We start from the raw sequence: 72,089 nt of genomic DNA on the forward strand, positions 1-72,089 counted from the left end.
AGAGACAACACAGCTGAATTTTCAGATCCTTTTGTTGATTTTTTGAAGTATTAGTATTAGTTATAGATTTCTAAAATCAACAAGATTTTCTGGAACCTGGTGAAAGAAAACAATCAGGGAACTCCATTTAATAAAGTTGCTTCTCAATGTGTAAGCATCTTTTAAATTTTTTCATTGTATGTTGCAAGTTAATTTTAAAAATCTGTGGTTATAGAGTCATAAACAGAAATACAGAGCATTAGCTCTCAAATGCCTGATATTAATCACACTCTTATATACTGAGACTGATTCCATAAAAAAAAACTATGAGATCATACTCAATTAACAGAGCTTGGTCACAGAGTAATGGTCTGCTGATTCTCCAAAATATGGCATTTCTTTTTTTGATACCTCTGCATTTTCATTATAAGCAATGTTGACATTTTAACCAGAGTATCCAGTAAGTTATGAATCACCAGCAGACACCAAATGACTCAGTTATAGAATTACAACCGTGATTTTTATAAAAGGCCTTTTAAAGTATAATATCATAACTGAACAATCCCCATCTTGATTTCTCATGCAATAGTCATATTCTTTCTTTTGAAGGTTGGCATGAAGAGTCCAGTCACTTACTCTTCCGATCTCCATTAACAACTTTAGGCCGAATTCCCCAAAGTTATACCCTTATTGTATCCTTCCTTGCATGTCCTAGATTTCATTTGAACATTTTTTTTTATTAAAAAGTAATACAAGGTGTCCCAAAAAATGTATACACACACTTTGAATAATTATTAATTCCAATGGGTGAAATCTGAAAAGTAAACATCAATTGAGCTATCAGCCGTTAAGTATGTATATATTTTGGGGGGACACCCTATATATTCACACGATTTAAATTGTTTTTAAACAGCAAACAGAGGTGTAGGATGCAGTGTGTAAATCTCCGACCCAGCCTGAGTCTCTGTCCTTACCAGTCTTCAGGAACAATTGATATTAATAGCTTTAAGTGTACCTTTTCAGAAATATTTTACATAAAACCAAGTCTCCTTTTAAAGACACTCCTTTATACTAAAGCACAAATCAGTCTTCCTTAATAACAGAGTTGGCACATTTGGGGTTTTTTTTGGTTTTAGAGCATGGTCTCTTATAGGATTCACCCTAATCTGCCCCAAATCTGCTGAGTGGATTTAATCAAATCATTAGACTCAGTAGGCATCATCTCACAACTTGGAAAAAGAAGCATATTTTTAAAATATCTTATTAATGAGTAATACTAAGCAAGTCCTACCCTTAATGTCCTTTGTATCATATTCAGCTCACTCCAACCTTATCTTATAAAGTAAGGGCCTTTTTAATTTTATTCTCACAGCGAAATAATGTATCTTCTTAAAATCAAATGTCAAGTGACAAATCTCTTGCTTCAAAAATGAAATATCCCCAGGTTTCTCTATTATATATTCCCAGGAATCACTAAACCTTTATATTTACTTTGATTTTTCTTTTAAGGGTTGAGGTTGTTAATAAGCTTATCTATTAAGGAGAAAATCTAGAGGTACACATAAGCCAGATTTAGATTTACACAAGATCATAAGAAAACCACACACTGCGACTTCAGAAGCTAACGCAAGGCAGGAAAGAAATTCTGCAAGATTTAAAGCAGGTAAATGTTGAGCTTTAATTAAATGCCATAAAGGGCATACGAACTGTTCTTTAGTGATAGCTTCTTCTCGGCCCCTGCTACAGATCAATTGTAAAAGGAGTCTGAGAGGGCCTAGTGAATGTTTTACAATATCGTCAAGGTGCCTGGGGACTCTGTAAACCCGAGGGGACCCAGCAGATACCAGGGGGTTGGGTATGGTTAGAAGATGCTGCATGATTCCGATTCCCTCCTTCCACCCAAAAATGCACACAACACACATTTTTAGTCGGATCCTTCAAAAAGCAGACACAAAGACAGAACAATATATTGAAGAAAACTACCTGTTAGGCACCTACCTACCTGTAAAAGAAAATAAGGAGAGACTAGAAGAGCAGTAAGACCTTGCTGCAGCTCTGCCCAACTGGAGAGAGGAGGAAAGGAGGGAGGTTGGATGGATGTGTCTTACTCTGCAGCACATTCTAAGGAAAGTTTGGCAAGGCCATGGGAGGTGGGGGTTGGGAGGGAGCTGGAAGGGTGCATAGAAAGTTCCTCAAGACAAAGTTGCCTGTCAGAGGAGCCCCACAGGTCCCAGGGACAGGCCTGCCTTAGTATCCCAGGTGTGCTCAGTCACTGGCTGAGAGCGGCCTGTGGGAGGCATGGCCTCAGCACAAACCTGGCAATGAATTTCAGGGCTTCCGATCTGGGGCCCTCAGCCAATTATGCTCCCTGTAGTTGGCGGTCCAAGAAGCTCATTCTCCTGACCCACACGCACCCTTCAGATGAGACCTACCACTCCAATAATATTTTAGGCTAATCATTAGAACCATACACATATAAAATTGAAAATACTGTATTTGTTTTCAAAGTTTCAGCATGACTCCCAACTCCAAGATTATCCTCAACAGAAACATTTCAAATTCTAAAGCAATTCGCAATAAACTAATCCACACTGAGAAGGAAATGACCTCCATGCCTCCTGCTTTACTCTTCTTCAACTTGCCACGTTGCTTTAACTTGCCAAGGTGAGTGGATCTTTAATTGGTGGACATATTTTTATTGAAGTAAACCTTACATACAGGAACACACAGGTCTTAAGTATAAAACATCAAGAGTTTTGATATTATATACAATTATGTAACCAGCACCCCACTCCAGATTTAGACCACGCCAGAAATATCCCTCGCACCACCTTTCAATCAATTCTAACCTTCCTGTAAACAACCACTGTCTATCAGCAGGGATTAGTTTGGGCTGTTCTTGAAGTTCCTATAAATGGGATCAAACAGTGCATACTTTTTGCGTCTAGTTTTTCCACTTTGCATACTGTTTTTGAGATTCACCCATGCTGTTGCAAACGTATTCAGTAATTCCTTTCTTTTTTTATCTGAGTAGCATTCCACGGCATGGAAATACCCCAGTTCGTTTATACACTTACTTGTTGATAGACGTTTGGGTTCTTTCCAGTTTGGGGCTATTATGAATACAACTCTTCGGAACATTCACGTGGAAATGTTGTGGGGCATGTGTTTTCATTATTTGGGTGAATTTGGGCCATAAGGTAAGCATATATTTACTTTATAAGAAAAGAGTTTTCCAGTGTTTGTCTCATTTTATTTCTCCATAATTGGTGGAATTTTGAGAAATATCAAATGATATTTTAGGCCTTTCAAATCAAAGCACTCAGCTAACTTCGGATAAATAAAAGATCAACCCCGGCAAGGGTAACAGAAAGAAATCATTTATATTGGCATATCTTCTTGTCAAAGCACACAGGTGCTCTTACCCCACATTCTACTGAGGGGAAAACAGAGTCTAGGAAATGTCAAGGCTTGCCCAGAGTCAAACAGCTGATAAGTGCCATCAGGATTCAAACTCAGCTCCACTCTTTTTATAGCAAAACTAATGGTCTTTCCCCAAAATGAGCTTCCAAAGCATAGCGCTGGAGAAACCCCAGCTTTAGCCAGAGGCCAGAGGCTAAGAGAGGAGAAACTCAAAGTGCACGGTAAACTTTTCTTACCTCAGAAAAGAGGGTGAGACACCACCAGCTCTGCCTACCGGCCCTGCCCAGGTCTGTCCTTCAGTTCCATCCTGTTTCAGAAACAGGGGATTTGTAAAGGACCTTCTGTCCACCTTGCTTGTTTTCCCCTCTACCCCAATGTGACCCCAAGAGATTATTACAGTTTTTTATTATTGTTATTGTCAATTAAGAGATAAGAAAACAGCCTGCTTACATGATTTGTCTAGGGTCACACAGGCTAATGTGTCTTTCTCATTCCTTAGTTTTTGGCTTCTTGAAAACAAAGATTATTAGTACCTTCCCTGAACATCCTCACTGCCAAGCACTGGATGGACTAACGGCCAGACAGAGAGTAGATGGTGAATCAATGAATGGATGGGATGAAACACAAGTTTTCTGGCTTCAAGTTGCAAAGTCTTTTCATCAGGCAGTATATACTAAAACTGGATTTTCCTCAGGTTTTTAAAACTGGAGTCTGGGTGAGATGACCATTAGGATTTTCTTTAGTTTAGATAGGCGAGGGTTCCGTGTGTCTGCACTAAATGCAAGCCTCATAAGAAGGGAACCAGATTTTTCTCTGGCAGAACTTTATACCAGAGAGAGAAACAGAGAGAGAGAGAGAGAGATCTGAATCCCTGAATGCAGGAAGGGAACCTACTGTGATTAATGAGTTAGAAGTCCTGTGGGGTGAAGTCTGACAAGAAACTAAAGGCCTATCCAAAGGTGACATGGAATATATCCCTCTTCTCAAACAGCACAAATATCAAATTTCTACTTTTGGTAGAGTGACAGGAGTCTGGAAAAGTCACTTGCATGAAAAATATAAGTCCTTATTTTCATATGTGATAACAGCATTTTAGGAAAAAATAAAATCCAGAAATATAAATTAAAGAACAAGAGGAAAAGAAAAAACTATGCACCACACATAAATCAACGCACACAAAAAATAAGTAAAGAAACGCCAGTCATCTCTTGGTCATACATACTACTCCAGACTGTGCATAATAGTGTCACCCCTTCCCTTTGGTTCTTGACCAGCCTCATTTCTGTTGCGTTCCTGAGCATGAGAGCATTGCCACCTGCCTTGTTTCAGATTAGGCATTAGGCTGACGACAATGGCTTGGCCAGGTTGCTGTCCCTGATATCAGCCACGGGCCTTTCTCTAAGGCAGAAACTCTCAAACAAATGAAACCCTCCACTTTCTCTTCCAAGTAGAAATCATGCCAATCCTGACCTTGCAGTTTGTTTACATTTTCAGTCCAGACACTTAGGCAACTAATAAAAGCCCCCTTCTTTTTATGTGAAATATCAAGAAGTAATTGATTAGTCAATCTCTTTAGAGTTTTGGCTCAAATGAACTCTTACATAAACTTACCAAAAAAAATCTTTATTTCAAATGTATCAACAACATTTAATCTATTGGTATAGATCATCATGAACAGTAAGCATCTCTAATATATTTTACATAATTTAATGGAAGTGGCAGTTTTTGGTCCACTGGGACTATAATAATACCGTCTTCGATGTGTTTTTTAGACACAACACTCAATCTCCTATCAAGCTGAATGTTCTTACCCAAGATGATAATGGAAAGATTCAAAGGTCCTTCAGGTAAGCAATTAATACTTTTAGAATAGACTGATTTATCTCTGCTTTGGGGAAGGCTCCAGTGTGTACAAATTGTGCCTCCATTCTTCAATTCGCTCCCTGTTGTTTCTGAAAAAGGAAGACTCTTGCTCCTGCAGAGAGTAATATTGACCCTGTTTTTATGTCTCAGGTAGCTCCTATTTGGGTAATTGAGCGTGTTTCACTGTATGTGATGACAGGAAATACTATAATTAATTTTCTAACAAGTGGTAGCTTGAACTGAGAAAATAAACCAAAAACAAATTATATCATTTTGAATGGACTCACTACCCTGAAATCCCTTCTTGATTATGTCAATACCTTTAAATTATTCCTGGGGAAAACAAACCCTGTGCCTCCACCCTTCGGCAGTGCATGATCACCTAAGTCCCTTCCTCTCCAGGGCCTCCCACCCTTTTCTCTCCAGCTCTCTGAGATCCACCATATGCTTCTTCCTCCAATTTCTCCAACAGTTCTTGCTTCTTTCCACCTTGGAGACTGCAGACATGTTGAAAATCTCTCTCACCCCATGCCCCTAGATGTACCCTACCTTGCAACTCTACTCCTTCCTTCAGCTTTCAGCTCTATGATCACATCCTTCAGGAAAGCTCTCATTCAGCTCACTTACCACACCTCATTTTTTTCCTGTGTTTCTCCTTCATTATACTTAGCCAGGTAGTCATTTTAATTTGTTTGTGTGATTCTTTAATAAACATAATCATCCCCAATCTATGAAGCAAAAGCCATAACTCTTTATTTTGGTCATCCGCACCCCTCCTGGCACACAGTGTTCAATGAATATATTTATTCAAGAAACTGCATTTTTAATATAACTACATAAAGAACATAAAATGTATTTTAATGAAGAAGACCCTAAGCAAGGATAGTTTACAATGTACTACGAAATGCTTCTTTCCAGTAAAGACACTGGAGGAGAACACTAGTAGAAGTGAAAGGGAAATCTAATTAATATTGGCTTTAAATTAGAAAAATTATGCAATTTTCTTGGGGGGAGAGGAACTCATGTAAAAATTGATTCTGTGATTCTATATCAAGATCCCTGTTGTTTTGCTCAGTCATTTGTGTGAAAATGACTAATTCTTCCTTTAGAGCAACAAAAGCACAAACTCCCATTCAAAAATGTCTGCAGCACAATTGTTGCTCCAACATTTGGACTTGAAAGGAAATATTTACAAACTGTGAATGAAAGATATTTTCCGCTGACTTGCCTTCTTACTCAGGACCAATAAGCATCCTATTTATATACCCCAAACCTAGAAGGGACAGATAATCGAGCTGAGCTGTTTTACTCAAGTAGGCACAATAGTCTAGAGGGACCAATATAATATGAAAAGTCAAAAATTAAGATGAAAACTGGGGTTGCCAACTTTTACTTTGCTTTTCACTGAATTCTTGACTTTCAGGACTTATGTTCTTTGTTTTCTGCAAAACCACAAAGTGTATAAGACATCCGTATCTTAGAGTAAAGTGAGCAAAGGTATAGTAACTGACTCAGAAGCAACCACTCAAGATGCTGCATTGAAATGAAAAGGAGTCCTAACAATGGGGTGTGAAGCACTCAGACCATTACCCATGGAAGGAAATAGGAATTCATCTCTCCCACTTATCCAGCATATGCCTGGCACATGTGTTGATCACTTTTTGTTTGTTGATTGAGTGAATGAATGAATAAATGAATAAATGATTTTGATACCATCACAGCATGCATTGTAATGCACTGTATATCCAAATGATATTATCTACTTGAGGCTTCAGAACCTCACCTCAGGGAATTTCCACTTCCAGTAGAATTATTTAATCATTTAATAAAAGCTGGAGAGGGTTTTTAACTGGAACACTTTAGGGAATACAAAAGGTCAAATGAGAATAAGTAAACCTAAAAAACAAATGAAAACTTTAGAGTAAATTTGATCAAATTGTGCAGTTAGTGATTGTGAATATTATTAAAGAATTTCTGCTAAAAAGTCTTTATTGGGTAAGTCTTCACTCCATTCTAGTCTTCTGAACACCTCTCCTTACACAGTCCACGTTCCTCCTTTGGGACTTAGTATTAGTTGAGTAGGCTGACTGCTGCAGTGAAAAACCCACAGATATCAGTGGCTTAAAAGAACAAGGGTGTCTTTCTTGCTCAGGTCACAACCAATGCAGATTCAATGAGACGGAAAAGTGGTCTGCTCCACACAGTCACTGAAGGACCAAGCTCCTCCCAATGGGTGGCCCCGCTGGGCTCTACATAGTGATTAACCTCAGAGCCCTTTCCTGGATTCTCTAGATGCAGACCAGCTAACGAGCAGAATTGATTGGAATCTGCAGGCTCTGATGGGAGGACTGTGGGCCAAGCCTGAAAATGGCATGCATCCCTTCTTTCCACATGCCATTGACTGGAACTTGGTCACATCCAAGAGGGTTAGGAAAATTAGAAAAGCAAAATACCATGGAAGAGATTTTTTAGAAGTTAGCTAGCCAGTTTCTGCCACAGTACCCCACATTTCCCAGCCCCATGTTGCCCTGTTCTGGGATGTCACTTCTTTGCATCAAAGATATCACCCCCAATCTCCATGTATGAACTTACTTACAATTATTTATTCATTTTTTTATCCCTAAGTATATTTTCTCTAACCAATATGCTGTGGAAAATGCTTGCCATGAATTAGTCATTAACCCAGAGCGGCTTTTCTCTGTCTAGCTCTGACAACCTTCTGTGAGTCTGCCCAAAGCATATTCCCACCCAAAGTGAGTAGAGGCTGCTTGAAACATCCTCTTAGACAGGAGAAAGGGAGCTAAACAAGGCCTTTATTTCCCATGAGTTGAAAAAGCCCATTGAAAAGCCCCCCAGTTGCAACAAGGACCAAGCATTCCTTCCTAATCCTTTAATTGCCACATTTTATAAAACTTTACTAGTATTTGCAGCTGTTTATTTGTTTTTATCTGAGCCATCTGGGAATTTTTACTCTTCAAGCATGAATCTTCCTTCTCCAATGAACTGCTTCCCTAGGCTCAAAAAGTACAGGTCAAGAATAGCCTCGAGTGAGTCTGTGTTCCTGCATGGATTCCCTCAGCATCCTCAAAGCTCCGCTTGTATCTGAGCACAGTCAGCTCAGGAAGGTGGTTAACTCAAACCTTTGCACTTTTTTTTTTGCAGCCAGAGAAATGAGAAAAGAATCGCACTTTAATTGTGTTTCAGTGATAAGAAAATTAAAGTTATTTTATATTAAAATTCTTAATATGATCTGAGAAATCTCAACAAATTTTTTTTTATCATCTGAAATGACATTAATGGATTTTCTCTAGTAAGCCATTAACACAAGTCCATTTTGTTTTATTGAGGTCAAACTACATTCCCTTGTCTTGTTCCCTAGGAGAGGGAAATCAGGTAAAAATGAGCTCACTGGGGTTGTATTCACTTTATATAGCTGCATAAAAGACAGGACTAACTACAGGGCAAGCTGATATCTTGTAAAGATAGAGCACTTTATATTGGGCCACAATCCCTGTGATGTAAGGGGAAAATAAGAAAGAGGGAAAGACAATCTATAAATAAATGAGTCAAAGAACCATTGGAGGTGGAGGTTATTGACTTTTGGAAGCTTTTCTTAAAAAGTAGCATGTTTTATGTATAAATGCAGTCATTATTAAGCCACACAGAAAGGCAGGTTTGAGTGCTTTATTTCCCTACATTTTCTTTAACTACAAGTAGAGCTACCATAAATATATTTTTTCTTTCTATAGGAGTCATTTTCCTAAGAACTTTAAGCCTACTTTATCATTTGTTATAACTTACATACTACATACACACACACACACACACACACACACACACACACAGTACAAGTATGTAAAGCGCCAGTATGCTTTACACAGGTCAAATATATAAATACATGCTGTATCTACATAGCACAAACACACAGACATAGCACACATAAATGAACACCACACATATATGCTGGATATTGGAGGTTAGCTTTAGCTTTCTCAAGCTCCATCTTATCTTCTTTTTAGCTAAAGAGGTTAGAAAGCCTAAAAGTCAGTATTTAGACTCCCTGGTCCTAGCCGGTTTGGCTCCATTGTTAGAGCATTGGCCCGCAGACTGAAGGGGCCTGGGCTCGATTTTCACCAAGGGCATGTACCTGGGTTGCAGGTTCCCTGCCCCGTCAGGGTGCGAGCGAGAGGCAACCAATAGATGTGTCGCTGTCATATCGATGCTTCTCTTTCTCTCTCTCCCTTCCACTCTCTCTGAAAAGCAATGGAAAAAATATCCTCAGGTCAGGATTAAAAAAAAATTTTTTTTAATATATTTAGACTACCTTTAATCTAAGTTTCTTGATGCAAATTAAGTTTGCCGATTGAATGCTCCTATGTGAAATCTGGGAGACAAAGAAAGGTGAAAGAATTGTCCTGTTCCTTTTTGTTTTTCTCTGCAGGCCAGCAATGCGTGGAAATGAAAGCTGCTTTCTGCAGCAGTGATCCAGGATCTGTTCTCTAGCTGTCTAGGGGTTAAGAAATGGTTGTGTCAGCTTCTTCTGGCTTTCTGATTTTGGGGTAAGAGCTGTGGCCCCATTCTGCAAATTCCTGGGTGGAGAGAGGAAGTCATAGCACCGTTTAGAGTGTTGGAGGTGGTAGTTCCCTAAAGAAAATTATGAAGTCATTCTGGGAGGCCTATCTTAGAATCCACTTTTGTCTTCTCTCTAAAAATTTGTAAGCATAAAATTTCATGTATTAGATTCCTCCCTAATTAAAAGCATGGAATGTTTTCATTCCTTGCACTGAACCCTGACTGATGTAATATATGATAGTTTATGTAATTTTTCAGTGTATTCAACTGTTCTGTCTAGTCCAGTGCCTATATCTGTTACACCTAGTGCTAGACAGACATGAGCAGAGCAAGGATGATGGGGGAGGTACAGAAACTCACCAGTGCAGAAAGCCCCAGATGTCTAGCAAGGGGCAAAACTGGGAAAACAAGAACCTTGTCCCCAGGGGAACCTATCCTCCCCTAGCATATCACTGGTCATTCAGTTTAGATCCCCTGAGTGTTTCCTCCCTAAAGATAACATCTAGGCCTCAGTTGTATTTCAGCGCCAAGTGCAGATAAGCAGCAAAACCAGATAAATGGTGCTGTAGCTGTCTCAGGACCAGCTACATTGACTAATGACCCCCTGCCCTGACACTGACCAGTCAGTAGAGACCAGGACCCTGAAAAATCACAGCTGGAAAGCTGATGAATATTCTATTCACCCTCCCCTGAGAGCTCCCCTAAGATTCCCACCTGCAAGAAAGAGATAAATACGTTCAGGACAAAGGACCCAATGCAAGCTCCCTGCCAGGGGACCTTGCCATGAGACTTGCAACCAGGGGAGCAATGGGCAGCAGCAGCTCGTCCTGGGTTTACCCCCTGAACCTGTCTCCAAGGCCTCCTTCTCTCTCTGACTCCTCAGTGAGCCAAAGCAGCCCAGCCTAGGCTCTCCTGCTGCTTCCTCTATCACCTTCTTTGTCTTACTGTCCTAAGTATATTTTTGGTGCCATCATGGACCCAATACCCTTTGACTCACTGCTGTGTAGCCCTTCCCTTTGGATATCTCCACCCCCCATTCCCCATCCCCTTTTCCTTAAATAAATTCTGTTTTTCTTTGTTCACCATCTGAAAGGCTGTTTAGCCTCCTGGAGCATCACAACCTTAACCTTTCACCTAGTACAACTTCCTACCAGTCGTCTCCCATTTTCCCTCAGGATAATTCGATCCCCTCCAAAGCTCTACAACCAGTCTTCTGTCATTGTCCAAGAAATTCTAGAGACGGCTTCATCAAAGAGTACCCTCTCCCAAGGCTAATTTCAGTTTAGTCTCTCATACTTTTTGCTGAATTCCTACTTATGTCCCTTCTCTGTCTCAACCCTGATACCACTTTTATGCTCAAGATATTTAATGATACATATTTTTCCCCTTTTATCTTGGGTAAATATATAAATTTTACAATAAATCCCTCTGCATTGGGTTTATGAAAAAATAACAACAACAAAGTAGCAAAAACAAAGTCAATAGGATCTCCATTCCCTTTGTGGGAGAAAATAACCAATTAAAAAGATGAATCAATGATCCAGAATTCAATCCAGGAAGAACTACTTTAAAAAAGTCTGCTTTTCTTGCCACTTTTCTCTTCTCTCCTTGGAATGTCACCAGGAGATTTTTCTACGTCTTTATTCCTGCTCTCTCGTCCTGGCAATACTCACGGGGCCAGAGCCTGTGAACACTGTGAGCTAAGACTCCTATGACAGCCTCTATGAGAGGAGAGCCTCTGCTCCCTACGGCCCCCGTGCTCTGACCACGGAGCAGCTTCAAGACTAACACGACCTCGGCAGCCTACAGCATAGGCGAGCAGCATCTCCAGGGATCACTGATGGAGTAGAAATACATTGTGGCTACCAGAAACCTCTCTGACAGTCATCTATTTTTTTATATAGTGAGGTAAAGTATACCGTTGGGGGGGGGGCTGTCTCTTACTCTGTGCTACCTTGTTGGAACTATCACTGACAATATTCTACTCTCCTACCCTGCAAGCCAAAGCCAGCCCACTTCTTATTTCTGTTTGACCCATGAGAAGTTTTATACCCTTTCTAATGACTAAAAAAATCAAAAGAAGAATTATGTTTCATGACACATGAAATTATATAAAATTCAGTGTCCATAGAAAGCATTTGATTGGAACAGAGCCACATTCATTCATTTATGTAGGGTCTATAGCTGCTTGCACACTGCAGTAGCCTAGCTGAATAGTTGCAAGAGAGAGCACATGTCCTGGAGTGTAAGCTATTTACCCTCCGGCCCTTTAGAGAAAGAGTTTGCCAATTCCTACTTGGAGGATTTACCTCAATGGATGCAGCAAACTTACTGAAGAATGAAAAGAATAGAATCAAGTAAGAGCTGATTAGACAGCTACCCAGTGGTCTAGGTAAAGGAGATAGAGGGGCCAAACTGATTACTAGCCGTAGAGATCACCATAAGGGGTATATTATATAGCTATTTTGTGACATTAACACAATTGAGAAATTTCATCCCAACCAAGGCATTGAGGTCATAGAGAAATATGAAAATGGTCCTTCCCTCAAAATTCTGTGTGTATAACAAACTATTAAAAACCTTTGCCCCATTCAAAGTTTACACTGTCAAACCTTTGCTAGGGATCTACCAGGGAGGCCCAAATCCATTACTACTCAAAGTCTCTTTGAGCTTTACTAACATATACTTTTACTTATCTTATTTAAGTCTACACTTCATCCTCAGCAGGAGTTTCTCTTAAGTGAAAAGATGTATAGAACATGTGTTCCTACCTCCTCTTACACAAGCAGCAAGATAGATACCAGGCCTTCCTTACGTGACCTTATTTATTTCAGACTTAAGAAGAAAAAAAGAAAATGACGATTGTTCTCAATTCCAAAACCTACGCTCATTGCCATAAATACTTGATATTTGTGGACAACTAGACCTTCATAAATATTAACTTATACTATCATGCGTGTACATTCTACTCTTTTATAATAATAGTCAAGTCTGATTACATAGATATTTTTAGTCAGTCCACTGAGCTCAATCTGTAAAGTCCCATTTTAAGGCCTCCTAACCAATGGTATGTCAGGACAAAACTCCTGTACTTTCCCCTGTGATTGCAGCTGTGATGTTTTATTTACATAGATGTGATTCAAAATTAGAATAAGGCTGTATTTCAAATCCACCTTAGATGGTATATACATTGTTGCATTTCATGCATTCATTCATCCGTTTAACAAATAGTTACTACATGCCTATTATGTTCCAGTAAGGATGTCAGACTCTGGGACTACCAGACAGATAGAACTTCTTTCCTTAGAGAACATATGGGTTTTGTTAGGGAACAAATCCTAACAAAGTTTGGTGTGGCTGAAAATCAAAGTGTGAGAAAGGCATGGTGAGTAAAACAATGCCAAGGGCTGTAGAATATCTGATATTATTTGGGATTTCTGTTTCTTGGCCCTTGCCCTGCCCTGACACCAATCCCTTTGACTGGTGAGCTCCTGAAGTGTCCTTTTCTGTCCACTGCCTGGTCAATAGTACCCAAATGCCACAGATACAACAGAACACCACGCCAGTGCCATTCGGGGGTGGACTTGTAACTATGTGCTCACCTGTGATGAGCTTCCCGTCGGCTCTGGCTTTTCCTTGGAAGGGAGGGCAGGTAGAATGCCTCCGCTGAGAACCACATACCCAGGCTCTGTCTTCTAGGATCTTCCAAAACAAGATGGAAAAACATGAAACATAATTCCAATCACTGCTTTTTTCAGTCATGAGGCAGCATTAAAAGGAAACGAACATAGTTTACCTAATTATATTTCCTACTTTCTCTCCAACTTGGAGAAAAGAAATGCATCATTGTTACAAATATTATTGTGCTTGACCTGCTGTTCCCTTAGTGCAACATTTAAATATTCGACTTCCCTTACTCCCACCTGGGGTACAATGATTTGTATTGTTCCCGAGTGATGCTTTCCATAACAAGCAAAGGAAAAAACATTAATTACGAATTTCCTTACCAAGGATTTTGAAAATAGCAGAATGTTTACTGAAAATGGGTTCCTATTTACTGGCATCCTGGCGAGGTGAATTCAGAAACCACCCACAGCACGCGAAATCGGATTGGTGACTTTTCGTTGCACTTTCTCAGCAGCCACCAATTAAATACCATTTTCACTTGATAGATGAGCTTAGACTTCAGTGAGTTGATGTGGAAGGAAACAGAGCTTCCTTCTCTTAATAGTTTGAGACAACCTAGATGTAAGTAATCAAAACAGATATTCATAGAACTTTCAAGTGGCATCTTCACTTGACAGTGTCTGGACGACACACCCTGGAGAGCAGACACAGTCATTTTTCATACATGGGGGTAATGAGTCTGCTTTCAATTATACCCCCATTGAGCTACCAACTAAAAAACGTTTGGGGAGAAATATAGATGTTGTCAAGTCAATAAATAGAAGATTTGGAGCTATCTTATGATCACTGAACACACTGTAAAAATGAGGGACTTATCCTCACTTCTAAATAAGTAAATAAATAAATCACCTCTTTTGTTTGTCTCTTTCCACTCACACCACCAAATACTTGGTTTGGGTCAACTTCTGTCTCCCTGTAAAAAAAAAAAAAAAGTACTATAGAATTACAATGAAATGTTTTATGTATATTTTATATAATAAGACTGTGTTCTTACTCTTAGTTTAAGTATTTTACATTATGATTTGAAATATCTAGTCAGGTTGTAGATTTTAGTAGACATGCTTTATTGATCGGTATATTTATTGGTATATGAAAATGATGAAAATAATTAAAGCAGTCCAGATGAAAATAATAATTATAGGCATCAACTTTGATCTGAAAGAAAAGCATTACAGAGGTTACAGGTGTTCTGGACACACACACACACACACACACATACACAGTCATGGTGCTAGAATTGCTATATTTTAAAATAACAAAATTAATTTATATTCTGAGAAGAGAGCCTCTGACATCAGGAAAATCAGGATTATTAACTATTTTTAATACATATGTTTTCATTAATTTCAGATATAATTGGCAAACACGGAAGTTATTTTTTGGTCTACTTTAATTTTATAATTAAGAATGATTGTAATTTTATGTATTATTTGTAAATGATCCTTCTGAGATGCTTTACAAATTGTAATAAGCATCTGATTGAAGTCTTCTTATGCTTATTTCCTTAATGAACATATTTTCTGTAGTTTATAAGGTCTTCTGTTTGTATGGGGATTTGTCATTTACAGACACTTACACCTACGTGTTCTAGGTTAAACCTCACAATAATGCTGTGAGACATTTAATTTTCCCTTCTTTTTACAGATGCAGAAACAGAGGCTCGTAGAGTTAAGAAGCCAGACGAAGGCCATGCACACAGAGAAAAGTGACAGAATCAATATACAAATCCATTTCTTCTTACTCTATAGCTCTTTCACTAATGAAACAAAGTCTCAGCCCAGCCGGTAACAAAATTATCACTAATTCTTAATTAGTGGAAAGAGGTAATGAGGTTTCACTTTATCATTCATAATTCAGAGATGCAACCCCACAGCCCACACAAAAATGACATGCTACCATTATGGCAACACATTACACTCATGGTTTAAGATTTAGAAGGTAATTTTTATCTGCTCTTATTTTTAGTTAACTATTTTATATTATGATTTGAAACATCTGGTTGGTTTGTAAGCCATTTCAGGCCCTGAAGACATTTTAGAAGTGAAAAATTCAATTCGCTGACCTTCATTTCTAGTGACTTCTTCCACCTCCACCTCCACACCACATTCCTCCTGTCACATGGAGGCTGTGACTGACAACATCTCTAATTCAGCCATCCTGCTCTCTGATGACCTCTTTCCAACTTTTCACACTTCTTGTTCCATAATTCCTGCTATGAGACCTTACCCTTGTCAGGCTTTGAAGTCTATGACATTTAATAACATTCTTGCTAGTATTCTAGAGTCTCCTGCCCCTTTGAATTTTTGTTGGACCACCTGGAAAAATACCAGCCCCAATGTACCCAACCATCTGCTTTTTCCATGTCGTCCTCATTTGTCTGAGCACTGCTCGAGAAAGTCACTCGGCAAAGCAATCTGTACCACTCAAAGCCCATGGTTACCATCCTCAAATTGACTCTAAATACTACCTGGAATTCCTTCTGGATTCTACGTTATACTCACTCTCCCACCTTATGAACTACAGTTGACCATCGAACAACACAGGGGTTAAGGGAGCCAACCCTCCACAGTTGAAAATCTGTGTATCACTTCTGACTCCCTCAAAAATTGACTAATAGCTTACTGTTGACCGGAAGCCTTACCAATAACATAAACAGCCTATTAACACATATTTTGTATGTTTTATGTATTATATGTTGCATTCTTATAATAAAGTAAGCTAAAGAAAAGAAAATCATAAGAGAAAATACATTTATATTATTTATTGAAAAAAAATCTGCATATAAGTGACCCATGCAGCTCAAACCCGTGTTATTCAAGGGTCAACTTCTCTACTCTTCAGCAAACCAACACCACCAATTTCCCCTGACTTTTAGTCTTAGACGATGACCTCCCTTTTACTCCTTGTAGAGAAAATAAAATTAAGTGAAAGGAAAACTTCTACTTCCCTCTATCAAATGTACAAACAGATAGATATATCTGCACCCATTCTTTTATTCTTTCCTTCAACAAATGTTTATAGAATGCCTACTACGCTCCAGGTACTGTCCTGTAAACTAGGCCTATGGTTGTGAATAGGACAAAGTCCTCTGTCCCATGGGGTTACCTACCGGTGAACAAATGCCTAAGACAATTTCAGAGAAGGAAAAGCACTGTGAGGAATAAGAGATGGGATGATGGGTTCGGCTGTTGGAGATCACCAAGAGGATGTGACCACCAGGAGAGCAGTGAGCTGGGACCCAGCCTTTCAGAAGCTCCTCACTCTTGTCCCCTGTCCTTGGGACGTACGTACTTCATGCCCACCATTGCCACACTAGGAGCTGTTTCAAGGATGCAGCCTTGCAAGAGAAATGTGTTGTTGAGACCATCTGGACTGGATACGTGGCTGAACCCAGTTTTTGGCAGGTGGGTGTTGACATATATTCATTGTGTGGCCACCCAAGACAAGCCTCGTATGTAAGTGTTGCCTTGCTTATTAAAACTGCCACCTACCAACCTGGGGTGGACTGCTTCTTTCTTCAGTCTCTCTTATGAGAGGTGGGGATGGGGGAGAGTTTTCGAATTTCACCCAGGGGGATTCCCGAGGGTGCAAACCAACACCGACGTGGCGATTGGAAATGATAATAGAGGGTAGCAACATAAGATATGGTGCTCAGGAAAAGCCTCTCTGAGAAGGTGGCATGTGAGTTGTGATTCACATGGCTCGAGTGAGCCATGGGAAAGCAAGACCCGAGATGCCAAATGATAAGAGAAGTTTATTACATGTTTAAGGAACAGCAAAAATGGGTCCATGTGGCTGGAGCACAGTAAGCGAGGGGGAGAAAGGTATGAGACACGGTCTTCTACTCATACCTTCAGCTACAAGAGCGTTGATCTGAATACAGTCTTTCCATCCGGGCTTTGGAGCTCGTACCCTGCCCAAGAGCCCTCACTGCTGATTTACCACACCTGTCTCCGCTGTACTCTCTCACTCTGATGGTTTCAATCAGCATTAAACATGCTCATGCCACTAGTATCTTAAAACACACCCCACCTTCTCCTCGAGATTCAGAGCCCATTCAAACTTCAAAAAAGAGTTGTCAATACTTATCCCTCTCTTCCTCTCCCACTCACTCCTCAGTACTCTCCAGTGCATTTTCATCCCAGTTCTTGACTGAAGCAGCTTTCTCTAGAGTCAGAAGGGATCTCCATTTCACTTGGTCTCCCAACTACATCTGACTGTCGACCTTGACCTTCTCCTTGAACTATTTTCTTCTCTTTCCCTAGTGGCCGCAATGGCTCTCTTGGTTTTTCGTTTCCCGTCCAGCAAGCAGTTCGGCCTCAGTAATCTCTACAGACACATCCTCCCCCACCCTGCTATCCTCAGCGGTTCTCAGACTTACATATGGATCAGAAACGTCTGCAGGCCTGTTGTTGGGCAGGTCGCTGAGCCCCACCCACAGAGCTTTTGCATTTCGATAGATTCATGGGTGATTCTGATACTGCTGGTCTGGGGATTACACTTTGAGAGCCACGGTCTTAAATATTATAGTTCCTTCAGGTTTAGTCTGAGTCATCTCTTTTCACTTCTACTCTTTATATTGATGATTTCGTGCACACGCGCAGCTTCAATTACCAGCTTTATATAAATGACAGAAACGTTCATGCTTCTTTGGTAATATCACTCTATTATCCCATTACCATCCTTGTCCAAAATGCCATTGTGTTTCCTGGGCCACTGGCCACAACAACCTTTTGACTTCCTCCAATCCATTCTTTACACTTTACTCAGAGTGATTACTTCAAAAGGCTTAGGACACCCTTCAGCCTAAATCTCAATGGTTTCCCATTGTTTAATACGATAAAAAATTCTTGTGGCCTGCATGGTCTGGTGTCTGGCTGTGTCTCCATCTCATTTCCCATCTTGCTCCTTGCTCTCTGCCTTCTAAACATTCATAGAGCACTATGCTCCTTCAGGCCACAGGCCCTTTGCACATTCTTTCCCTTCTAACAAGTGTTCTCTTAATTTCCTCTACTCCTCCAATTCCCAGTCATCCCTCATATTCTCTGATTGCCCTCCCTGGTTAAGGTCAGTTTCTTCCATTACATGCTTTTGTAGCAACAGGTACATTTATCTCTAAGCAATTTCACAGTTTGTAACTGCTATACATTGATTTATGTGAATGTTACATTAAAAACTCTCTCTGGTTTTAAACTCCATGAGGTCTGTGACAGTGTCAGTGTTTTCTCACTATGACATCTCCACGGCCTATCCAAAGTGATAGAAAGGTGGCCTTCAATAAATATATGTTGAATGAATAAATAAATGAGACTGACTGTTTACTTTTTAAACAAGGAGTTTATTCCTGTTTTCCTAGAGGGCTTTATTCTGAGCCTTGGGGCCCTTCTTCAGCAGCAGAATTTCATTAGCTGGTATCTGCTTCTCGGTTGTTGTTATGCAAAGCTACTAAGTGTGTATCCCTGAAGGCTATATTTTGCTTAGACTCTCCTAGGAACTGTGAGTCAGTGCACAGGAGCTGTGGATATTTAATATTAACTGACCTCCTACTGTGTTGCTCAGAAAGAAACTTGTGATTTGCTACCACTCTAATTTTCTTACTAATATTGTATAATGACTTCCGTATCCTCAGTGGGTTTAGAGCAGCTGTTAGGGAATATAAGAAGTAAAATTTGATTGTGCATGGAAAATTGGCCTGCATATGAGACAAATAGCTTTGGTTTCTTTACTCCATTTACTGTACTGCAATCATCTGAATCTCAACTTCATTGGCCTGCAAGGAACTGCAGCAGCTTTAATTAATGTTTTTGCTGCTGTTTCTATTGATTATTGCAAATATCCTTGTGTCTCTCCAAATGTCTTCTGAGGGTCCTGGGTACTTCAAAGGACCTCCACTGTTGCTGCTGCATGAGAGCTCATTAAAGCTTGTATAACAAATGACCCCTCTGCTCTTATCTCTCAGGGCTTAACATCACCAGAAGCCATGCTGGTTGCGCTTCCCATCCCTGCCCCTTGTTTGGAGAATCTGTGCTTTTCTACAACTCAGCTGTGTATCTCTAGTGAGCAATTCAAATTCCTTTTGCAACCGCATCGTTTAGGTGATACATGGTGTAAGCTTCACGCAGGTGCTATAACCAGAACATTTTAAAATTTGTTAAGTTGCATCATCAATTGCATATAAAAATTCAGTGGGTTTTGGCCCTGTTTTGAAAAAGCAAAATCCAGCATTGTTTTAAGATCTCTCTCTCTCTCCCTCCTTCCCTCCCTCCCTCTGTTTCTGTCTCTGTCTCCCTCTCCCTCCCTTAGTTCTTGCTGACTTGTTTAGGAAGAATATATGAGACAAAATGCATTATTTAAATTTCCAGCTTGTCTATAGCAACCCTGTTCCAGTCTAATTAGGACCAATAGGTTGTGAAATGCCTAAAGCAAATCCATTAACACAAAACTGCTTCTCTCCTGGTTCTATGGTGCACTGACTGACATAGATACAGTCACCACATATTTGATGGGACTAATGGTTGGATAATGCATTCATTGTGTCAGATGTCAGGTGCACCGCAGGACTGTAAGGACTACAAAGAAGAAACATTTCCCAATGCCTTCCTCCTTCCTGTCCCCATGGCAGCGTGTCACTCGCAGAGCAATCTCCAGTTCGTACAGGTGGCAACAGAGAGGAAACCTAAAGAACCAAGGGCACCTTTGCGATGATTTCTGTCTGGACTGCAGACGTAAGGGGTCTTGTTCACAGGCTGAGCGTGTGAGTGGGGATGTGTGAGAGCATCAGATTTGTGTTTATCGGCTACATTCTCATCTTTGTCTGATTAGGGGGTCAGGAGTCCGTAGGGAAGGAAAGGAAGTGACTGCATTTGTTCTCTGCATTCCCAGCGGTCAGGAAGGTGCTCTCATGCCACGGTACATGGTAAGACGAATGGTATCTAACAGATGAGAATGCAGCCTTGTAGAGGAGTCAGTGCTGCTTCTCACACGACTCGATGACAGTCCATTGTTATAAGAACCAAGATAGATTACATTAGAGCAGGAGTAAGGGGGTAGAACAGCCCGGCTGCTCAAAGAGATAAAAGTAAAGGCCTCTCTCTCTCTCTCTCTCTCTCTCTCACACACACACACACACACGCAAATACACACCCTTTCTTTTCCTGTGAATTATTAGAATTTAGTTATGCTATTCAATCTTATCACCCTTAAATTAGAAATCAATTACACTTATAAGCTGTAACTACAAAGTAATATGGCTGAATTTTTAACAAATACAATGAATTTATTACATTATGTAAACAGGTTTTGTCGTCTTTTAAAAAGGAAACTATATGTTTATTTCAAGGATTCTGTTGGCCAGTCTTCTGCAAACACTTATTTTGGAATGGCCTTCACAACCTGTGACATATTCCTTTGAATATTATCCAGAGTGGCAAAGCTTCATCTCTTCAGGGTGTATCTGATTTGTAAAAATAGACAAAACTCATTCAGAGCTCAATTCAATGATGAAAATTAGATGGCCCCACTGGGTGATATAATCTGGGCTCTGCAGTAAGGTTCAGCTGTACAGTAGGGTGCCTGATTTTTCCATGCTGGCTCCTCTGCTTACCCCCTGCTCACCCATCAGCACACCTAATGGAGCAATAGATACCCTACCAGTGTTCATTATTGCTAGTAATACCAGATTACTCGGCTTGTCTGAGTTCAGCAGTATTTTTCAACTTTATCTCAACCTCCACCCTACTCCCAACTCATAGATCTTGAATCCAGAACTTGATTCTACTTCTGGTTCATTGAACTGGGCATTAGCTATGATTTCCTCAATGTTTTAACTACTACTTTTCCAAGTTCTGACTTAAAATTTTTCTCTGACAAAGTACTCCCTACTCTACCTTGCTGCGCACCCAAACCCAAACTCTAACATGAGTCATGGGGCCCACATGCTGAGATTCCACTGTTGTGAGCACAATTTGAAAAGAAGTGTTTCAGAGCTATTTTAACTAGTGGTCTTACCTTTGGATTAAGTATGTAATTAACTTGGGACCTTCCAAGATGACTACTTTTAAGATAATACTCCCATGAATGTGTACATTCTGACATGAGTGCTTTAATTTTCATCTATCTTTTTATTAAGAAAGATTTCAAATGTTTTTACCCAACTTCAACAACCTTCAACTTTCTCCTGGTCTTGTTTCATCAACCTCCTTCCAGCAAATTCCAGGCTCTATATCATTTCTCCTAGAAATATGTCAGTATTTCTCTCTAATAGATAAGGAATTTAAACACACACACACATAGTCACTATTCTATTATTACACCCAACAAAATTAATACAACTTCCTTCATACTGTTTACATTCTAATTCATCTTTAATTTTCCCAGTTATCTCAAAAATGTCTTTTCAGACCTGGTTATTTGAATCAGGATCCACACAAGGTCCACACATCACATATAGAATGTCTCTGAAGACTCTTCTAAACTTAATAGGTGTTTTGTTTTAAATAATAATATACATATAATTACATATATTACTGTTATAAATTTACCTTTCATAGCTAAATTATCAAGAGATGTTTGGTTTTGTTTATATACAAGTAAGAATTTCATGGTTGCTCTGAGCATCAGGTTCCTATATAAAGCATTGAATTTCCTTCAGCAGAGACTAAAGAAAGGAATCCAGTTCACCAGCTGTCTAAACAGGGTGGGCCTATGAGGCAGTGGCCCTGATTTTGATGAACTCAAACTCTTCTGTCTTGGCTTTTGATTCTGGTTCTATAAAAATGAAAATTCATAGCTCTGGCCGGGTGGCTCATTTGTTTGGAGCATCATGGCGTACACCAGTCCCATTTGGGTCAGGGCACATATGGGAGGCAGCCAACCAATGTTTTCTCTCACACTGATGTTTCTCTCTCTCTCTCCCTCCCTCTCCCTTCCTCTCTCTCTAAAAATAAATAAAAACATATCCTCGGGTGAGGATTTTTAAAAAATGAAAATTCATAATTTCTATAATAAATTCAGTGCTTATAGATATTGTTTACATCACTGTCTCAGATTTTCCAAAATGAGCGCGCAAAAGAAGAGTTTTTCAATGATTGATGGCTCTTCATTACATTATTTTTTCTACACCTTAATTGCCACATAGATGTTAACCCTTAATACTGTAGAAAATAAACATTTAAAAGAAGTAGTAAGCATTTTCCACTTATACCTCCAGTCTGCATGGCTCCAATCTCTGGGTCTTTATTTTAAATCCTTTTTTTTTTTTCATTTAGTGTGATTTCTCTTTAGTAGCATAAATAAACATGAAAATATATTCAGAAAAAATATACTGTAAAAATGTATAGTTAAAAAAATTTGACTACAGGAAAAACAAGACTGCAGTGTAGGTAACAGCTGCACCCGCCACCTCCCGCAACCACATCAAAATCACAACTAAAATACAGAACCACCGTCACTCAGAGCCTCCTGAGATCTGGCTGCACAGAAGCCCCACAACCAGGGACCTGAAGGAGCATTGAGACCGGGAGGAGGGGCGGAGACGAGGGCGGATCCGGGCTGAATCACAGAGACCCGGCTGCGGGCCCACACCCGGTGCCGCGGGTTAAACCCGGGAGGGAATCTCGGCGGTGGAGGTTTCCCGGAGGAGCGAGGGGTCCCAGGCCCACAGCAGCCCCCCAGCCCAGGGCTCCAGGGCCGGGAAGAGACGTCCCCACAACTCTGGGCTGTGAAACCAGCGGGGACTGTCCCTGAGGGTCTCGGAGGCTGCGGGAGCCCCAGCAGCTCCTCTAAAGGCCCCGGCACGGACTCACTCGGACGCGCTCCCTCTGAGCCCAGCGCCGGGCAGCAGCCTGAAAGGACCCGGGACACTCGGGGAGGAACTAACCTGCCTGAAATCCGGGCGAGAGGTGGAGGGGCGGCTTCCTCCCAGGCTGGCAGGGGCCGTTGCTCCTTTGGCGAGTCCTCGCCACACACAGCCGGCAGGCAGGCGCCATGTTTGAATGGCCAGCACCTGACTCTCACCTTTGGCCCCGCCCCGTGATTCCCGAGGCCCCGCCCCTCCCCACCTGCAGCTCATCCAGGCCAGTTCCAGGGGCTTTTCTATGCAAATGGCCTCTCGAGCCTCATGCTTAGGACTTTCCTAAAATCTCTCAAACAACAGCAGAGTGCCCCATACAGCTTGATAAGCGGCCCCAGGCCTGGCACTAGCGGCAGCTGCATTGGCTCATAGCTTGGCCTCTCCTGGACACCTCCAAGCCCAGCACAAGTAGCAGCCAACTACGGTTTGCTGTGTAGCTCATGCTGGGTGGCCCTGGGCAAGGCACTGGCACAGGCTGACTTTGCACTTCCCCAGAGGCCCCAGAGACAGTGCACCTGGTGTCAGACTCAACCACGCTGGATTACAACCCTACCACAGCCACGAGTGGCACACTCAAGGGGCGCACTTGGTGAACACCAAAGCTCCACTGAAGTAAATCCTGCTCCATAGGGGTGTCTCCAGCACAGCAGCTCTCTAGCCATAGATGCAGCTGGTCCTCACAGCTAAATGGTCTGGGGTCAGTTCCTCCCAGTGATGCCAACAGCAACCAAGGCTCAACTACAACAGGACAGTGCACACAGCCCACACAGGGGAGCACCTAGAAGGCCCAGCTCAGGTGACTGGGGAGGCTGAGCCACTGGACCCTACAGGACACCTACTACACAAAGCCACTCTACAAATTCCAGGAGACATAGCAGCTCTACTAATACACAGGAACAAACACCTGGGAGCAGCCAAAATGTGGAGGCAAAGAAAATTGTCACAAAGGAAAGAACAAAACAAATCTCTAGAAAAGAAACTAAATGAAATAGATCCAAGCAAGCTAACAGATACAGAGTTCAGAATAATGGTTATAAGGATGCTCAAGGATATTAGTAAGACTATTATGAAAACAAGTGAGACCATCAATGATCTAATAAAATACCTATCAGAAATAAATTCTACACGAACTGAAATGAATAATAATTTAGAGGGAATCAACAGTAGAGGATGCTGAGAATCAAATCAGCAATTTGGAACATGAAGAAACAAAAAACACCCAACCAGAAGAGCAAAAAGGAAAAAAAAATCCAGAAATATGAAGATAGCATAAGGAGCCTCTCGGACAATTTCAAGAGGCCCAACAGTCATATTATTGGGGTGCCAGAAGGAGAGGAAAGAGACCAAGAAATTGAAAACCTATTTGAAAAATAATTACAGAAAACTTCCCCTACCTGGGGAAAGAAATCAACTTACAAGTCCAGGAAGCACAGAGGGTCCCAAACAAGAGGAAACCAAAGAGGCCCACAGCAAGACACACCATAACTAAAATGCCAAAGGTTAAAGACAAAGAGAATCTTAAAAGCAGCAAAAGAAAAGCAGTTAATTACCTACAAGGGAGCACCCATACAACTGTCAGCTGATTTCTCAACAGAAACTTTGCAGGCAGAAGGGAGTGGCAAGAAATATTCAAAGTGATGAAAAACATGGAACTACAACCAAGATTACTCTACCCAGCAAAGCTATCATTTAGAATTGAAGGTCAGATAAAAAGCTTCACAGATAAGAAAAAGCTAAAGGAGTTCATCACCACCAGACCAGCACTACAGGAAATGTTGAAGGGTCTTCTTTAAGAAGAAGCTAATGAACAAAAGAATCTGATGAACTAAATAGATCCAGAGACATTGACACATGTAACAGACAATCATATTTCAGAGGGAAGGGGGACAGGAGGTGGAGGGTGGAAAGAGATTAACAAAAGAAGTTAGATGCATATATGCATAACCCATGGACACCGACAATGATGGGGTGAAGGCCTGGGGTGGGGTGGGGTGGGAGAGAGGTGGAGGGGGTCAATTGGCGGGGGGGGAATGGGACACCTGTAATACTTTCAACAATAAAGATAAATTTAAAAATTTTTAAAAATTGACTACAAATCATTAAAAGATAATCCTGGTTTAAAAATCAGCTCTCATTTAACCACATAGTTCAGTGCATTAATAGTATTGCTTTATGCCATGACTTGCAAATTCATTATTGAATCATTTTAAAATTTGTGTATAAAATATACACATGCAGCCCTGAAATAACAGGTTAATATAGTCTTGCTTCAGATGGAACTAATTCTATGTTCAAGTAATTTTCCTGAAGGAGAAAAAATTGAACAATTTAATTGAGCATTTGGAATAGCAAAAGAGAAAATTAATGTACTTAGGAGTAGACTGACGCAAATAACATTCCACTGCATTAACATTTGTTTGTGCAGCAAACAGTCTCCAATCGAGCTCCTGTGCCATAGCTCCTTAAGGTAAATAACTTTCTTTGCTTTAGAAGAAATTGGAACCTGGCTTTAGAAAGCATTCCAATCTGGCAACTGCTAATAAAAGACCCAGTTCTATAGTTCACATTCCCATGTGTATACCTCATTTATATATCAATATTAAAGTTTTAGATATGAAAATCCCCTTTAAAGCTGAGGCAATATAGCACTGTTATCCCCACTGCAGTAACTACACAAAGTGTGTGTGTGTGTGTGTGTGTGCGCGCGCGCATGTGCGCCCACACATGAACACACAAGCCCGTGAACACAAAGAATAAAAGCAGCTGTGATTTGGGAGGCAATATCTTATACGAATCAGTAACATTTGTAAGAGAAGTCATCCAATAGTCTACAGGTTTCTTCTTTTCATATTATAAACCAGTAAATCATTCCACTAAAAAGCCGTAACAAATCAATTTCCTGGACAAAAATCCATCCTTTGGTGGTAATGAAGGCAATTCAATCGAAGAACCACTATTAATAAATATTTAATATCTGGGATTAAAACTCCTGCCCAAGGTCTGAGTGACAGAAAACTGCTCTAAGGAATAAAAATTTTAAACATCTCTTCAATTACAATAAAAATTCTCTTCCTAAAAATTGACTAGGAAGAATTCAATTTATTCCCTTTCTCAATAAGTCCTGAAAATTCTGTCAAAACAATGTGGCAATCTATTTGCGTCTTATTGCACATGGAAGATTGACTTTTGCAGGAATCTCAGGGTAATTCACTTTGTAAATCCCTCCCCCAGCCCTCGAGAGTGTGGATAATGATCTTCAAGATCGCCTCGTGAGTTTGTCTTTGTAGCATAGGTTTTCTTAAAAGACGGCTATACTCATAGCCTCTACATTGCCCACAGCTAGATAATGAATTCTGCGGATTTTCTAGAACAGCTGGGCAACTGTGGCTTCTCCACCTGAGACCTCAGCAGGTTACTAGGCCATGACAGCTGGGAAAAGCACCAACAGAGACTTGGATTAAAGAACAAGAGAAATGAATGGCCTTGTTTTTCTAAGCATGTACCTCAAATGCCTCCCAAAGGTAAATGCGATTTATTCTTATAAATTCTATTGTTTTAAAATAACCTAGTCTACTTTACCCCCTTTCTACAACCCTTCCAACTAATATTAACAAAAGAGAATAACTCACACTGTGTCCAATGACACACAGTGTTCTCATGAGCTGAGTTACTCATTCGGGGTTACACACTTGAAGTGTAATATTGGACTATAACAACTTCTTATCCTAAAAGTTACAGAGGTTAAAAGACGTTTGTGAAGATTATGCATACTGCTTATAGAACACAGTAAAGATAAAACTGAGGGATCTATAATACTGGTACTTAGGTGTTCTTGTTTTAGTTTTAGAAAATTAATCATATTCTGCAGAAAGACTAAAATATTATCCCCATGCTCCCACAAGATAAAATAATCTCTTTAGCAACCATGACAATGCAAACTGACTCTGATTATCTTCTATGGTTTGAGCAGAACATTTCCACTGCTCTTTTAAGATCTGTTTGCTTTTTGTTTGTTTAATTTTCTTATAATACCTAGGAAAGAGCATTAAATACAAAAGGTGCTTAGAAATAACCTTGTATTTCTATTTACACTGCTTAATGAAGAAAACAGTTTCACAGACGGCCTAAAACCTTTATCACCTGCCCAGTTTTGTAACTCATGTCCCTTCCTGGGGAAAAGCAAAGAAATAAAAGTAAGTTATTATCCTTGACAATTCTTTTTTTACTCCTACTGTTAATATCCTCTAGATGAGTGGCTATTTACAGAGTTAACAGAGCCTATTTGTTATTTCCATCAGACGTGAAAATCTTTTCTTAAAGCTATCTGGAGAATAACAATGTCAGGCTTACAGCTACACGTTCACTGCCCCTATTAAGTTTAAATTATATTAAAATATCATTCAGTAGTGTTGAAAACCCACAATCAACCACAAAAGAAAGTCTTCATCGCAGCCTCATGAAGCCATGCTCAAGTAGGACAAGGTATAAAAAACAGCATTTATTTTTATTTTTCACTGAAGCAAAACTCACAAAGGATGACTAGAATATCCTAAGAAAAACTCCCTTCAGCCAAAAACCATTTCTCTTTCAGTTGGTATCACTTCTTTCCTTCTGCTGACAGATGGTAAGGCTTGCAGGCCTTCCTGGTGGGCTGGCACTAGCCTTGTCCAACATGTAAAAAGAGACAATATTATTTTGTCTGTAAAGACTCTCACCAGGATACTTACTGTTCCTATGTAGAATGTAGGAATAAAAATACATACAGAAATACAGGGTGGGGCAAAATAGGTTTATCGTTGTGAGTATGTGAAACACTGAGTTTGTTCTTGTATTATTATTTATTAATTATTGTATTATTTTCCATATGAACAACTGTACACCTACTTTAGCCGCACGCTGTATACAGGAACTGACTGTTCCTACATATATGATATAGAAGCTGTATTCTTAGAGCTGTTATTCCAGGGAGTGCACAGAACCAGAATTTTTTGCTGTTCCGCTGAAGTGTGTAAGGAGCTCAGACACAGGCAGTTTCTATAAATACACCTCAACATGACAACCCACAGAACAATATAGGCAAAGCAAAACGTTGTCCACAAACCACATTATCACATAGTTCTAATGTTATCTTCTAAATTTCTGGGTGAGCTTCTTAATTCTCTAGGTCTCCATGAAAGCAATATACTTCCATTAAGATTCCAGATATGGTCTTGCATATATGAGAGTGACTTTGCTTTCAAATCATGTCCACCAAAAAACTACTAGATTTAATAAGTGAATTCAGCAAGGTAGCAGGATACAAAATTAACACCCAAAAATCGATGGCATTTTTATACAACAATAATGAACTCTCAGAAACAGAAACTACAAAAACAATCCCATTTACCATTGCAACTAAAAAAATAAGATACCCAGGAATAAACTTAACCAAAGATGTAAAAGACCTTTACTCAGAAAACTACAGGACAGTGAAAAAAGAAATAGAGGAAGATATAAACAAATGGAAAAATATACCATGCTCATGGACTGGAAGAATTAACATCATTAAAATGTCCATACTACCCAAAGCAATCTATAAATTCAATGCAATCCCTATTAAAATACCAACAGCATATTTCACAGATCTAGAACAAACACTTCGAAAATTTATATGGAACCAAAAAACACCCCAAATAGCCACGGCAATCTTGAGAAAGAAGAACAAAGTGGAGGAATCACAATACTGGATATCAAGTTATACTACAAAGCCACTGTAATCAAAACAGCCTGGTACTGGCACAAGAACAGATGTGTAGATCAGAGAACCCAGAAACTGACCCACGCCATTATGGTCAATTAATATTTGACAAAGGAGGCAAGAGCATACAATGGAGTAAAGACAGTCTTTTTAATAAATGGTGTTGGGAAAATTGGACAGATACATGCAAAAAAATGAAACTAGACCACCAACTTATACCATACAAAAAAAGTAAATTTAAAATGGATAAAAGACTTAAATATAAGACATGAAGCCATAAGAATCCTAGAAGAAAACACAGGCAGTATAATCTCAGACATCTCTCATAGCAACGTGTTTGCCGATACATCTCCTAGGGCAAGAGAAACTAAGAGGAAAATAAACAAATGGGACTGCATCAAAATAAAAAGCTTCTGCACAGCAAAAAAAATCATCAATACAACGAAAAGGGAGCCCACTGTATGGGAGAACATATTTGCCAATGACACATCTGATAAAGGGTTAATATCCAAAATATATAAGGAACTCATACAACTTAACAAAAGGCAGACAAACAACACGCTTAAAAAATGGGCAAAGGACCTAAATACACTCTTCTCCAAAAAGGACATACAGATGGCTAAGAGACATATGAGAAAATGCTCAACATTGCTAATCACCAGAGATGCAAATTAAAACCACAATGAGGTTTCACTTCACACCTGTCAGAATGGCTCCATCAACAAATCAACAAACTGCAAGTGCCGGCGAGGGTGTGGAGAAAGGGCACCTAGTGCACTGCTGGTGGGAATGCAGACTGGGGCAACCACTAGGGAAAGCAGTATGGAGGTTCCTCAAAAGATTAAAAATTGACCTGCCATTTGACCCAGTGATCCCACTTCTAGGAATATATCCTAAGGAACCCCAAACACCAATCACAAAGAACTTATGCACCCTGATGTTCATAGCAGTGCAATTTACAATAGCTAAGATCTGGAAACAGCCCAAGTGCCCATCAGTAAATGAGTGGATAAAAAAGCTGTGGGACATTCACACCATAGAGTACTATGCAGCTATAAAAAAGAAGGATCTTTTATCCTTTGGCACAGTATGGAGAAAACTGGAGAGTATTATGCTAAGTGAAATAAGCCAGTCAGAGAAAGACAAGTACCACATGATCTCACTTATATGTGGGATGTAATAAACAATATAAACTGATGAATGGAGTGGATCCAGAGACATAGAAGCATGGAACAGACTGAGGGATCTCAGAGGGAGGGTGGAGAGGGGGGAGTGGGTGTGGAGAGGTTAATCAAGGAACTTATATGTCTATAAGCATAGCCCATGGACACAGCCATTGGTGTGGGGAAGGCCTGGGGTGGGATGGATGTGGGGTGGAAGGGATAAAAAAAAGAAAAGAAAAATAAAATTTTAAAATTTAAAAAAAAGATTTGTTGAACAAATGAGCGAAGGCATGTATAAATTAATGAAAAAGTAAAGTGATGAAAGCCAGGTGCCCTGATTCTTGAAAGAAAAAGAAAAAAAGATTCCAGATGTAGTCTTGCAGATACTACAAGACTTTGCTTTCAAATCATGCCCAACAAAACACAAATTGAATGCCTACTTGGGAGAAATGAGTACGGTGTTATATATGATGTCATCCAAGACATAATTTCCCATAGATGCTCCACGTGATGATTATAGATGAAGGTAGTATGTAGTGCCATTCTGAAACATTATTAGAAGTCAGAACCCTGCTGAGTCCGATGGAGATAAAGTCCCTTTTACAAATTAAGTTATTCTCAGCAGGTGCATCCTTCACCTAAGTCAGTTTGTTATGTTAGTTTTAAATTTAAAGCCTCTGAATTCCCACTTAAAATTGTCTAACCACTCTTGACACACTAGATTGTATGAAGGCATAGAACACACACAAAAAGAAACAGAAACACCAAAGACAAGTCCTATAATCACTCTGCTCCAAATTCAGGGAAAATTATTCACTGAAAAGTCAAATCAGTGACCTACGCCTGTTGTGCCACTGCAGACAGAAATTGTAGATGGATGTATTAGCAACTCAGGTAATAATAATAGTAATAATACTAATATAATGACTAATAATAATTATTGGCTTACTGAGAAAAGAACTGTGACCTATTCTAGTAAATCTCTGCAATGCAATAAGGTAGCCACTAGCTATGTGGGTACTGAGCATTTAAAATGCAGTTAGTCCAAATCAAGATACGCTATAGTATAAAACCCACACTGGACTTTTAAGAATTAACATAAAAATGTAAAATATATCATTTAAATGTTTTCTATTGATTACATGATGAAATAATATTTTGGACACATTGGATTAAATAAAATATTATCACAATTTCCCTTGTTTCTTTCAAATGTGATTACTAGAAAAATTTAAGTGATATATGTGGTCCATATTTTTAGATTTCATTCTTTTTCTTTTGAGCAGTGCTGTAGTGAATTGTCAACGATAAAAGGTTCCTGGTCATTCGTGGCTGTTAGTTTTGACTGAAGACTCCATCAGAAGAGTCACTTATTTGGGTTAAAACCCAAACACGCTGATAAAAAATTTTAAGTATTAGGCCAATAGAGTTAACATATGGATCACTATTAGGTTTAATCTAGTAGAAATGGTTTTTCAAAGACAGGTATGATTGTAACAATACAATTTCCAATGACTTTTATGACATCTCAAGATTTTAGGAACCAACTTTCTTTTGAATGCAATTTATCTGTTCTGCCTAGTGCTTTAATATACACATTATATAAACTATGTAATATGTACTTTATATATATCTTCATATTTGCTTAAAATTTCAGTATACATAGAATCCATTTTATCCTACTTTCTTTATATTTTAAGAATTCTCACTAAGTTCTGATAACACCATGACAAACCTCTTATTTATCATTATTGAAGTTGTTTTACAATGCCAAGAAGTATGGCTCCAATTTGGTGTATAGAGGAAAACTTGGAAGGTCCTGGGGAGTATAATAAAATCAACGTGGCTGTTTGTAAGTCATCGTGAGCTGTCTAGCTCTTCTGCACCTCACTGTTTGCAGTAAGTTACGCTGCCACACACGTTATAATTTCTCTCCATTTCTAATTCAGCAGCATGTCTTAGTTTTATATTTTATTTCCTTTATAAACTTTGCCCTTAGGTTTTACTTTATCTTTCAGGTTTTCTAAATGAGAGTACATTTTTATAATTCAGAAAAATAAAGTAATAAAGTTGCATGAGAGTTTAAAGGTAAAAGAGGGCCGAGTGGCACTTAGAGTTGGCCATTGGCTGTTACTTTTCGGCCTTCTCTTGGGTGCAGGCCCTGGTTTCCCTTCAGGAGCCCTGCCCCCCACCCCCCACCTGCACCCCGCTCTTAGTCTACTGGTTGGGATGGGAGGCTGGCTGCCCTGCTCAGTGCTTACCCTGCATTCCCTTCCCTGGGCCACAGTGAGCCACTAATCAGAGCCAACTCGAAGGGAGTCCCAAGAATTTCACTGAGAAACCAAGCAAGAGACAGGCACTCATCTTTGCTGAGGAAACAGGATATAAATCTACAGTCATTATAAGTCACCTTGCACCACAAGGAGAGAGCCCTTCTGCAAATGGAGTCAATTCAAAGAAAAGGAGAACCAAGAGAGAGAGAGAGAGAGAGAGAGAGAGAGACAGACAGAGAATGAGGAACTTAACATCATTTGAGCCCTTGGACCCTGTTAGTCTTAGAAAGTCCACCTTTGGACAACTGACATATGTCTCAAAAAATTACCCTGAATTCATTAAAACTGTTTAAGTGGGGTTTTCTGTCACAGGGCTGATACTTAGCTAAAACACACCCATAGGGTCCTGCCATTCGTTTGCAGGACACTATGATGAATTGGTGCCCATCCCAGCAACCATTCTGAGCAGTTGCCTCCCACATTATTCCAACAACTAAGTATTCTAAATATTACCTTTGCTTTTAATCGGGAGAGTTTGACTGGTCGAGCAGGTGTGGGGTGGTAGGGGTTAATGGGGGAACAAGGGGACATCTTTAATATTTTCAACAATAAAGATAAAATAAATAAATAAAAGTAAAAATAATAAAAAATTTAAAATAAAAAATAAAAAAAAATTAGGGAGCTAAATAATTCCAAAGAATATTAATGAGAGCTGGGCACTTTTCAGGCAGAGTTCTGTAGGTAGAAAAGAAACAAAGTTTGCAGAAAGGTAAATTTCAATAAACATTTATAGGCATGGGGGGGGGGAAAGTTTGAATAATACAGTAGAATTTGAAAACATAAATATATCAAGAGTAAGGGTAACATTTCAGTTGACAGGAAGAGATTGAGGGAAATCAAAATACAAATCTATCCACAAAGATATAAAAGAGGTACTTTTACCATCAAGTTATAAAAAGACATCAATCTGCCTTTTTCCACCTGAGCAGGTCATCTGCCTTCTTGGAGTATGTTCCTCTGTTATTAAATGGGCATTAAAAATTACTGCCCTGCCTATCTTATAATACTGCAAGTATCAAATGGGATGCTACCTATAAAAACGCTTTCTGTGTAAACATTCTATGTGAGAAAATAGTAACAATGAAGACTTCATAAATGTCAGGTATTATCACTCCACTTAATTGGTACCTCTGATTTTTAGGTTATTTATATTCCCTGTGTGTGGGAAGTACAGTATCAACTCAGTTTCCATGTCAGAAAAGAGGGGCTTTATCATTAGAGATAACAGTATTTCAATGCTATTTTCCTTAAAATTATTTCTAGTGTACTTGTTGTTTGCAAATTTTCTAAGCAATTCTCCTCTCACTACTTCATAACACACATCAGGAAAGTATAGTGACTTTTACCACCATCCTTCTATTACAAACATCCAAATCCTCTGAGCCACAATATGCTTTAATATCATTGTTACCTTGAATAAGGAAATTTCCTTTTGTTTTTAAGGTTCATTTTTTATAGTTACTTAGGTATTCTTTTATTCTTATAGGGACAGGAATATTTTTAGTTTTAAAATTTTAAATGTGACTCATTTTTGTAGAAATTTTGAAATATGCACATAAAATATATATAAATGTTTGTAATCGCAATACACAGAAATAATAACTAATAACTTTTTAAAATTTAAAGAGATAGTGCATAGAATATCTATTTTATAAAGTGATTTTTCACGCTGAAAATGTCCTTCCATGTTATTGTTAATACAAGAGAGTCTCTAAGTCGTATGTTAACGTGGCATTGATTGCCAGCACGATTTGCACTTTAACCCAGAAGACATCACATTTTAGAAAACGAACCAGGTTTCATATCAAAGGTCAGCCACACTAGACAGTGTCAGATAGTTTCAAATGTCCACCAGGGCTAAACAAGTGATATAAAAATATGAAAGGGTCCAGATATAAGAAAAGAGGCATTAAGCGACTGTGTTTTGACCAGCCTTTACACCGGTCTGGTTATAATACCTTTTTAAACGTCAGGAAGGACAAAAAAAGCCAAACAAGGCAGGTTTCCCATCAGTTTTCTGTTACAAAAATGCCAATTTGAGACTCCAATAATCCTTACTAATTGGTAGTTTATTCCATAAAAAAAAAAAAAAGTGTGAGGATTGAGATCTTACCTAGGAAGCTAATTATTATTGCCTTTACCTGGTGGTAAGATAGAATCTGAATAACTTTATATTATGTTTCTTTTTGAATAAGAAACATAAATACAGTGTCAGTAAAACTTGCTGGAACGGAAGGTTCTGGTGGGTCATTCTACAGTCCTACAGCTTAGACTCTGCAACATTTGAATGTTATGTGACCACCAGGCCTTTCTAACGTGATGTTCACTATTTGAATGAAAGTTACATTTGTCCATCTGGGCATTATTGGAAAACATTCTACTAATGCAGCAAATTTAGTTACACTTGGAGCCAGAAACCATTAATGCCTATTTTAGGGGGCCCCTAGGGACATCCAGGTGTAAGTTGATACCTATCTCATTTCCTGTTTATGTTGACTCATTTTCCTGAACAAGTTGGTCAAATAAATGACTTGTCAATCTACTTCAGCCCAAATATGTCTCTAGGGAAGTCATCAGTTGGTAACAACTGCTGGCCCACTGCATGAAAGACTTTTGCATAGGCTGCAATTTGTTCAATGAAAGCTCCCTTAGACAAATTGATCTTGAATTGTTTTCAGTTTTTAAACCATCAGCAACATTATTCTTTAAAAGTTACTACATCAGATACATACATTACTTAGGTTATAGGCATAAAAAAACTATAATATGTAAGAAAGAGCTTGGTTTAACCACTAAGGATCTGTTTAACCTCTCTGAGCTTGAGTTTCCAAATTGTTTAAATACGGAAAATATTACATTTCTCACAGTATAACAACAGAATGAAGTAAAGGCATGCATTCAATAGTATTTCAGCTGTGCAAGTGGCATGGTGGTAACTAGTGGTCCAACAGGGATTCTGGCTCTACTAACTCTTTATTCTATTTCTTGAAGTGTTCTCAGAAAAGTGGAGTGTTTTTATGAACTTACAACATAATAAAATTAAATTTATCAGTCAATGAATTGATAAATATAAATATACATACTGAAAACAAAAGAGACCCACTACTAATTGTAAATCATTGCTCAAGTGGATTGATGGTACATACGTTTCCATATTTGCCATTTTCTCTTGCTTCTGATGTAAGAGAAAATCAGTAGTTCAAATGGTACCACAAGTATAAGAAATTATTTTGATCAAATTCTAGCAAGATCTTCTCTTTGAAATGATAAAAGAGAGAGAGAGAATCCTTGGAAAATTCAAAATTTCAATTTTTTAAAAGTTATTTATATTTTAACATCTCTATAAATACTATCCTTGGATGTGGTCTAGAAGTTAGCATTGCTCTGCCATTCACCATGTAGACTTAGGGAACTCATTTAGCTTTTTGTGCCTTGGTTTCCCCATCTGGCAGTTGAGAGTTCAATAAGATGGTCCCTTCCTAAAGTGAACCCAATTCTATGATGCTCGTGCTGAGTGTCATTAAATAGGGATGGTTGATACTACTAAATATTTACACTATTCAATTTCAACTGAACCCTCATTGCTACTCAATAATATTTGTATGCACCCCTTAGTACATTCTTCACAGCAATTTCCCAAAGCCTCACCAGTCTCCTCAAGTACCCATCCGACCCTACTATCAGCACTGGGCAGATGTAGACCCAAACTAATGAATTCTTCAAGTAGACACAGACCAGCTTCTAGAAGCTGGTTTGTAAGTAGCAAGCAGCATAGTGAGGACACCGCTCAGGATAGTTTTGGTCCTATCTACTTGATACTGAGGAGCCACCACATGCACACAGATAATACACCATTGGAAATGCAATGCTTTTTCCACATTTTGATTCATCTGTCATTTTTTTTTCACATGCATCTATTTGAAGACCAAGTGTTAGAAATATGCATAAATGCCACTAACTTAAAAAAAAAGTTGAAGGTGCACCCATTATGTTAATTAAATTCTACCCCTTTATTTTATCCTCCTAAGAAATTGCTAAATGATATAATTGCTAAATCTAAACGGCTGGTCCTGAGAGGAGGGCCGTTTCACAGTAACAGTGGTATAGAGAGAATATGTTAAAATTAGAATAAGCTTAAGAAAGAACTATACACTCTGACCAAGGTGGGAAAAATAGCTGAAATATCTGCCAAGGGAAAGTGGAAAGTTCTAAGATACCAGATGTCTCTGTGGGTTCCAAATTTGGAATTCTTTGTCGCCTTCTAAATCTTCCTTCAGAAGTATCAAGCCTTACAATGCATGTGGTTTGGCATATGGGCTGTTATTTTGCATTTCTAGACTCTGAGTCTGCCTTTTCAATAAGTATCCAAGCTATTTTGCTAAGTTCTTTGATATCTTGGGATATATGGCTCTCAAGAACACGATGCAAAGAAATAACGACTTGTTCTTTCCTCCCTCATTTCATTATAAAGATCTGCTGACAAGATTTAGGGCCCATGGATGCATAACTGCTATCTTTCTTTCATTTCTGGAAGTTCTTTGGAATGTTTTTTGGTGTGTTTTTTTTTTGCTGAGGAATAGGGTATAAAGATATCCCTCATATTAAAAGAGCCTTAATTTTTAAAATATTAAATTAAGTTGTCATAGAGCGCAATTTTGGACCTTTTTCTATAGTCATATTTCTCTGTTCAATACCAGCCATTCCGTGAACCTCCCTACTGAGAACCAGTGGTAACACCTGTACTTGATTCAGGTCATCAAAACAATGGGACAATGTAGTGTGTTAGGTATCCGTTAGCAATCATAGTTAAACTGAAGATCAATAAGTGATGGGAGAAGAAAGAGCAATTAACATCCAAAAGAGAAACACCTCCACTATAAAAAGATAAAAGAAGCGCCCGTTTCAAAACAGGTTTTATTTCCGTCTCTGTTATCTTCATCTTGGATTGCAGAAATATTCAGGATTGCTCGCAAGATGGAATATAGTATATCGGTAGCAAATTACTAATTTGTAAACATCACATAGCACCCCCGAACATGAATAACTTACCAGTTTGTCCGGTAAGTTTAATTGTTTATAAGTCAATTGTTAAAATGTAAGTAAAGTCTAAATGAATAGTTTCATACCTTCCAACTTCTCAATAACATATAAGTAACGTGAAATATTTTTAAAACAAAACGAAACAAAAAAACCACACCCCTTTCTTCTATCTGTGAAGAAACCATTATGCAGAATTGAATTAAGAACTATTTGTGTGTGTGTGTGTGTGCATATATACATACATGCTAAAGTACGATTTTAAAAATAGTGACAAACCTCTTTGAAAAATGACCTCTATAATGAAAAATAGATTCTGACAGGATCATTACACATGTTAGTTAACCATTCATGGGAAAGCGAAGCAACCAGCAGAGTGTTTAAAAGCAGAAACAAGAAAACACAGATGCCCTCCACCACAGGCCGGCTCCTGGCAGAGGCCTCCGGGTCCTGAAAGGACAGGAGATAACCAGAAGTTACCAGATACACAGATTTCCCCCCTCTCTTTTAATTTTGTACCAGATAGAAGCAGCCATAGAAGAGGGAAAAGGGAAAAAAAGAGAGAGAAAGCCATATTTTGAAGCCGAACCTTTTAGGCTTAAAAATAAAAGAGCTGAGAAAGCACAGAGCCATAATGCTGGGAATTCCGTGAGCCACGCTGTGAAACGGGGAGCGATACCTGCCTTTCTCTCTGAATCAGTGATGAGGAGGGTTTTTAACTGCAGAACTAGAACCCAAGGGGAACATGCAGAAGACTCTCACTGCTGAGTCACGGAGTGTCACAGGGAGGTGTCACATCAGCCAGGGAAAGTGGCAGAGCGTAGTTACTCGCCAGCCCTTCCCCCTGCTCTCTTGCCAAAGGAATCACAATGTTGGGGGGGGGTGTCAATGTGCCCAATCCAAGGAGATGACCCTGGTCTTCTAACCCAATCACAGCAACGCTGTTCTCCTTCACTGGTGAACCCTTTGGGCCATATTCTGTGCAGCGATGGGGGTGGGGGTAGGGAAACCTGTGATCCAATTTTGCCAAAGAATCACAAAGGGAAATCCAATAAGGAGCCCCTGGGGTTGATTTGTCATCCTGACCCAAGAAAAGCCCATTTCCTCCAGCCCATTCTCCAAATCCAACACATGATATCATGAGGCCCATAATTCTTTCTCAGTAGGTATCTTGTAGCTTAAGGAACAAAACGTCAACAAGTTGAGGATGGCAGAGAAGAAAGATAGAAAACTCCTGGTTCCTTCATAGGAACATGGGGATTCTTGACCAAATGTGGAATCACCTACTCCCAGACTTCTCACTCCGTAGGAAAATTCAAGGCCTTTATTTCTGAGTCTCTATTGGTTGAGACTGTGTTACTTGCAGCTGAATGGTCCTCACCAATAAAGAGACAGATTGTAAAAGAGGACTCCGTGGTTCTATGGCCGGAGTCACTGCCCGCTTTGCAAAGGCCACCATGTAGAGAGAGCCGACCAAGAGATAAACAAAGGAGAGGGAATCCAGGTTCAGGGGCTACATCTTTGTGCTATTTCTACCTCCGATAATGAAGTTCACAATCAAGTGTGAGAGGACTCATATTCTTCATCAATAGAAGCGATACCAGAGCTGGAAAAAACACTGGTAAAATCGTCAACAAGCTCTTCAATCACTACTGTCTTGCCGGTGACATAATGTTTCATTGGGCATTTATGTTGATAAGTTTATTAGAAACAGGCATTTTGTTTCTAAGAGACATCACAGAATTCAGTGATGACTAGAAATTTCCTAAGTGATGGTTCATATATATTAAGCCTCACATATGCTTAAGGTTTCATTTAAATATGTGTGTATGCACATATACACACACTGAGACACACACAGAAAATCTATTTAAAGATAGGAGTTAAATTTTAAATTCCCCTTAGATTCTAAATTGTGCAAAGGAGTGGAGTGTTCATAGGCAAGGCACTTACAGGAGAACTAATATTAACTGACCAAAATAAAACTTTTAAAACTTGATAAATACTCATTTTATACTGCAGACACATTGTATTATCTAGGTCTTTCTATAACTTCTTACCCTTCTACACAGTATAACTTTTTGTGTTCCCATAAATATCCCAAGAAGCAAAAAAAAGGGGGTGATGCTAATAAAAAATGTAAATAAAATGTAATAAAGCCATAGTTCTCTGCATAATTTGGAGCTTTGTTTCGTCATCAGTCCTTCATTCCTGGCTTTGATTGTCATATTGATTTCGGATATAAATTTTCTTAGCTCTTCCTTTCATTGCAAAGACTCCACCAATGCCCAACTTCACTCTTTATCCTTTTGCCTTTATGCTGAGTACAAAAAATAGGCTGGAGATCTTTTTTTAGAGTGAAAAAAGTCTTCCCACTTGCATAACTCATGCCACTAAATGGCCTGAAATCAACAGTCCTCAGAAAAGCATCTTTGAAAAGACACCAAGGCTGAAAATCACTAACTGCAAAGAAACACTTTGAAAAGAAGAGTAAGGAAGAGCTACTGTGAAACCGTACTGAAGAGATAAATATACCTAAAATGAGAAGACATGCACTTTGGAAACGTTATGGTTTTGAAATTTGTATATGTCTGAGGGTTTTTTTGGTGTGTTTTTTAAGTCTCTAAACTTTTCCTGGTATTACAGATGTTTGAAGCTCCCAAATCCGCCATGCAATTCCTGGTAGGAAAATTAGATTTCCAGAATAGCTTTCTCACTAAATAATATATTAGGATAATTACTTAGTTGGCAGAAGAAATGAGCAAGAATTGAGTATGTCTAAGTCCCTCAAAGGGTAAAGGAAAGGTCTGGACACAGGAGCAAAGGGAACAGCTAAAGGAAGAGGCAAATATATTGGGCATGAAGGAGCAGGGAAGATAAACAGGCAGCAAGGGGTGCCAGGGGAAGGGGCCATTTGGGGAAACTGAGTAAGAAACTCCGCAGTGGGATTTCTAAGGAAGAGACTGAAGTCCTAAGAAGTTACAACTTTGTCCTTTCTCCATCTCTCTCTGTCTCTCACACACATTCTCATTCTCTGTCTCTGTCCCTCTCTGTCTCTGTTTCTCTCTTTGTCTCTCTCTTTCTCTGTTTCTCTCTGTCTCTCTCTGTCTCTGTTTCTCTGTCTCTCTCTGTCTCTGTTTCTCTCTCTCTGTCTCTGTATCTCTCTCTGTGTCTCTGTGTCTCTGTGTCTGTTTCTCTCTGTCTCTGTCTCTGTTTCTTTCTCTGTGTCTCTGTCTGTCTTTGTTTCTCTCTATCTCTGTCTCTCTCTGTCCCTGTTTCTGTCTCTGTGTATGTGTCTCTCTCTCTTGCACACACACACACACACACACACACACACACACACACGAAGAAAGGCCATGGAAGAACCCTATCTTACAACCCTTGCAGGATCTGGCCTAGAACAAGGAAGGCCTGTAGTGTCTGCATGTCTGTGTGTGGGCAGATAAGGGGAGCCTTTGTGTAACTGGACAGTTCCCAAGAAAGCATGATTGCTAATAGGCTCCTGGGTTCCCCCGGGACAAGGCCTTGGTCATGTCACTGTCTGGATTTGGCAGTTATCTCCTTTACGTTCCCACACAACCTTCTCAAGACTTGTGGGAATTACGTTTTCCCCTTTTCTCTCTCTGCCCCATTTGGAAAATATTGCAATGTCTATGATCACCTCCTAAGACCCTTCTTATCCTGGGGCTGAGCTAACTTTTGCTCTTCTTTTCTTCTACACAGGCCTGGAAGATATATTCTCACCTCTGCTTCCATCCCTCTTCTGGTAGTTTTTAAGGCATAGAGCCTCCTATTCCCTTATTAGCTCCTTTATTAAAGACAACTTCGTTGCATGAATTTGCCTAAGTTCTTATGATGTTCATGCAACTCTGAACTCTCACCACCCAGAGTTCGGTACCATTTGGATATATATGCTCGGGTGAGACTACAAACCAGGGTGATCATGAATCATTTGAAGCAATACAAAGCAATGCTTTGTCCTCAGACCTTTGGGGATGCCAGAGTGGTCACTGTCTCTGGGTTAGGGTGCATCTCTGAGGGCCCTTGGCTGAAACAATTCCGCCTAACTTAAACATAAGAAACATATTGGAAGAATATGAGAGTAGATTTAATATTTCACAGAACTGATGGAAAGCTGTGTTCCGGACAAGAAAGTTGGAAGGCTGAGAAAGAAATATCTCAGCAGTGGCCTCATATTAGGGGAATCCATGTCATCATGAGTAAGTGCCAAAGATTACTTCTTAATTTTTGTTTAATTCAATTAAGATCAAAGGACCAGTAAAGACCTTCCAACTGGCTGGACAAAGGTTACATGACTTCTGGGCAAGTCGGGATGAGGAGATGGCTGCTAGCCCTGCTGGGCTCCATAGTAAGAGATACAAATCTGGATTTTTATGCCCTGCAAAACTACACCCACAGGAGAGATAATTCCCCAAAATAAAATTATATTACTATGGAGAGCTACAAAGGAATGCTGGGCAGCCCAAAGTTATATAGGGACGTTACATAAAGGTTCCTGTTTCCTAAGGTTGCATGATGCCTGGTACACTTAATAAATATTTGTTGAATAAGTGTCATACTCTAGTTTCCCAGAAGTCCTGATGAAAGGTGATTCTGGGCAAGATTATCCCAGCAATTATTAATTTTCAGGATAAATCCTTCCTGGAGCCACAGTCTGGGGCCATGCCAAACCAATCCCTGATGGCAGGAAGGTGTGAGGTAGGATGTGTATTAAAGGGAAAACTGGAAAAGGCAGGGATCAGGGCAAAAAGATCGCTCCATTTCCTTCTCTCTCTTCCTCCTTAACTGTATATCAGATCCTACTTATATTACCTGCCTTTAAGGCAGGAAAGAGTCTTAGTGTTATTTACTGTGGGCTATTGCTCTATCACAGGTATTCAAAAGATCATAGTGCAATTAGCACTGAAGAGTTGAAAAGGATTATTCCATTGTTAGAATCAAATTTGTTTGACCAGCACAGCGTATTTTCTTCAGTGTCCTTCAAAAAATAATCTTCTTTCTGTTCATTGGAACAAAGAATCATTCCTGGGAAGATACAGATACATTGCAACCAGGTCTTGTGGATCTAGCACTTAAGGAAGATTATGTATCCCTCATCAATTCTATGGTACCCTTCTAGTATTTGCCAGATACTCACTCAAATATATTTTGGAATATAACCTTTCATGTAAGAATAATTTTAAATAAAGAAAACCTTCCTAGTTTCATGGCTAACCTTGGCCACTAAATAAATTTCTTTGCTTCCTTGTGGAAACTGATTATAACGATTAGAAAGTATTACTTTCACATTGTCTTCTCCTACTGCTATTTCTATAAATGTTGAAGCAAATGGTTGAAAGAAATTTTGTCAACACTAGCAGCTTTGATTCCTAAGCAATGCTGTAATAACCATTAATGATGGGTGAAAAAAAATGTGAAAAATTATAATTATTGAATTTTAATTATTTTTAACAGTAATAAATGTTTAATTTCACATAATTTAGAGAATTAGTTTGACTTTAAATATGATCAAAATTGACCCAGGTATGCTATAATCAACTGATAAACATGAAGAATAGAAATTGGCAGCCTGATTTAATTTTTTTCACAAATCCAAAAAATATAATGTCACCTGATGAATATATCTCATGTGTCTTCAGAACTAAACTCACCCGTTCACTCAGCTCTTACAGTCCTTGTTTCAATTCAATTCAAGATTTATTGAGTGGAAGTTTGAATCAGCTACTGTGTTAGACAGAACAAAGTATACAAAGGGGAGTGAGATAATAAATACAAGACACAGATATATTTAATGACCTGTGAATGTTAATGAACTAGTTACTGCCAGAACTGTGTCTATAGCTTACTTCCTGGATCTCAACCAGTCCAGTGCTCTTTTCACAGTATCATCCTGCCTTCCAAGTATGGATCTAGGTGTATGGAGAAGGAAAGAGTGAACATATAACATGGAAAATTTCTCTCCAACTAATGCTGAGAACAAGCAACGCTGGAAAGGGCATTGACCCCTCAAATGAAAGAAGGACCTGGAAAGGAAAAAGAGTGCAGGAGACAGCTTTGTGTTTCACAAGTAGGTAAGAGAGCTCCTTAAAGCTGGAGAAGGGTTGAGATGTTGTATGCTAGCTCCAACAGCAAACACTGTTTCTTTTTGACTAATAGAAAACTCACAGGGCAAGGGTAATATGGTAATTCTCCTCTGGACTTGTTAAACTCTTTTGTTACATGATCTGGCTTATAGTCAGTATTTCTTATTTCTTTACATATCCATTTTGAGGATAAAGTAACTTCCCATTTTTTTCTAACCAAATCTTCATAATAATCTTTTCAGTAAACAGGAACTGTGTTTTTAGCCTATGCCCATGTTATAAGTGTGAAAACTGAGGCCTATGATTCAGTGGCATATCCCAATGGAACATTATTTTTAATTTTGTGTTTTATTTTGTTTACCAATATCTATATTTTCATGCAGCAATAATTAAGAGTGAAGAAAGTGATTTTTTTTCCCAAGGGCAATGAGGTAGACACAATATATCTGTAGACCCCTCCATACATTTATAGAGGTTAGGGTCAGAGGAAACATATGGATTTAACAATGAATAGCATCAGGATGGCTAATATTAAGGGTCTGAAGTGCTATCATCATCTTTTTACTGAGGTCAAGGAATCCAGACTCCCTCAGAAGGCAGAGTGGTAAGGAGAAGAAAAACTGGCTTATATCCTTTGGATATGATCGGCTAAAACTCTATTTTCAACCTATTTCATTGTTTGAGCTTAGTAGCAACTCCAGAGGGACAGTCTCTCCACTCCCCTTGAATTGCTAAAGCAGGCATGCTGAAAAGAAGAGAGCATCTTTGGGTTATTTCTTTTATCAACAGAAAATGCACTTCTTGGTCATGAAAGCTAGAGACCACAAAGACTAGCATTCAGAGCAAAACTGTGGTGGGAAAAACCCTGCTTTGTGACAAAAGAAAATCTATAAGACAATTTAGGAATGAAAACCCACAACAAACTTTAAAGTCTGGGTAAAAATTGCTATAGGTTACAGGCTAATTAGAATATGTTGGATACTTGTTTTCTTGAGGGTAAGAAGGTGATGGAATATAATGGACAACCTTGGGACATCCTAACCAGTGGTGTGAAAGCTGGGTTTCCAAGGTAATGGAACAATGTGCGCTCTAGAAAGCTGGATTAAACCAATAGCGAAGAGGTCATTTAAAATGAAAGCAAAGATGCTACTCAACATGGTCATAATTGTACACAGAGCCTTCTCTCCTTCAAAATAAAATACTCCAAGGAGAAAATTTATAAAATCTAACAACATATGACAACTATAGTTAATAATACTCTATTGCATAGTTTAAAGTTGCTAAGGGAGTAGATCTTAAAAGTTCTCATCACAAAAAAAGTCTATAAGTATATGGTGACAGTCATTAATGAGACTTATTGTGGTGATCATTTTGCAATATATACAATTATTGGGTCATTATGTCGAACACCTGAAATGAATATAATGTATTTTGACTATAACTCAATAAAAAAGTTTTTAAAAATCTAATAGCAAAAGAACATATGTATATCCATTGGGCTAAGAGGCAAAAAGAAATTAAAAGTGTATGCAATCTTCCTATTTTCACGTTGACCAAAATGAAGGCTTTCTGGAGTTAAGTAACTTACCCATGGTTAGGTAGTTGACAAGGGGTAGAACTCATTTGACCTAGCTCTCGGGTCCAATGCCTGTACATTACCCACCAAGATGCTTCGACTGAGACCTAGTGCTTAAACATGTCAAGGGCCATGTGGGCACCCGTGTGAATGCAAATCCACCTGTTTGTTTCAATACATGCAGCTCCCAACATTTCTGCTTAAGGCTTCTTTGCCAATGCTGCTACGGTTGGGTATATAGACCCATTAGCTAAAGAAAAGGGTCTGGGCTCTAAAAACAGATTTACAAATTATACACCTATAAATAGTGCTTTAAGCCATGGGTTTTGAATATACCAGAGATCATTAAAAGGTGAGAAGACCAAAGAGTTAACATAATCCTGAGAAATATGGATAGTTAAGAGTTTCAAAGAGGGAGAAACCCCAGGAGGAAAAAAACCACTTAGCTTTCAGGAAGAAAACCAAGAAGGGAAGACCTAAATGGTAAGAGGAAAACCAGGAGAAACTGGTTTTATAAAAGTCCAGCGAGGAGATAATTTCAAGAAAGAGGGAATAGTCAATTCTGTAAAATATTATAGAAAGGTTGAGTATGGTTGTACAGTATTAATAGATTACACACTATTTGCAGGATAAATCCCAAACTCAGAAACAGTCTAAACCTAAACAAACAAACAAGTCTCCATATGATACGAAGGTTTTTTCAACCTAATGTGTATGAAGAAACTACCATATCCTATCCCACTGAGGCTGCGGATAGGAAATGGGATCACACAGGGCTCTTCAGCTTCCGTACATCTCCTCAAACTTTCTTTCCTCCATTAGTTTACAAAGCCAACCAAGCGTGTCTCACCCGAGGTCCACAACGCCACCCTGCCATCCTTTCATCTCCCATGCTGCTTGTCATTCCACCTCCCTTGCTCCTCACTTCTATGGTAATGTCTGACGACAACAATAACAATAATAATAACAATAATATCAACTGCCATTTATTGACCACTTACTATATGCCAAGTACTATGCCAACTACTTCACATGCCTTATTTTTAATTTTCAGAAAACAGAGAGGTGAAAGAAGTTGCCCGAAGCCATACGTAAGAAAGGAGCAGAGCCAGGATCGCAATCCAGGTCTGTCTGGCACCCAAGCCCAGACTCTCCACCACCGCACCATACTGAGAGGGCCCTGTGAAGGCACAGCCCTGCCACCTCTGTTCCCAGGGGAGGGGATGGCACAGTGGGGGCAAATCTGTGTGCATGGCCTCCTTGCTTTGATGCCAGGAGACACTACTGTCCTCTTCTCTGTCTAAATGTAGGCTAACAAGCATCCGCGGTGAAGACTACCACGTTTGCTTCATTCACAAATAATAACTGTAAATGGCACTTGCACATCTCTTCGCTGGCATTAATGCAAGCACCGTCCTTCATCAAAGACTCCCCGTCAGTTTATGAAATACAGCCCTGGTGAGCCAGCCCCAGTGGCCCTGTGAACTTGTCTAGGCATGTCTGAATCCAAAAGAGAACACAATTTAGAGCCCAACTAAAATCCCTGACATACATAAATCTGCATAAAATCTGTTTTGATGGTTTAAAATGCTGAGTTGCAAAGAAACCTGAGCTTTAAGAGAGGCGAGGTTACAAAGCACAGCTGTAGGACAAACAGGACTGCTGGGGGCTGCCATAAACAGAGACTGCAGGGCCTGCACTTGGGATAGCAGGCTGGGGAAAACTGAAAAGGATCTTTTTCTTTTTTTTTACGAAAGACAGCTTTTAAAATGCTCGAGGAGCATTAAATACTCAAAAGGGTCAATTTAAGGTGATCTATAAGTTAAAGGGAAGGATCAGCAAAGCTTTAATCAACACAAAGCTTCAGCTAATCAGAGTTTATAGCCTAAATTGTGAAAATTCCTTTGGTTTCTCTGATAAAAAGAGTTAAGTAACTGATCTAGTATTATTTTCACTTTAGCTACCCAAATTTTGGTAACAAATTTGAGGTTTAATTATAGCAACAAAATTAACAATGTGGTTCTGTACAAGCTACAAATTTATTTCTATTTTCCCTTCTAGAAAATGGATGTTCACCCTATTTCTAAATTTTTACTTGTATTTACATTTAGCTATGTATAAATTGGGGGAGACCAGTTTTTATTGTAGACAAATCATGGTGGATGATTGACATGTAGATAATGATAGATGATACCTGCATACATACATAGATGATGACTGACAAATCATTGACAAATTGGTACAGTTTCCTCCTTTATCTGCAGTTTTGCTTTCTGCAGTCTCAGTCACCCATAGTCAACTGAAGTCCAAAAATATTAAATGGAAAATCCCAGAAATAAACAATTCATAAGTTTTAGATTATGTGCTGTTCTAGTATTGTCATGAAATCGCTGCCCACTCCATCCCTTTGTCCAACATATTCACACTGGATATGCTGCCCACCCAGTAGCCACTTAGTAGCTGTCTTGGTTATCAGATTCACTGGCATGGAATTGCAGCACTTGTGTTCAAGTAATTATTATTTTATCTAATAATGGCCCCAAAGTGCAAGAGTAGTGATGCTGGCAATTAAGATATGCCAAAGAGAAGCTGTAAAATATATGTATGTATACATAGGAAGAAACATACTACATACAGAGTTTGGTACTATCTGTGGTTTCAGCCACCCACTGGGGATCTTGGAGTGTGTCCCCATAGATAAGGGGGAATACTGTATAGAATAGAAAGAAACTTGACGGGCTTTGGTGACTCATTAAATGTGGGAGGTAAAAGAATTACAGGAACCTGCCCAGCTGGGTGTGGCTCAGCGGTTGAGCGTCAACCTAGGATCCAGAAGATCAGGGTTCAATTCCCAGTCAGGGCACATGCCCGGGTTGCGGGCTACAGCCGATCAATGACTCTCTCATCATGGATGTTTCTATCCCTCTCTCTCCCTCTCCCTTCCTCTCTCTGAAATCAATAAAGATATATTTTTTAAAAAAGAAGAAGAAGAAGAAGAATTACAGGAACCAAAGATGACTCCTAGGTTCTGTCCCTCTAGGGGTTGAGGAAAAGATAGTGCCAGTGAGACTGAAAATACATCCTCAGAATCAGGGAAGGATAAGGAGTTCAGTTTATACATGTTGAGTTTGCTGAGTTTGAAATTCAGGAGGTAATTAAACATATGAGTCTAAATCTTAGAGAAATGTTCTGAACTGGAGATAGAGTGTTTGTTTGTTTGTTTGTTCTTAGCAGCAGTACGAAAAACATAGTTTAGCATGAGAATGAAAGTAATCACCCAGAGAGAATGTCCCCTCTTCCTGGGTTTAGCCGTAATAAGAGTAGAAACAATTCAAGGACAGTATTTCCACAAACACTAGCATTAAAGGGGAAAAGTATATAGGAAATAAGCAAAAAGTTCTGAGCGAAACCAGGAAAGAAAAAAGTGTTTGGAAAATAAAGGAATCAGGGTGTCAAATGAATCAGAGGTGCACTGAGAAAATACTGAATGTCCCACAGCTTTTTTATCCACTTATCTACCGATGGGCACTTGGGCTGTTTCCAGATCTTAGCTATTGTAAAATGTGCTACTATGAACATAGGTGTGCATATATTCTTTCTGATTAGTGTTTCAGGATTCTTAGGAAATATTTCCAGAAGTGGGATCACTGGTCAAAAGGCAGTTCCATTTTTAATTCTTTGAGGAACCTCCATACTGCTTTCCACAGTGACTGCACCAGTCTGCACTCCCACCAGCAGTGTACTAGGGTCCCTTTTCTCCACACCCTCGCCAGCACTTGTAGTTTGTTGATTTGTTGATGGAGCCATTCTGACAGGTGTGAGGTGATATCTCATTGTGGTTTTAATTCGAATCTCTCTAATGATTAGTGACGCTGACCATTTTTTCATATGTCTATTTGCCATTTGTATGTCCTTTTTGGAGAAGTGTCTATTAGGTCCTCTGTCCATTTTTTAATTGGATTGTTTGTCTTCCTTTTGTTGAGTTGTATGAGTTCCTTATATGTTTTGGATATCAACCCCTTATCAGATGTATCATTGGAAAATATGTTCTCCCATACAGTGGGCTCCATTTCCACTTTGTTGATGGTTTCTTTTGTTTATTTTCTCCTTTGTTTCCTTTGCCCCAAGAGATGTATCAACAAAAATATTGCTATGAGAGATGTCTGAGATTTTGCCCATTATTTAAATTGGATTGTTTGTCTTCCTAGTTAAAAAAGCTGTGGTACATTTACACAATGGAATGCTACACTACTGTAAAAAAGAAGGAAATCTTACATTTTGCAACAGCATGGATGGGCCTGGAGAGTATTATGCTAAGTGAAATAAGCCAGTCAGAAATAGGTAAATACCATATGATCTCACTTATACGTGGAATCTAATGAACAAAATAAATTGATGAACAAAATAGAAACAGAGGCATGGATACATGGAACAGACTGACAGCTATCAGAGGGGAGGGGGGACTGGATGAAAAGTGAAGGGATTAGCCAAAAAATATATATACATAACAAACACATAGACACAGACAACAGTTCGGTGATTGCTAGAGGGAAAGGGGGATGGGGGGTAGGTGAAGGTGGGTAAAGGGTGGGAAATGGAGATGGAAAGAGACTTTTCTTGGGGCAGTGGTGACACAATGCAGTGTGCAGCTGATATCTTATTGAGTTGTACACTTGAAACCTGTTTGGTTTTGTGAACCAATATCAGCCTAGTAAATTCAACTAAAAAAAAGAAAATACTGAAAATATTAAAATGTCTGGGAAGTTAGAAGATTATTCATGGCCTCGTGTAGAGCAGTCTCTAACATGATGGGAGCGGAAGCCACTCTTTTGAGAAGTTCAGATGAGAAGAAAGGAAGATGCAAAAGGGAGAAACCCCAAGAGAAATCAGAGAATTTGGGGAAGTTAGAAGTAGAAGGGGCTTGTGTTCCGCTTCTGGTTGGGAGTCTGTATGGAGACCTTGTGACAAGGGATTAGAAAAGACTGAAGAAGGCGGTAACTGGAAGTTCAGCAGCCACACTCCAGCATGGCACAGAGTACGCAGCTGAGGGTTCCCTGTCTTGCCCTTCAAAGGGTGCAGAGTGCTGAGAGAACCAGTAAACCACAAGTGGCCCTAGAGTACGGATGAGAGGCCACAGAATGCAAGGCCCATGGGAATGAAATCTGTGGTGGGTGCCAATGATTTACATGAATACCAGGACACCTTTCCCAAAGCACCGGAAGCGATCAGCAGTACCCTGGCCAACACCAATGCCCGGGGTAAGATGAGCTTGGCCAAGCCACAGAACTAGCAATGGCCCTGGGAAAGCTCGAAACAGGAGCCTTTGTCTCCATGCAAGAGGGTCTGTAAACATTTCCCTCTACCCAGATTCTCTTAATAGGACAGGAGAGAACGCCTCTTAAGAAAGGGAAGAAATTGTCCTGATAAAGAGTATAACTTTTATTTGAATGATCACTTATCCAAATGATGACTCTGAAACAATATAAAAGATACTTTTTAAGGTTTAAAAGCTTCCATACTTCATTCAAAAGGATAAACTTAAGGTTATAAGGGTTTTGTTTTCTGGTTTTATTTTTTCCATTATGAGCAAAATGGAGGTTAGAGTGCAAAATGAGCTCAATTACAAAAAATATAAAAAAATTCTACTTTGGGCATATGTAAAACACAGTGTATAAATTTCCACTCTTCTGTGCTTGCAAACAAAATGTCCTTGCAAATGTAGCCAAGATAATAGTAGGACTTGTGTTAGTGAGGATGATGGTGAAACAGCTGCCCACACTTTTAATTAACATGAGGGGCTAACCCATAAGAAAGCAGATGATGGGGTTAAGGAGGGACAGAGGGTGTCATTCCAGATGGCAGAATCCTCAGAGCAGCAGAATATTTTTTTCATAAAGGTGGAAGGGAAATGGAATCATAGATGGATTTTGTAGAGAAGGCAGTAAACTAACAACATCTTTCAACTGGGTGGTTCCTGGCATTCAACACATTCATGGGAAAGAGCAAGAGCATTCTGTAAAGAGTGAGGATGCAGGAGAGCTCGTTTATCGTGGAATTAAGTTGGGGTAGGAGGAGCAGTGGAGGTTGAGTTCTCTTTCAGAACTAGAAGCACAGGTCACGCCGCCAGGCAAAAGACAGCCATGGAAATGAATCTCTGCGGCATAAAGGATGAGCTAACTTTGATGATTCAAAGAGAATCCTGGTGTAAGTGGTTTCACTCTGAATATTGGTTGAGATCCCAGATATAGTCGGAGGCCTTGGGAAGCCAGCAGTATTTGATCTAATTTGAAATCGCCAGGTCAAAGCAGGCCAGTCCCTCTCAGGGATGGAGGCCTGGTCTGCGGCTTTTGAGGCCAGTTCTGGTAAAGGTCCTGGTTGGCACTGATGCAGATTTCTGAGGAGGAATTTCAGGAGCAGCCTCTGCTCTCCTGAGCAGCAAGCCCCAGCTACCTTCAGCTCTCACCACCTGGTGATAACAATCCCATCACTGACCAACGTGCAGACATTTTCTAAATCACCAACCCTTTCATCACCCAAAGTCTCTTTCATTGTCTCTCCCCATCAAACCTGGTTCTGTACAATATTATCTACTATTAAGAGGAGGGGGAAGTCAAGTATTTAAGAGGTGGGAAAGGCATCAAAGCATTAAGCAGTAAATTCTGGATAAATTTTGTAGATCAGCCAGAATTTCTAGAGAGAGAGCCAGACCTTGTGGGGAGAGAACAAAACAAGAGCAAACTGGCAGAAATATGGAGTGGTTTGCATTCTTTAACCTCAGGAGTGAGAGCAGCCAAGAACACAGAAAGAGTTTTACTGACTAGAGGCAAAAAGTCTTCCTCAAGCTCAGCTATCCATATTCCACTCCTGGTTGCCCCCATCTGATCATAATTACATTGTACTAAGAAAATGCAAATTAAGAATTAGGTAGTAATTAGAGGCAAGCTTCCTCTAGATCTTCTTGGCTCGAGCCTTGGAGAAAGACTAGGTGCTCAACCTGGCTGCACAATGCAAGCACCTGGGAGCTTTACAATGCTGACTTTTATAAGTTCCCTGGGTGATTCTAATGAACATCCAAAATTGGAAACTACTGGTCTTAGGAGTATTCTGCAGGAAGTTTGTACAAGAGACAAAGAATATTGTCCTGAAGGGGAAGAATGCATCTTCTATATAAAGGAGTCAACTTAGGCTTGAGCACATCAGAGCTTCTGAGTTCCATGGAAACTGTTACTCCTACTGGTCCTGACCAAGTAATAAGTCACCAGTTGCCTATGACATGGATTCACCTGATGTACACAGCAGCATCACTGCCAGAAAGGGAACTGGAGAAGTGTGGAATGGGAACTGGGAAATGGTGGCTGCTCACTCTTCTGGCATCTGGGTATGGGGAATGCCATCAGGGAAGCTTGGCTGATGTCCCTGCCCACCTCATCTCTCCAGAGGACCAGGCCCACTCCTGGTGGGGAATATGATAGGGAGTCTACAGCATGTGGCGGGTAACCAGGGGTTTACTTACGTGTTCTGGTTTGAAGACATGGTATTAGTTCATGATGAAATAACCAGCATCCATCCTACTGGAAAACTGATGAAGAACTGAGATTAGAGAAATGCGTGGAAGCCTCAGGGTCAGACAAGGCACTCAGAAATGATATGGTACAGTTGGAAAATGAAGCTAAGGGGAAAGATAGAAAGTTTGTCCCAGATGAATAAGTGTAAGATGTTCTTTCAGTTCTTAAAATTTGGAAAATAATTATCTTGCCCTGCTAATACATTTAAGGGTCTTAAGAACCCGGATAACACAGGAACACCTGGTCTCAGAGGCAGTATCACCGGCATAACAGAGCAAACACCCACCTGCCTAATTTAATGCCAGACTCAGGCCTCTCCATAATGACAGTGTTTGGCCACATTTCTAGTGTTCTTTCATTTTACCACTTGGTTTCTTATTTGTTTGTTTATAGCCTGCAATTTATTTTTCCCTGGCAATGTGACTTGTTATATTATGTCAGATGTGTCCTTCTCTGCATAATAGAAGAAAATTAGCTGTGAAGACCTCCTCTGATACCACATCTAAATCATACAAGACTAAATTTTCAAATATTCCAGATGAGACAAACTATTAAGCAAATATTTCACATGATAGGATTTAGGAAATTTACACACGGCTTTTAGACTGTGGTAGTATAAGCTAATAATATGAACTTCTGCCTTGGATAAGATGACAATTTTTATTCCTACAAGAGCTGATGTAGATGCAAGTGACCAGCCTGGTGGATAGTTGATATTCAGCCATAAAATCTGAATCTGAGACTTACTCTTAGAAGGAAGTAGTGGACATGATTCTAACTTTTAGAATTGAGAAGGAGAATGTAGGGTCCTCAAAAAATTAAAAATAGAGCTGCCTTTTGATCCAGTGATCCCACTTCTAGGAATATAGCCTAAGAATTCTGAAACACTAGTCAGAAAGAATATATGCACCCCTATGTTCATAGCAGCGCAATTTACAATAGCTAAGATCTGGAAACAGCCCAAGTGCCCATCAGTAGATGAGTGGATAAGAAAGCTGTGAGACATTTATACCATGGAATACTACGCAGCTGTAAAGAAAGATCTAGTACCATTCGGGACGGTATGGAGGGACCTGGAGAGTATTATGCTAAGTGAAATAAGCCAGGCAGAGAATGATAAACATCACATGATCTCACTCATATGTGGAATCTAAAGAACTTAATAAACTGATGAACAGAAATGATTCAATGACATGGAAGCATGGATCAGACTGACGAATGTCAAAGGGATGGAGGAGGGCGGGTGGGTGGAGGGGGAGAGATTAACCAACGAACTTATATGCATATATGCATAACCCAAGGATATGAACAATGGTTTGGAGAGGGACTGCGGAGGGGGCTGGGGCAGAGTGGCATGGGTCAATGGGGAGAAAAAGGGACATCTGTAATATTTTGAACAAAAAAATAATAATAAGGACCTCTGAAAAAAAAAAGAAAGGGAGAATGTTTGGGAGAAGATAACTGTACACTTTCAAATGAGAAATGCTTTGCCCAGCTGAGAGTGGCCCAGGGGTTGAGCATTGACCTAGGATCCAGAAGATAGAGGTTCAGTTCCTGGTCAGGGCACATGCCGGGGTTGCGGCTCAATTCCCAGTTGGGGGCATGCAGGAGGCAGCTGATCAATGACTCTCATCATTGATGTTTCTATCTTTCTCTTCCTCTCCTTTCCTCTCTCTGAAATGAATAAAGATATATTTTAAAAATAAATAAATAAGAAATAAGAAATGCCAGAAAAGGTGGAAGGTAGATTTTGTCTGAAGTGGTTTGGCTGTCTCAAACACTGAATAAAAGGCATATGCCAGAATGTGTTCAGGAGGCTGGTTCTTGAATAAGCTTCAACCTAGCAGCCTCAGGTCAGACAGCCTTCTTCTGACCCTACCAGTTGTATACCTTTCTACTTTTGAGAGACTCTCAGTTCCAGACACTCCTGTCTCATTCCTAAACTGCATTTTATATTTTCACCTGACATGTACTGACACCTTTGTAGTTCTAGTATTTGATAATGTGCCTTACTTGGCTCAGTCTTGGGGAGCCCCATTATCTAAGGACTGACCTCAAAAGCAACACTAACATGGATCAACTTCACAGTACTGGACCGAATAACTTGGATCACTTTCTCTAGACTTTAGACAGCTAATTGTTAAAGGTTCTGAGAAGAGATAACCTTGCCCCATGCCAAATCCAAAGTAAAAAACAGGGATGGCAGATTCTTCGAAATAACATTGTATTAACACATTTAAATATTATCGTTCGTCTTTCTCTTCCCAACCTTTAAATGTTAGAATGCTCTGGGTTTGGTCCTTGGCCATTTCTCTTCTTTAACTGCACTAACTCTTTAAGTGATTTTATTGACTCTTGTGGCTTTAAACATATTAATTCACTGCTGACTTTAAAATTAATTATACCTATAGCCCAATCCCCTCCTCTGGGCTCCTATTTTATATAGCTTATACCTTGACATCTTCACTTGGAGATATGTAAACATTTCAAACTTGTTTTTTTCTACTTTATTTTTTTATTCCTGCCCCTCCCCCCCATTTCCCTTCCTTTTGTCAACCATCAGCTTGTTCTCTATACCTATGGGTCTGTCTCTGCTTTGTTTAGTCATTTATTTTGCTTTTTAAGATTCCACACATAAGTGAAGTCATTGGGTATTTGTCTTTCTCTGTCTGACTTATGTCACCAAGCATAATGCTCTCTATGTCTACCTGAGTTGTCGCAAATGGCAAGATTTCATTCTTTTTATTGATGAATAATATTCGATTGTATATTGATCTCATCCCCATGTCAAACATGATGCCTACACTTGAACTCTTGATTTCCCTTCCAAAGCTTCCTCTTTCTTTCAGTCTTAACCATCTCAGTAGATGGCACCACCATCCACCATGTTGGAAGGAAGGATGGAAGGATGGATGGATGGAAGAAAGGAAGGAAGGAAGGAAGGAAGGAAGGAAGGAAGGAAGGAAGGAAGGAAGGAAGGAAGGAAGGAGTGAATGAAGTTGAGAAGACAACTGCTTAATAGGAGGATAATGTAGTATTGGGAGGTAGGTAAGCAGAAACAAAAAATTTTAAATAGAATTTTGGTGGAGCAAACACTTCTAAAAATTGTCTTCAGGAATCATTTACGTTTGATTTATTGTCCAAATTTAAAACTAAATTTTAAGAATGAAGGACAGGCACCACAGAGGGTCAACGTTTTAAAAAATGAATGATAGAGCCAGTACATGCAATTTAAAATGTCTTTGAGACTCAATATGCAATCAGGCTCATCAATAGCCTGCTGAAGTAAAAACAAATAAACAAACAAAAACATGAAAACAATTTTTGAAACGTGACTCAGTAAAGTCCAGAACAAGGGTGGACATATTAAGTAAAGTTGGTTTACGGTGCAGCCATTTGTGACATGTTGCCTAATGCCTGTTGGGTCAAGTTTGCTTATTCAAGACAGGTTTTAAAACCAAATATCATGAATTGGAGCTCCAAATTTGTATAAAAAGATGCGCTAAGAAAGAAGAGATGAGGCAAAACCTCCAACACCTTTTCCTGACCTTTCTCTTCCTATGCATGTAATCTTCACGGAGTGCCTATCCCTGCCCATGAACTTAACCCCAGCTGCTTACCAACCTCTGGCTATGATTAGAATTTCTATACTCAGTATATCAAGACAACAACAAAGCAGCTTAATTCCCTAAATTGCCCTCACATGGCATCAACCAAGTCCACAAATATTTATCGGGTATGCTCTGGGACAAGTTCTTGTGCTATATCCTGAAAAACCCTTCTCTAACTTCATCCTTTCTGAAGCTGGCACTCTGTACTGTTTATTACTATTATTATTATTATTATTATTATTATTATTATTATCAGTTATTAACTTTCAGCTAAGAATCTGCTTTCAGAGCATATGTTTTATTAAAACACATTTTTAAAGAGAGAACAAACCGCCCGGCCGGGCGTGGCTCAGCGGTTGAGCGTCAACCTAGGACCCAGGCGATCGGGGTTCGATTCCCAGTCAGGGCACATGCCTGGTTGTGGGCTGCAGCCGATCAATGACTCTCTCATCACTGATGTTTCTGTCTCTCTCTCTCCCTCTCCTTTCCTCTCTGAAATCAATAAAGTTATATTTAAAAAAATAAAATAAATAAAGAGAGAACAAACTATTTGCGAGCTTAATGAAGGCCTAAACGTGGGCTCAGCTCATCTCCCCTCATTCTGAAGATGTTTTTTCCTCCGTTTTTGCTCAGTCATGCAGTTGGAGCGCAAGCTGACTGCAGCAATTTCACCAGATACCACAGACTAATGGCTGTGGGACGGCTGCCAGTTGCCCTGTAGACATGTGCTTCCCATCGGCTTATCTTTACTCATTACTCTGTTCTTAATATCATTGTGCAAAAAAACTGAAGATTACGAAATAACAAGGTTTTCCAATATGTTGCTGTGTTTAAACATGTGATAAATTAACAAGGGGATAGTGCAATGAAAGCATTTGCATTTAATTTCCATTCACGGCACTGAGCTAATATATCACTAGAGAGAGAAAGTGAATTGGTTTATTCTCAAGAGTTTGGGTGAGCACAAAACTAAATAAAGCTGAGCCACAACATGGTAGGATTTATTAAATCTGCACAACCTAACAGAGTAACACCCTAAACAGTGAACCCAACTGCTCTTTTTCCTCTCTTCTTTCAAATCATCAGAACACAGATGCAAGATTTCCATAAATCTAGCAAAATATCATAGTGAAAAAGCACTGTGTATTCTAGTGTCCTACAGATATATAATTTAAGGTAAATGTTCATTATTAAAAAAAATTTAATGAGAGTTTAGAAAAAGATGAGAAATTTTGATTTTCTATCCATTTTTTCCACTCAGTCATCTGGGTCATCTCATATATTTTGCAAGGTTTTATTTACCATTTGTAAAAATATTACAATAAAATAAAACCACCTTCCGAATCAGCTCACAGTGAAAATGAGAAGTTTTTCTTAGATGACACTTATCAGGCACATATAACTTTTTAAGTAGCTTTTTAAAGGAAATATAAAAAAAATAAAGTAGATTTCAATTATGTATTAGTGATTTGATTTGGAAATCAGCATTTCTGTAGATATTCACTACAGGATCGTTTGTACAGATTTGTTGGATGGATATCACTGTTTTGATAGAACTAGGCACTGGTCCAAGAATAGAGATTTGAATCTTAAATATGAAACAGTCCTTTGTTTTGCTTTTCTCATTCTTTGCAAAGCTCATTTTGTGGCTTTAAAAATATTTACTCAAGGGAGACTATCCTCAGGAACTATAACCAAGAAGTTGCCAACTTGATATTATTTGAGAGGTTGCCAAAAATACCCTTGCAAAAAACATCTCCCCATTTCCTCCCTGATGCCTGAAATTTCAACAGTTGTGATTCACTCACTTGCACTGATGGTTGATATTTTCCTATAGTAACCTTCTGAGATGGGGAGGGTCTGGAGGAGGTTTGGCCGCTCAAACCACAAGATCACTGCACCGTACTATTCAGCTTACGTCTCTCCATATTATTCACGAAGATATCCTGATGTTCGGGTTTACCGAAACCTACTCTATCATCACTATAGCATGTGTTTTCATGAGAGGTCCTTGAATAAGCCAAAGGGATGCTGACAGCTAGGGTTTTGAGCGGAAAAGAAGCGATGCCACCATTGTACTCCCCTGTACACTGGATATCCTGGAAACCCACAGAGAAGACAGTCAGATTGGCTTTTACTGACCTCTCCAGTTGTTTTTAAATGTTCATGAATTATATTTTGGAAAACCTTCTTTAGAATTTAACCAGACATTTCTCTTTAAAAAATTAAAACGCTGACCCATTTTCAACACTGCCTCATTCTCCATCTCTCTGGCTCTCTCATTTTCAGTAGTTGCTTGGAGCAACAAAGACTTCTAACATGAACCTGAAAAGTTTCTTCAGCATCCTCAAATTGTTAAGGCCTGAACATTTGAATTCATCTAAAATGGGTGGTTGTTTTCTCTTTACATCTTATCCTGTAATAAACTATAATTTATTCCTCATGTCGCTTAATAAATGTTTTCTTATTTTAAGACCACTGTTTATGTTAGAGAAAAGAGAAAAAAAAAACAGGAGTTAATTAGTTCTGCCTTCTTTTGTCATCTGTTAGCATCTATTAACAGAACCAGCTTCCTCCAAATTGAGGGGGAGACCCGAGGTCTTTGCTTTGTCTCAGTGAATCTTATAGGATTGACTAATTCAACTGTATGCACATATAAATTTAATTTTTAAATGTTAGTCAATAAGAAAATAAAAAAGAATTTGTAACCCCAATTTTCTATCAATCTGAAGGCATAGATCCTATTTCTTGGACAGAAATAATTTATTTGAAATCAATATTTTTTCAGGCTTGAATTAACTTTATTCTTGCAAAATTCACTAGTTCGGGGCTCATACAAATGGTAGGAAGTTTTCTAAAACTATCTTGATTACAGTACATTCCCAGGTGTCATTACCAAAAAGTCTCATGAAATTATTTTTTGTAAAAGAGTACTGCTCTAACAAATATTTAAACATGTGGAAGTGGCTTTGGAACTGGGTCATGGATAGTGGCAGAAGGAATTTTTAAGTACATTCTAGAAATATGAACATTAAGAGCAACTCTGATTAAGTCTCAGATGGAAATGAGAAGGCCAAAGGGGCAGGGTTGCCCTACAGAGCCATGGAAATGACAGTGCGAACCCAGTGGGTCTGAAAGGTGTGACATAAAGCCAAAGAGGATTACTCTTAAGTCTTAAGAGCCAATAGAATTTGTCTTGCTAGGTTTTGAACTTGCTTTAGACCTATCACTCCTTCTTTCTTTCTTATTTCTCCTTTTTGGAATGGGAATGTCTATCCTATGCTTATCTTCACATTGCATTTTGGAAGCACATAACTTGTCTAGCTTCACAGGTTCACAACTGGAGAGAAATTTTGCTTTACAACGAATCATCTCACCCATAGCTGACTCAGATGATATTTAGGTGAGACTTTGGACTTTAGAGTTGATGCTGAAATAAATTAGGATTTTGAGAGCTGTTGTTATAAAATGAATGTATTTTGCATGTGAGAAGAACATGAACTGGGGGATGGCAGGGGTGGATTTCTATGGACTGTCCCCCTAATTCATATGTTGAAGCCTTAATTCCCAATGTGATAGTATTTGGAGATGAGCCTTTTGGAGGTAATTAGGTTCAGATGAGGTCCTGAAGGTGGGGTTCTCATGATGGGATTAGTGCCCTTTTAAGAAGAAACACCAGAGAGCTTGTTTTGTCTGTCTGTCTCTCTCCCCACCATGTGTACCAAGAAAAGGCCGTATTAGGATATATCAAGAATGTATCTGTCTGCAACCCAAGGAGATAGCTTTCATTAACCAGACATTGATCCCGCTGGCACCTTGATTTTGTACCTCATCTCCAGAGCTGTGAGAAATAAATTCCTGTTGTTTAAGCCATCTATCGTATTCTGTAATGGCAGCCTGAGCAGACTAATACAAGCACCAAACTGCTATATCTTGTGGTTCCTATTCTTTTTCTCAAAAAAAGAGAGATGAAACTTTAAATTATAGGGTTAAATAATGAAGTCAATAGGTGATAAAAAGAGATTCATTTATCCTTGGAACAAGCAAATCAAATAGCCTGTTTTCCTTGACACAATAGTTACCTACAAATTACCAAACCATTTATTTTTGTTATCAGCAGAAAGAAAAAAAACTACAATACAGGTAGTGTCCCCTTTTGTAAAAAGGACTTTTGATTTACTCCTGTCTCTCCAACATGTTCACTGTTCTCTGTGGCATGAAAATCTGATAAAGCTCAGAAGGGATAGAAAAACTTCAGTATTTTCCTGCTGAGCTGGAGAGTGCTTTGCAGACCCCAGTGAGATAAAAATCAGGAAGAGGACACCTGACCTGATCCCTTCCTAAACTCCTATCTCTGGAAAGTAGCTCCAGAGAAGATGCTGAATAAGAAATTCAAGGTAGATTTTCCTTCATGCTTAAAAGAATTATCTATGAAGATAAATTCATTTGTTTGCTACATCAGCTTTTTGTAAGTAATACACCTTCATTAGAATCAGTTTCTCTTTAATTCCCTTAAGTTGGAGATCTTGAGGAATTTGTTTTATTGATAACATACCAAAAAGTGGGTCACAGTGGAACATCATTCATTATTGCATGTGGAATAAATGTATTGTCGTGTAGCTAGAGTTTCAGAGGAAGGCTTACCTTGCACACTTATGCCTCGACCTGGGAGGCAAGAAAGTAGGAAGCAATAGAATAACACACTCGGACATCCCACAGATGGCTGTTCATTTCCAAGCTGTGTTGAGGTATTAGCTGTCTAACTGTAAGTGAATTCACCTCTCTGAGGCCCAGTTTGCTCATCTGCAAAGTAGGTTACGCTAAAAACCTCATAGATTGTTGTGAGGAATTAAATAACAGATTAAGTGCTCCTGCCACTTGGTGGCAGTTACCTAGTCTCCTCCATACCTGTGCAAACTGAATGGTTCCCTGAGAGAATCCCTTAGGACTGACAGTGGGCTCAAGATGGAGAAGAACAAAAGTTGGAAGAAGAACACCCTCTGTGGTCAAAGAAGTCACCTGAGGTGGGACAGGCTTGGCACCCTGAGAAAAGGAAGCAACTGAAAGGAAACCCCTGGCCATAATGAATAAAGCTATTGAAATGTCCTTAAAGATGCTTACCAATGGATGACAAAAAGCCTCTAGAGATTCTTACCTGAAATTATTCTGACAGAGGAAGGGCTATAAGAAAACTATCAGAATAGAGGCACCATCCTTGGGAACCGTGGAAAAGAACAGAGGGGTAGTTTGGGCAAAGACCGCAAGGTACCTGTGTGAAGCCAGAACCAGGGAGGGGAGCAGCAATGGCTCAGAGTCCAGTGGGACCCACAAGAAGGCAAATCTACAGTGCGAGCTAGCATGAGCCGTCACAGGGATGGACTAGAATGGAAGGCGGGGGGCGGGGGGTCTGGGAAGGGCCAGGCTCCTCCTGGGTGTAGGACTGTTGCTGTGATCACCATGGTTACTATCCATGCCTCTTGATGACTTGCCTCTCCTTAGTCTGAAGGGGCGTGGGTCAGCATCGGTTACAGCTATAAAGCAAACATCTGTGTATTTAACTTCTTCCTGTTTTTCCCATTAATTAGTTCATTTACTACTTGTTCTTCCTCCTTACTCTTTACCAATGAATCAGAGGCAGCTTACAATAAAAAGAATGCAAACAATAGGACCCCATTAAAGTAAGAAGGAACAAGACCTCACATGGAAAGGGAGAAGGAGAAATATTTGGAGAATATTTAGGAAACATTTAGTCTACTATGAGCAGCTCTGGGCACCCTGTAAGTCCAAGAGAAAAGAGAACTGCAGTGGCTTTCACAGCGTTCGGATAAAGTAGTGAAATGTCAATAGAAGGCACTGCTGGTGTTCACCAGTTTTGATCTCTGTTCCTTCCTACACACATGAAAAACCCCATCTCTCACTGTCCTTACAGATGGGCAGGGACATGAGACTGGTTTTGACCAATGAAGTGTGGGCAGAAACGTGTGACTTCTGAAGTGCAGAGTCTAGCGACCCCCTCCATGGAGCACAGACAGACTCAGAGGAGCCACCAGATCCAGGCAGCTTGGATCACAAAGGAAACACCTACTCTGAAGAGTTGCTCCACCCACAGAGGACTTTATATGAGTGAAAAATAAACTTGACGTGTCAAGCCACTGAGATTTGGGAATTGTCTGTTACCACAGCACAAACCTAGTCTATTTTATTTATATTTATTTTTCCATTGCTTTTCAGAGAGAGTGGAAGGGAGAGAGAGAGAGGGAAACATCGATGTGAGAGAGACACATTTATTGGCTGCCTCCCATTCGTACCCCGACTGGGATTGAGCCTGTAACCAAGGTACATGTCCACAACCGGGGTACGTGCCCTTGGCGGGAATCGAACCCGCGCGCCTTCAGTCTGAGGGCTGATGCTCTAACCACTGAGCCAAACCAACCAGGGCTGCCTAGTCTATTTTAAATAAAACACCAACTATGGTGCCTGACATAGAAGCCATTCTTTACCTATCCCCTTAACCAGTAAAATAGGTGTCTGATTTTCAAGGGCAATACAGACTTTTGTCTAGAGCTAAATTCTTAAGAGGGATTTATTTTTTGCATCTTTAAGGAAAGAACAACAAACAACCTAGTGAAAAATGCCTTCAAAGGTGGATTTTACAAGGGATAGGGGTATTTTCTTCTAGCTCAACCTTTAATTTAATAAAAACTTAGGCATGTTATTACATTGTAATTCCTTGGGAGGGTCTGAAGTAATGCAGTCCAGGCCGTTTCTGGCCATTTAGGAGAAGGCAAAGACGGAGCTAAGACAGAGGTCACAAATGTGTGGCCTGTGGCCCAAATCTAGGCGGCAGAAGTATTTTTCTTTGCTTGCTGTGTTTTAACTTTTTTTTTTAACTTATTGCCAACTTTGAGAAACCAAGAGCAGTCACATAAAAATTTTCATTTCTGGCTTCTCTGTTTGTTTGTTTGTTTTAAATTAATTTTGGCAACATCAGGACTACATTCCCAAGTGGTGAAAAGAGCTGGGCAGCTGCTGCCCCTTGAAAACAACTTGTTCCCAAGACTCCCAAACCCTCCCGCTCTCCAACCCATATCACTCATTTTCATTACCTGACTGGCTCTCTCTTGGGCATTTGAGTTTATGACTCTAGGCTTAAAAGATCTAGAACACCAGACCAGCATAGAGCTTCAAGGGCATTTGTTTTGTTAGTTCAGGATCCTGGACTCCAGACCATACTCCTTTCTTTAAACCACTCAGTTTCATTTTTATATAATATATAGCTGGAATTTGCAGCAGAAAACAAAAGGCTTGCTGAAGGCGGGATAATCTGAAGAGATTTAATCATGTGTGGACAGGGAGTGGGGAAAATACGGCCTTCAGCACAGTCCTGTGGGCCTGAAGGGGCAGGGTGAGGGAGTGTCGCAGAAAGAGCCCTGCTGTGTGTAGGGAAAGCTCTCACAAGAACTATGACCTTCAGAAGAGGGACTCAGCCAGGAAGACAGAAGAGAAACCAGGGAAGAGAGTGCCTCTACCTCACTTTCCTCTTGGCCCATTGGCTGAACCCATGTAAAAGCCAGAGGCCAAGACAGTCCATTGATTTTGTTCAGAGAGGTATCTCCTAAAGCACAGGGCAAAAAGAAAAAGGTAATGAGAGGATCAGGAGGGGCAAACACAAGATAACCAGCACAACTTTCAGGTAGAAATTTGGGGGAAAAATAGTTCTACTGCTGTTAAATAATAAATCAATGATAAATAGGTGATAGACAGATAGGCAGATAGACAGGCAGGCTCACAGACAAACAGACAGTTAACCTAGAGAGGTAGATGATGAGCTTTATCAGTTTTCTAGGGCTGCCATAACCAAGTTCTACAAACTGAGTGGCTCAAACAACAGAAATATATTGTTCACGGTTCTGGAGGTTAGAAGTCCAAAATGAAGGTGTCAACAGGGGTTCCATCTGAGGGCTGGGAGAATCTGTTCCATGCCTCTCCCCTACTTCTGGTGGTTTACTGTCAATCTTCGGCTTTGCTTGTCTTCTATCACTCTGATAGGTGTCTCATTTCTTCAGGTGACATTCTCCCTGTGTATGCATCAGTCCCTGTATCTAAATTTCTCATTTTTACAAGGACGCCAATCATTGGATTAAGGCCCACTCTAATGATTTCATATTAATGTGATCATCTGCAAAGGCCCTATTTCCAAATAAGGTCACATTGACAGGTACTGGGGGCTAGGACTTCACCATCTTTTAGAGAGACACGATTCAACCTACAACACTAACTTGATTCTTAGACCCCTGTTTCTCAGCTGATGGTAAATTATCAGTTGTGAAATATGAAATCTACTAGATGGAATGAAGGGTTATCATGAAATGTACTCTTACTTGATTTTGTGTTTTCTCATATTCCTACCTTAAAAGATACTCCCAGTAATACCACTGTAATTTATTGTCTTTGTGTTTGCCAAGTCATCATAACATTCAACTGTATACTTAAAAGTATTATTACTATTTTAAAACACTAATGTAATTACTGTTTTGGTTAATTTGTATATTAAAGTTTAACAATAATCCCCAACAAGTAACTGCAATGTTTATTTCCTATAAAAGGCATAAATTGTATTTCTAATAGTAGAATGCCTATATACATATAAATAATCTTTTGGAAAAAGTAGAGTGTATTCTTTCATGGGTGGACCAGGTTCTCTGATAGAACGATGAGCTCTATTTGAAAGGTTACGAATCGCTGCCTAAGATCCCACTCTGCTCCATCTCATTTCTGTTGTAATACTAAAGATAAAAAATTATGACTTCACATAGATGAGACTGAAGAATCTCGGAGGGATGGGGGAGGGCAGGCGGGTGGAGGGGGAGAGAGTAACCAAAGAATTCATAGTCATATACGCACAACCCAAGGACACGGACAATAGTGTGGAGAGGGACTGGGGCAGGGGATAGAAAAGGGGGAAGGGTCATTGGGGAGAAAAAGGGACATCTGTAATATTTTAAACAAAAACAAACCAAACATTGTGACTTCAAATAGATAGTAAATACACTCACACTTAAGAATGAAGCAATCATCTTTAAAATGACATATTTTTAAAAACAATGACACACAACAGATGTAAAATGACCAGACAGAAGTGGTTTTATGAACTACATCCAGATTCCTTTTGAGGTATCACTGCCAGATTTCTACCTTCATCAGAAAACAAGCTGCCAATACTTCTCAAACCACATAGGCAACTGGGCAAGGCCTTATTTGACCAAAAAAAAAAAAATTCTGGAAAATTTCCACCAACTCAGTCTGGAATGGTGAAAGACTTCACTTGAAATATCTCAGTCATTTTAACTGAATATGCTATTTTAAGAAATAACTATGTCTGAGTGCCTATTTTTATATCTCATTGCCATGTTCCATAGCAAAGTCAGAGCCCAGTTATTCCCAAAGATGTACACTCTTTTGTCAGCCTCCATCTTCAGTCCACTTAGGGAGCTCTTCAAGGCTAGCACTTAGTCATTCATTCATTGCTTTGATTTATGGGGCTCCCACTATGTACCAGACTCTCTCCTCCTTGCTAGAGTGACTTCCAAGAATATTACTGTTAACATTGCTCTCTTGGCTAGTAACTAGGCCTGGCCTTTCAGAACACTATTAGCTGCTCTAAATTCTTTCCCCACTCTAGTTTTTCTTTTTTAAAGGACCTAGAAATATTTGGGGACTATGCAAATGCTGAATACCATGGGGATTTTGTTGTAATTGTTTTTTAATTGCTTGTGAGAGATTTCACAAGATTCATGCATAAATAGCTTTGGGTGTTTTCTAAAGCCTTAGTTCCAACATTTTGGCTGTTCATTCATCCTCTAATGAATGGCTGTGGTACTGTCAGGTCTCAACTAGAATGCTAAATCTGTTTTAGAAGAGATCTATGTTAATGTCCAATACAGTAAAATGTTGGATATAGAAGGCCAATTGAAGTGTACATAGGAGTACAGGTGGGTCCTGGACAGGAAAAAAGGGGATTACTGAGCAGTTATTGAGGCAGAAAAAAATAGGCAGAAATACAGTTGCCAAAACAAGAACCAAGATATGAACTCACACTGAGAAATAAGGTAGAAATTCACATGATCATAGTTGGGCTGCTATTAAGTCACAGTTAGATCGAGTCACTTGCCTTGAATCATGCCTATCTTAACTCAGGACTGGCCTCAGAGCCCAGGTATAGCTCAGCCTACAAAGAGAAGTCAAGAAGGGCCACAGTAAAGGTGACAAAGCAGCCCCTGATTGCCCCAAGTTTTTATTAATTGATTATCGGTCCCCAAATCTCACAGGAACACCCACCTAAGAATTTAGTTTGAACTCTGCATATCACCAAAGCCAAAGGAGAACTTCTTTTTAGGCTCAGGAAAATATATAAAATATTTGTTCATGCATTTGATAAATGCGCTCTATTGTGGATAAAGTGATCAACAAGTCAGAAAGTATTTGTATTAGTGAGGGAGAATGGGAGGAGACGGCCAGAGAGGAAAAGCAGAGAACAAACCACACAGGGTCTATAGGCCAGGTGAAAGAGTTTGCATTTTCTCCTAAATGCAGGGGTTTTGAGATGGGTCAGTGATTGGCTCTGAGTTTGTTTCAGTAAACACCACTTCGCCACTGAATAGAAAATAGATTATAGAAGAGCAAAAATAACACAGAGATAGTTTGAATGATTTAACTTAACACACATGAGAAACTTTGGAGATTACTGCAATGATTCCAGGGAGAGGTGTTGGTGCCTAGGTTGGATGTAATAAAATAGTAAAAATTATACATATTTATTATATTATTTTTATATAATTTATATATTTATATAATTTATATATATATAATTTTTACTATATATATATACATATATATGTGTGTATGTACATGGAGAGAGAGAGAGAACAAATTAATAGGATTTGCTGAAGGATGGATGAAGGAAGGAGAAAAAAAAATACTCCCTTACCCCTCACCCCCAGTTTTGGGCCTAAGCAATTAATTGTATGTAATATCACAGTCCAAGATGGAGAAGAGCACTGGAAGAGGAGATTTGGGAGACTCTAATTGTAGCTTATTAATATAGAAAGGTGTTAGACATTCAAGTGGAGCTTACATATAGGCCTGGAATAGGAGAGGTCAGGGCTAAAGAGAACTTAAAAGTATGTCCCAATTTTCTTCCTAGTTCTATTTTGACCTTGAAATGTCATTTAAATTTCTCCTATTTAATTTAATCTCAGTAAAATACACTTGTACAAATTTATGAATGCTTTATAATGTTTTTTGAAATTCTTCCCCTAAGATATCTGAAAATGTGACATGAAAAATCTTTGTTTTTATAAAAATAAACAAGTAAACGGTTCAATGAAGATGAAAGCATAAGTCTCTCACCTTTATGGAGCTCTAGTTTAAAACATAAGAAAATTATTTTTAAAATCATATGACCTAATGCTAAATACATTTTTATTATAAAACTAACCAGAAATTATTGTACATAATTTTTACAGAATTGAAAGCATATTTTGACTTTAAAGCAAAAATATTACTGCCAAAATTAGACAATTATGAGTATATAGCAGAAAAAAATTGAAAATAATTTGGCCTATGCCTATGTCCCAAATTTATGCGAGCTCTGAATATTTCATACCTCCTTAAGACATACAGAGTTCATGTCGGACTACTCTTTCTTTACAAAGGTGCCTCTATATTTAAGAGATCCGATTATATATATATATGTATGTCCCATGTGTTATCATGAATATTCATATGAATCATGCCAAGAAGGCTATAAAAGAGATTACATCATTCTTTTCTTCTCTTTCCTCATGAGATCTTCCTCTAATTGAACAGATAGAGATAAGAGTAGCCTGGTTGAGACATGTTACTCAATTTGCCAAGATTGATTCAGCTGCCCTCGCCGAGGCGGCTGCCCTCTCCCCCTCTCCCGCCTGTTCGTTGACCCATTGTGGGAAAGTAGGCCCCTCCCCAATGCCCCAGACAACTGAGACCAGCTTTCACATCCCAGATGTGGAAAATGGCACCATTCCTACTGATCAATACGAAGTGAAATAGTACTCCAGGAAGCTAGAAAACTCCCCTGTGCTGTAAGGAACATGAGAAATGTTAACACTAAGAAATGCCTGCACATGCAGCCATTGTCGATAGCTCCCAAGATTTAACTTACCACACACTTGACCTCAGGGAATTCTCCACTCACCTTCATTTATCACGAGATGAAGCCACTTCCTTTATACATTATAATCATGCAGTTACTATTCTCTGTCTTCTTGTGACTAAAGATATTTCTTTCTTCTTGGTTAAAAAAACACACACACACAAACAAACAAACAGAAAATCTTTTGAATAATATGTCCACACGTTTTCTTGCTGTAAAATGCATTATGTATTTGTTTGTATATTAATTGGGAAAAATAATTTCTGGCGGGAAAATATTGCTGTATCTCAGAACAACATTCAAAAATATTCTCCAATGGTTTCTAAATTATTTAAAGAATCAAGTTTTAATAACCAGAAATGCCCCAAAACTCAAAGTCCTGTTATAACACTCCTAATATTTCTTTGTCTAAATATTGAATCATAACTGTACTGATATTTTCTGCAATCACATATCGTGAGGTTAGAGAGATTCCCCCATTGAAATCATTAGGATAGGTCATCTGGCAGCTTATAAGATTCACCATTTCATTGGACTTTGGAGTGGTCTAAAACCCTGAACAGCAAGCATAGCTTTTCTGTCCACAAAGCTTTGATTAAGATGCACTGTTATTTTTGTGGTCCTAGGGTCCAAAATGTTGGGGGAAATATAATCAGGATGATATAGGACACCTACTCGCACCCCACCTTCTTCCTTAATCACCTCCTTGACATCCCCTTTTCCCTCTTACACTCCAGTCTCCTGAATAATCTCATTCACTCCTAAGGATTTATATATTAATTCCCAAATGTGTACTTCCAAATCTTTTTCCTGCACTCCAGGCCCATATATCTAACAATCTACAGGCACTGATACCTTAACTCCACCAGAGGAACTTTTCTTTCCCTCTCTGAACACTTCTATTCCTATATTCTCTATGACAGTACAACATGTCAATCATGATAGAAACCCGGGAATCATCCTAGACTCCTGCAAATCCTTTGTTCGCCCACATCCATTCTCTGACTGACTCCTGTTCGCTTCATGTTTCTTAACATCTCTCCGATCTGTGTCCAAACATAGCCACAATAGTAGGATTTATACCTATGGATACAGGAGGCACAAATAAGAGTATGGCCAGATCCACTGGAGGGGGAAGGAGGTTAGGAAGGTACTCAAGGTAAGAGTGATCTTTGAGCTGCGGCTTAAAGGAAGGTAAATTTGGAGGCCACCCCAGGCAGCGGAGGAAACATAACCAAGGCTGGACAAGACAAAATGTCAGGTCTCTCCATATACCTAAGAACATAAATTGAGTGCACCTTGTGATGGGGAGAAGTTGGAAGAATGAAGCAGCCGGCGGGGCCTCGGGAGCTTAGGCTTATCCCCATGGGCAGTTTGGAACCACTGCAGGGATTTAAATAGAGGAATGACCGTGTCAGACCTGCCTTCTAGAAAGCTCTCTGGTGCACTATGGAGGGTAGATGGGAAAAAGGAGACGACCGGAAGAGGAGGCTGCTGCTGTAATCCAGGCGACGGGAATGTCGGTAGCTGCAGGGATGGCAGCGGACGGAGGCAGTGTCAGGGAGGCAGGACTCCGGCCCTCACTATTTGCCCATCTCTGGTGTATACACGGGGCTTCCACATAAGCTTTTCGTCGGAAGAAAATACCCTGTGGTTTGAGATCTCTGACCTGCAGGTTAAAGCCCGGCCCACAGAGCCCTGAGTGACACGAGCTGGACCAGCTCCTCTCCCTCTTCTCTCTGCACCCGGCACCCGGCTCCACCTCCACTGCCAGCACCCGGCCAAGGTTTCCACCGTACGCTGTGAGCTCCTTCTTGCCACGGCGTCCCTCTGCTTCCCACGCCCACCCCCTTCCCCCATTCTCTTTTCTGTACCTACGTAGCCATCATCTCTTCTAAGGAGACTTCTCTGATCTCCTCAAAGCCTAAACTCCTGTCACTGCCCAGCTCATCCTATCCTGTATCCTCTGAGATCAGAATCTCCCCTGATCCTCTCACCCCACAAGGATCCCCAGGAAGAACATTAATTGTACTTCATGCCTAATCCAATCACTCAATGCTGAATACATATGGGTTTTTCTTTTGAATACATTTTTCATTTGTATACTTATTAGTTCGTATCTTCCCAAATAAATTCCAAACCCCTGGAGGCAAAGCCAACACATTTCTGATTTTTGTTTGTTTGTTGAAGAGAAAAGAAGATGCATCTTTCATTACAGATGGCTGCACACTTAATTTAGCAATTACTCAGTTAAAAAATGCTTACTGATTTCATTATCTTTCTCTGTCTCTCTCTATCTCTCTTTACACACACACACACACACACACACACACACACACACACACACACACACACCAAGAAAAGACCATGTGAGGACACAGTGAAAAGGTGACCATCTGCAGGCCAGGAAGAGAGCTCTCATCAGAAAGTGACCATGCTGGCACCCTGATCTCAGACACCCAGCCTCCAGAACTGTGAGAACATAAATTTCTATTGTGTAAGCCACCTAGTCTATGGTATTTTATTATAGCAGCCCAAGTTGACTAATACATATACCAAATTCAGGGCTATCAGAAAGCTTCAGGGAAAGGTATTCCAGAGTGTACAGAGCCTTTGCCCTGAGCAATCCATTTGGAAAATAATCCTGGGTGCTAAATGCCATCATATTTTCTCAGTCTATGCATTCAACACAGATTACAGCAGATGATAAGGTCTTAGATGAGAAAACAATCATTTTATATATAAACTCTCAAATAGTTAATGAAAATGCTTGAGAAAAATATTTTTTAAAGTTCTTGATAAACAATTAATTCAGATATACTCTTTTCTTGAAGGTCACACTGGGATTTCATTCTTCCTAAGGACAGCAATCAATACCCAGTGGATAATAGGGTGCTTTGTTACCTTCAAGATACTGGAAAAGAAGTTGTAGTTCTCACATAATAGCATCATAGGTATCTAAGGCTACACAAAAATAAATTATGTTGGGGAGTTGGAACTCCTCAGCACTAATTAAAGCCACTGTCTTGGGCACAGGTACAGGGAAAGAGAAGGTATCACAAAAGTTTTCTTTCTGTGGACCAACTAAATTCTTTATGGAAGTGCAAAGGTGTGGTAGAGGTAATCTCGTCACAGAGAACAGAAATGCCTTCTACAATATTCCTGACAAATAAGCTAGCATCCTTCTCTTGAATACTCCCAGTGACAGCAAGCTCCGTACCGTCTAAGTCAGCCAGTTCCATTGGTGAACAGCTAAATCTCGGGATCTTAGCCTTAACCAAAACATGTTTAAAAAAACCCAAAAAACCCTTCATTTGCAATTTCCCTCTGAAACAAGATAGAATGATGATTCTGTGGCTGCTACATCTTCACAATGCCCCTCAAACTGGAGTGCAA

The sequence above is a fragment of the Miniopterus schreibersii genome (genome assembly GCF_964146895.1).
Source record: "Miniopterus schreibersii genome assembly, chromosome: 2".
In the NCBI taxonomy this organism is placed as follows: Eukaryota; Metazoa; Chordata; class Mammalia; order Chiroptera; family Miniopteridae; genus Miniopterus; species Miniopterus schreibersii.